At 46.9% G+C, this 71,566-nt stretch overlaps 1 protein-coding gene across 1 annotated transcript; it reads right to left on the bottom strand.

Moving 5' to 3' along the window:
* Positions 1-39,166: 39,166 nt before the first annotated feature.
* Positions 39,167-66,960, bottom strand: CHMP4B (charged multivesicular body protein 4B). Its single transcript, XM_064730148.1, has 5 exons — positions 66,642-66,960; positions 44,873-45,050; positions 44,083-44,197; positions 43,457-43,583; positions 39,167-39,990 (listed from the first exon to the last, which is right to left on the bottom strand). Exons 1-5 carry the CDS (start codon positions 66,835-66,837, stop codon positions 39,923-39,925), a joined length of 684 nt encoding a protein of 227 aa, XP_064586218.1. The 5' UTR covers positions 66,838-66,960; the 3' UTR covers positions 39,167-39,922.
* Between the last annotated feature and the right edge of the window lie 4,606 nt (positions 66,961-71,566).

Raw genomic sequence — 71,566 nt, 5'->3', positions numbered from 1 at the left:
GGAAAAGGCACCCCTGAGACCCCCAAAATGAGTTCTGCCTCCTGAACAGCTCATTATCCAAGGCACGATGCCTTCTGAAGATGCTCCTAGCAGGGAGGCTCCCATGGGACATGCATTTTAAGTAGATACACCAAAATCCTCTCCAGCATTCTCCAACAAGGAATCCCTCAGCTGGAACCTGCAGAGGGAGGGAGCTCATTGCTCCAATAGCTGAAATTTAATTTGACCTTAATAATTAAGCTTCCAAATAACAGCTTTCACATGCCAGCTGAACCATTAAATTCCAGGAGTGGAAACAAGCCTTTTAGCACTGAGTGGAGTTTACTCATGTGGAAATTTCCTGGTGCTCTGCTGGACTTGTTAGTGATGTGAACTTCGTGGCACTGATGAAAAATGTTTCTCTTCCCTTTCAGACTACGATAGAATCTGTGAGTTGTTTGGTTGGGTTGGGTATTTTCAATTCACTTGGCAAAAAGAAATTCCTCATTGTTTGAGCTGTGCCTCAGTGATGATGCACAGGACCTTTTCCAGAGGGGCAGTTGGAACTGGAGTCACTTCACAGCGGCCTCATCTGGAGTCTGTGGGGCTGGTAAAATTCAACAGTGGTGCCTCCAGAACCCCTGTGAGGTTCTGGGGTCAGTTGTGGTCTCCAGGGCCTTGTCCTGAGCCTCCTCGTCCAGGATGCACCAGCCAAGGAATGCAGCAGGACCACCATGGCACCAGCACTCCCTGACAGACTCAACCACAGGAAATTAAACCAGAGGCTCTGAAATATCAATTTTTTTCTTGTCCCTGGCTCTACTCAAATGGCAGTGGTTGTACAACACAGCCAAACACAGGTCCCTGAGGTTGGCTCAGTTTGGCAGCTTTGGAAAAACCACTTTGCCATCACATGTGTAAAGCCAGCAGAAAAGCTTCCCTCAAGCAGCTCCTCCTGGATTCCAACCACAGACCTCTTTTGAAATCTAAACAATTTCAAAGGCACAAGCAAGACCTCTCCAGCTGCTCACACACCCAAATCTGGGTATCTTTACTCACTGAAAAAGTGCACTAATGAAATTGTAATGTACACCTTAATTAATGTACATATTTTCTCAGTAAATTTTGCATAGCTCTAAGTGGCCAAATAAATAATGAATGTCCTGGAATAATTTATGGGAGCTCTGTTTTTTACTGTACATGTTTTAATTACCAGTATGGACGCATCTCAATGAATTATTGAAAGTCAAAGAATAAATAATATTAAAATTAAAAAGTACACGGGAAGCAAAGTTCAAACAGATATTTAATTCTACTAACGCGCTGCAGTGTAATCCTTGCCCAATAATTGGCAGCAGGAGAGGAAATGTTCCTCCTCGCCAGCTTGAGTCCATTTCTTCTGGGGTTTTTTGTGCCTTTCAGTGTTGAAATTCATCATCAGCTAAAGCTACAGAGATGCTTTTCATCATTGGACCTTCAGAAGGAATGATGTTAATTGCATTAATTACGTCAGTTCTGCCCTGTGAGGAGGCTGAGGCCCTGGCACAGATTTCCTGTGGCTGCCCCATCCCTGGAAGTGTCCAAGGTCAGCCTGGATGGGGCTTGGAGCACCCTGGGGTAGGGGAAGGTGTCCAGGCTCCTTGTGATGCCCCAACACCAACCTAGAGCATTATCAGCAGCTTTTCACACTCACACAATCCTTCAGCACAGAATTCACACCACTCAGGGGTTAATTAGTGAAGCTTTAAAATTCTCCTGTGGAGTTACAAATTGCCACCTGACTTTTACACAGTCAGCCAAAGGCCAGGGATGTTCTGGGCCTCTAAATGCAGTTGTTGCACAACATGAGCTGGTTTTGCAGCTGGGACCAGAGGTTGGGAACAACTGGGAGAAATGGTCAGTAATTAATGCTGCTGGTCATTGGCACACTTGATTGCTTGCTGCTTATGTTCTGCAGAGTAATCCTGTGCAATTTGCTACAAAGTGTGGGTTCCTCAGAGGTGCTGCTCTGGCCTGTGGAAGAACTGCCCTGGATGCTTTGCAGAAGCTGTGCCTGAAGGCCTCCCTCAGGTAAAAGTCAACAGCGGTGCCTCCAGAACCCCTCTGAGATGTTTGACACACACTGAGAGCGTTCCCTGAGGGGATGGGTGCAGCCACTGCCCTCAGCCCAGCAGGAATCCTCCAGCCAAAACTGCTGCTGGCCTGCTCATCCTCCCCTCCCTCAGTGCACTGTGATGGGAACTCTTCATTGCAACCCATTCCTTTCCCTCCCCAGCAGCCCCATGGATTGGGTGGGTGGTGCAGCATTCACATTCTCTGGAAAAATCCCTTCCCTCAGGGTTTTCCTCCTGGGAAGCTGGGAAGCCTCAGAGAAAAGGAAAACAATTCTTATCTCATTTGCTTCTCCTGTGCTGTGCTCACATGTGCAATGTGTTTGGAGATTGTTTACCCACAGGTGATTGTTCCATTGCATTCTGCTGGGAGTTGTTTTCACTCTTTGGCCAATCAGGGCCAAGCTGTGTCAGGACTCTGGAGAGAGTCACCAGTTTTCATTATTATCTTTTCAGCATTCTGTAAGTATCCTTTCTGTATAGTAACGTAACATAAACATAACATAACATGACATGACATAACATAACATAACATAAACATAACAGCCTTCTAAGAACATGGAGTCAGATTCATCATTCCTGCCTTTGCTGGGGCATTCCCAGCAAATACAATAGGTTGGTTCACCCCAGCCCCTCTGGCTGCTCAGTCACTCCCCCAGCAGCAGGACCAGGGAGAGAACTGGGAGGGGGAAAGCTGGAAAACTCATAGGGTGAGATAAGGACAGTTTGATAGGGAAAGCAAAAGGTACACACACAAGGAAAGCAAAATGAGGAGTTAATTCACTGCTTCCCATGGTTGAGCACGTGTTCAGCACCTCCAGAAGAGCAGGGTCCCGTCTCACAATGACTTGGGCAGACATAAACCATCACTCCAAATGTCCTTCATTTTTACTTTCATTTCTCCACTCGATATACTGAACCCTATGGTCTGGAACATCCCTGGGGTCACTTGTGGTCACCTCCAGCCCCTCCCCAGCATGGCCATAGGAGGGGCAGGAAAGGCCTTGTGCAAGCCCTGCTCAGCAATAACAAAAATATCTGTATATATACAGAATTTATATATATATTTTTATATATATAATTCTGTAAATATTTGTATTACCAACCCTGTTTTCAGCAAAATCCAAACCCAGCCCCAAACCAGCCTCTGGGAAGGGAATTAACTCCAGCCCAGCCCAAAACAGCTCTCTGTGGTACCCTGAATGACAGATTAACCCCCAAGATCCACCCTAGCTGGGATGCTCATGGGGACATTGCCTTCCCCACGGTCCAGCCAGGAAATATCCCACTGGACAGTGCAGCCAAGGCTCATTTCTCTGTGAGGAGATCCAGTGCCACATCCCACAGCTCCCCTGCTCCATGAGAAGCTCCAGTGCCACATCCCACACCTCCCCTGCTCCACCAGGAACTCCAGTGGCACATCCCACACCTTCCCCTGCTCCAAGCCAAGCAGCCAGGCTGAGCTTGGGCTTCCCCAGGTGCCCAGCTGGCACAGCTCAGCTCTGCAGAGCAGCTTTTCCTATCAGGAGCTGATGGGTGATTGAATCATTTATTAAATTATTAGCACATGTGGAAAACAAATCAATGAGCAGATCCTGGCTTGGAAATGCCAAGTCCAGGTCCTTGCTCTGCACTTGTGGGTGCATCCATGGGCATCAGGAGCTGCTTGCCCAGGAGGAGTTGGGGCACCAAGCCCAGTCTCCAGTGAGGGACAGAATTCCCTGCTGGGAAGGATGAAAGTTTGACAAGGAAGTCTCACAGATATGTATATTTAGCAGAAAGATTTTTCAATGTAGAATCTGATGAAGGAATAGAGATGGAAACAAGTTTTGATATACAAGAAAAGAATTGCTGAGCCAGGATAACCACAAAGGCAAAGGGTGTGTTAGTTAGAAGGGAGTTTTATGGGTTAGAGCAAAGGATAAACCCACCCCAAACAAGAAGATGTTTCTACCAAGCAGAAAAATAGCACAGGCAAACAAGTCAGCAAATGTGGCAAGTAGAAAAAAGGTGCCAGAATTTTCCACTCCAAGAAAACTGAGAAACAACTTCTACCTTAAACTGCAATGTACTGACTTTTAGTGACTGGAGAACAGTAACATGAATATGGTAATTACAGTAGTTATGATAGGCTATAGATAAAAGTTAAGGTATGGATTGGTTCTGTTGTATGAAGATGCTCAGCAAAGAAAAGTATATAATGCATTGTAACCAAAACCAAAGGGTCTCCAGGCCTGCCTGCAGCTGGAGCTGACAGCTGTGGGCACAGCTCTGTCACCCACGACCCTGGGCTGCTGTAACACCTTGGATACAATAAACTGCATTTTGGAGAGCCCCTGGAGTCCCACATTCCTCATTTCAGCTCTTACAATTCCCTCTGCCTGCTCACAGAGCACAGGATGGGAGGCCCAGCAGACAAACACCAGAGGATGAGACACTGGAAGTGACATTCTTAAATGGTGTCACTTCCAATTAGTCTTTGTGCCTGCAGAATGAGAACTATTTTTAAGTTATGTTGGAGATTTGTTTTCAAGCTTTTTCAAGGTATATCAAGCATTTTCCTTTCAGAGATGTCACAGCTTGTGCTTTTGATCCTTTTCAGGAGTTGCTTTTGTTTTTTTTCCTTTTTTCTTTCATCTGTCATATCCCAAACACTCACCAATTTTCCCCGCAAAGACAGTATCCACTTGTGATTTTTTTATCAAAGGCTTTTCTGTGGAAATTCTCAGTAAACAATTAATTCTTTGGCCAACTCCACAAATGAAACAATACTTGATCGAAGAGCAGCAATACGTGGACATCTCCAGCACAGACACACAAAATATCCTTAAGACAAATTAGTTTTCAAACAAAGATAAAATAAAATTGAAATTTGCAAATACACTGAAGGTAAAAATTCACCCACAGAATGGATTGGATTGGGAGGGACCTTAAAGATCATTTTATTCCAACCTCCTGCCATGGGCAGAGACACCTTCCACTGTCCCAGGCCCTGTCCAGCCTGGCTTTGGACATTTCCAGGGATCCAGGGGCAGCCACAGCTGCTCTGGGCACCCTGTGCCAGGGCCTGCCCACCCTCACAGGGAACAACTTCTTGTGTATTTCTAACCTAAATTTCCCCTCTTTCAGTTTGATCCCATTCCCCTTGTCCTGTCACTGCAGTTCCTGAGGAAGAGTCACTCTCCTGATTCCCTGTAGCCCCTTCACTCATTGGGAAGGTGCTCTGAGGTCTCCTCACAACTCAACTCTTTTCTCTTCTCTTCTCTTCTCTTCTCTTCTCTTCTCTTCTCTTCTCTTCTCTTCTCTTCTCTTCTCTTCTCTTCTCTTCTCTTCTCTTCTCTTCATTCAACTTTTCCAGCCTGTCTCCATAGGGAAGGTGCTCCAGTCTCTTTGCCAACATCTCCACCAGGTTCCTCACAGGACACAACCCATGGCATTGCTCAAGCTCAGCTCATGGACAACATCCCAGCAGCCCTGACCAAGACAATCCCAGACACTGCAATTTAGACCCAAAATGTTCAGGATGGTGAGGCTGAACATGAGCCAGCCCAGCTCACATCTCAATCAATATCCATCATTTCATCCTGGGATGGATTCTCCACTGCTGACATGTTTCACATTCATATTCTCTGGAAAAATCCCTTCACCCAGGATTTCTCCTGGGAAGCTGGGAAGCCTCAGAGAAAAGGAAAACAATTCTTATCTCATTTGCTTCTCCTGTGTTGTGCTCACATGTTCAATGTGTTTGGAGATTGTTTACCCACAGGTGATTGTTCCATTGCATTCTGCTGGGAGTTGTTTTCACTCTTTGGCCAATCAGGGCCAAGCTGTGTCAAGGCTCTGGAGAGAGTCACCAGTTTTCATTATTATCTTTTTAGCTCTCAGTAAGTATCCTTTCTATATTCTTTAGTATAGTTTAGTATAGTATTCTTTAATATAATATAGTATTATAAAGTAATAAATGAGCCTTCTGAGGACATGGAGTCAGGTTCATCATTCCTGCCTTTGTTGGGACATCCCTGCAAATACAATAGCTGACGTCCCCTTTTTCACGTGTCCACCTGCAGGACTGAGTGAATCTTCCCTCCTTTGAGGTTTCCTTTGCTTTCCTAAAGGGGAAGATGGAAAAGCAAAGCCCTGGAGAACAGAGAGGTGGGAAATCATCACCTTTTCACCCCCTGGAAGCAACACAAAATTCTGCTGCTCCAAACAACATCTGGGGCTCTTTGCTAAAAAGGAGGAGCAATCAGAGTCCTTGCCAGGCTGTCCCTGCCCCTGGCCAGCCAGGTGAGTGTGTCTGAATACTGAACTAGAGCATCTCACAGGAACTTTGCCTCAGAAATGATAAATCAAGCAGGTTTTTTCAAGTTCCACCTTATCACAGTCTCTCCTCCAGCACTTCCATGGGAAGGAATAATTATTTTGTGCTCACTGCATGTATAATGAATTTTCAGGCATACTTGTTTGATCTATAGCCTTGAAAATAAAAATCCCATTAGTCTAACAAGCTCACCAATTATTTCCTGGGATCACTGAGCCTATTCCAGCAGAGAAAGTTGCATAAAATTGAGAGCGAACAGGGAACAGTGCAATATGTTGTTTTACAGGGTAAAACATTCTAAAACAGTGTTTCACATCATGTTTGGGGGCAGAGGAAAGAGAATTGGAAAGAACAGGGAGCTTTGGTCTGCCTTAGCTGGGTGGATGTACCTGGGCAGGGAAAAAACACATTTAAATTTGCCTGAATTTAGATATTAACTACTCATGTGTCTCTGTCCAAGGTAGCTTTATGTTTAAAAAAAAGGCTTTTCCAGGACACACATTCTCACTCATTTTAGTTATTGAAATCCAGGGTGGTGAATGGCATTCCAGAAAAGTTAATTTCTCTCTCAGCTCCAAAAAAAGCCTGAATAACTCACTGAGACACTCTGCCTGCACTGGGGATGCACAAAGTTGGGTGATGCAGATTTCCCCTCCCCACCCAATCTCCCTCAGTCCCCATGAGCTTCTGGGGGCACCCAGAGCCACTCAGCCCAGCTCTCTCCAGACCCCAACCTCCAAATTAGTCCTGCTGCCCTCTGGGGTGACCACCCCTCTCTACAGCCTTGGCCAAAATAAAAAATAATTCCAATTGCTCTCAGGAGCTCCTAAGCTTCAGCTGGATGCTGGTGGCAAGCTGAACCCAGCACACAAAGGGGTTCCTTCACTGCAGGCAGCAAGGGGCCAAATCCAAGGCAGAGATTCCCAAGGAAGTCTGAACCTTCAGTGGGGGTTAGCATGGACAGGACACAGCTTCTGTGTCAAAGCATCAGTAAAAAATGTGTGTAGGAGCAAGATTTGGATGTAATCCCAATTTAAACCCCCAACAAGTGATTTATTGCCGGGGGTGTAAATCAGGATTACATCCAAATCTTGCTGCTACACACACTTGGTAACTCCTGGATCTACACATTGAGGAAGGCACCAGGAAAGAGGCTGGATGTGGTTGTTCCTCTGTTGAGGTGGCTCCAGGGCTTTCATCAGCCCTTTCCCTGCCACTCTGAGTGTTGGAAGGGGGAGAACACACCAGAATTCAAAGCACAGCTTCATTCTTGTTTGCTCTTCAGGGATGTTGGGAGATGTTTTTTCTGTGGCTCTGGAGGGGCAGAGGAGTCTTGCAGCAGCAGCAACAGCAGGCAGTGATTAGAGAAATGCTTAAAATAGACACGTGTAACTCTGCCATTCCTGACTCCCAGCACTCCCCTCTGCTCCCAGAAAGGTGGAAATGACTGCTCAAACACCCATGAAAATTGCAAATTAGACAGACCATGAAAACAGAACTGTTTTGTCCTGAGGGATGGGTCAGCAGCAAAAATGGACCTTCATGGACAGAAAGGAAGATGTGACTTAATCTAACAGGATAATTACAGTCCTGAAGAGTGTGGGGATTGAGCACAAAGAGTTTTGAGGGTTCCATGGCACCAAATCAAGACCAGGGTTGTCCCCCAGATGCCAGCCCAGCCCTGGGAAGAGCCAGAACCAGAGGCTGCAGGATCTTGTGTGGGCTCACCCAAAGTGCTGCCTTCTGCTGTTACCCCCAGCACATCCCCTTTTCCTGTGCCTTGGAGTAACCACCTGTGTTCCTGCCTGTCCAAGAAAATTGTGTTCTCTTTGCCATCTGTATGGCAGCTGTCTTCTGTTCAGTGGGCAGTTTTCCTTATCTCTTCCACAATCACTCCTCCCTCAGGGCAGACACCTGCTGATAACAGCTATTGAATGTCCCTGCATGGCTGATAAGAACTACAGCATCCCATTGGGAGATGTCAGCCCAGAGGGAGGAGCCAAGCATTCCTACCTGGATATAATCTGGAGGTTCTGGAACACCAGCACAGCTTCTCCACTGGATTCCCCAGAGGAACAGCAGCTGCCTCTCCCACTGCATCTTCAGAGGAAGAGACTGCACCTTTCTCCAGGATCCCTGCTCCAGCAGAACCAGCCCTGACACTGCAGGAGGGCTGAGCCACAATTCCAATGGGACTGCTGCCAACAGCCTGACCCACAGGGTGTCAGGTTGGGTTCTGACTCTGGCAGTGTTGGTTTAGTTCACTGTATTGTTTATTTTATCTTTTATTTTCTTCTCTATTAAAGAACTGTTATTCCTGCTCCCATATTTTTTGCCCGAGAGCCTCTTAATTTAAAATTTATAGCAATTGAGAGGGAGGGGGCTTACATTTTCATTTCAGGGGAGGCTCCTGCCTTCCTTAGCAGACTCTTGTCTTTCCAAAGCGAGACACTGCCCCTCACCCTGTTCCTCCCTACAGCTCACAGCTGCTTGTAGCATCCCATGAAGCATTTCCAAAGGACTTCCACAGCTGCTCTTCTGCTCTTTGCAGCCTCAGGGGATCCAGGAGCAGCCACAGCTTCTCTGAGCACCCTTTGTCAGGGTTTCACCTCTCTCACAGGCAGGAATTCTCTCCCAATATCCCACCCATCCCTGCTCTCTGGCAGTGGGAAGTCATTCTCTGTGTCCTGTCCCTCCAGCCCTTGTCCAAAATCCCTCTCCATCTCTCCTGAAGCCCCTTCAGGCACTGGAAGGGATTCTGGGTGCTCCCTGAAGCCTTCTCTTAATTTCTGCCGGTCCAAGCAGTTACTCAGCTCACAGAAACTCCCAGAGCTCCTGCTTGGTCTCCAAGAAATGCAGCTTTTCATCCTTCTTTCCCCTTTAAAAGGCTGTTTATCACTGGCTCTCTATTAGGCTGTCTTCCATCATCCAGCTTCATTCCTGCCTGTGAGTCCAGCTGGGAATCTCCACATTTCCTCTTGCCCACTCAGGACCAGAACCCCACCAGAACCAGAGAGCCCAGCCCAGGCCCCCCGACCTCTGCAGCAGACTTGGTTTGACTGCCAAGGTGAGGCTGCTGAATTCTGCCTCAGTTCCAGATATATTATCCCAAACTCAAAAGGTTTATTGAATAAAACATGAAAATCCAGAATGCCATCTGTGTAATATCATTGGGCTAATTAAATTGATATTAAATACAATTTGTTTTACCCAACTCTTACATTTTTAATTTTAAGCGAATATTCTGGGTGAAACAAGTGTTACCAAAGCTGTTACTGGAAGCTCCAGCAGCTGAGCTGGAAACACCTGGGCTGCACATGAGGAGGGAGTCTCAACAGAAACCTCCTGGAGCGCCTGTTAGCAAAAGAAAAATGATGAAACACCCCTGGTAAAAGTAACCCCAAAGGCCATGGGGCTCTGAGTGGGAAGAGCCCTTTGCAGCCAAAACAAAATTATATTTTTCCAAGAGCAACCCTGGGGTCTGCCTGAGGGAAAGCTGCCTCTCAGCATCTCCATGACCCTGTCCAGACTCTGCAAAAAAAAGTCCAAAAATCTTGTAATGCACTCCAGAGACAGAGCAAGCAGCCCCTGGGCAGGCCCCCATCAGCTCTGCCCTGTGCCTTGTGAGGCTCCAAAAGAAACACCTCCAAGGGCTGCCCAGCCACCCTCAGCTCCATGGGGAAAGGTGCCATCCCTCCCCATGGCCCAGATCCATGCTGACCAGGGGGAATTCCCTACCAGGAAGGCACCAAGGGATGTATGGGAGCTGCTGTGCTGCCCTGCAGTGTGCCCAGCCTCTGCACAATTGTCTGAGGCTGGAAATGGGGCTGTGTGTTCTATTTCGGTATCTGTCAGAGCTGGGGCAGTTCTCTGCTGTTCCTGGGGCAGTTTTCTTTCTCTCTCCCACAGCCAACCCTCCCTCCAGGAGATCTCTGCTGTCCATGGCCACTGAGTGTCCCTGCAGGGCTGATCCAATCCCAGCATCCCATGGGGAGATGCTCCGCCCAGGGGAGGAGCCAAGCATTCCTACCTGGATCCAATCTGAGCCTGGCCCAGCACAGCAGCCTTTGCCCCCTGCATTGCCAGAGGAGCAGCTTTCTGCTGCCCTGCATGGCCAGAGGGAGCCCAGGCCCATCTGCAGCAGCCCTGGAGCTGCAGAGGAAAACTCCCCCCTTGTGCAGGATCCCTGCTGCAGCAGAGCCACAGCTGGCACTGCAGGAGGGCTGAGCCCCCATGGGATGGGGCTGGGACACCCCCTGACACACAGGGGACAGGGCCTGTGATCACTCTGGCAGTGGTTTGTTTGTAATGCTGCATTTATATTTTATTTTCCTAATAAAGAACTGTTATTCCTACTCCCATATATTTGCCTGAGAGTCCCTTAATTTCAAGATTATAATAATTTGGAGGGAGGGGGTTTTCATTTCCTATTTCAGAGGTGGTTCCTGCATTCCTTAGCAGACACCTGTCTGTTCAAACCAAGACAACCCAGCTGGACACGAGCCCAGGTGGGCAAGGAGAACAATCCCAGGTTGTACCCAAAACGGAGTGGCCAGGAGCACTAGGACAGTGATTGTTCCTGTGCTGGCACTGCTGGGACACCTCGAGTGCTGTGCCCTGTTCTGGGCCCCTCATGAGAAAGGCATTGAGGGGCTGGAGTGTCCAGGGGAGGGAACAGAGCTGGGAAGGGTTTGGAGCACCAGGAGCAGCTGAGGGAGCTGGAAAGGGGCTCAGCCTGGAGAAAAGGAGCCTCAGGGGGAACCTTGTGGCTCTGCACAAGTTCTGACAGGAGGGGACAGCCAGGTGAGGATTGGGCTCTGCTCCAGGGAACAGGGACAGGAGGAGAGGGAACAGCCTCAGGCTGGGCCAGGGCAGGCTCAGGTTGGACATCAGGAGGAATTTCTTCATGCAAAGGCTTGTTTAGCACTGGGAGGGGCTAGAAAACACCTCCAAGACCATCAAGTCCAATCCTTGCCCAGCACCATCAAGCTGGCAGAGAATAAAACTGGGTCCAAAAGCAGGAATTTAATACAGAACAAAACTGCAACAATGGTTGTCTCCAGTGGGATGTCTGGGATTCCAGGATGGATTTTCAGGTTGGATATCTGGGGGGATTTCTTCCTAGAAAGAGTGCTCAGGCACTGGCAGGGGCTGCCCAGGGAGGTTTGGAGTGCCCATCCCTGGAGGTGTCCAAGGAAGGCCTGGATGTGACACTCAGTGCTCTGAGCTGGGGACAAGGTGGGGATCAGGCACAGCTTGGGCTCTGTGACCTTGGAGTTCTTTTCCAAACCAAATGATCCTGGGATCCTGTGAAGGGCTGCTCACATCACGTACCCCAAACATAACCAGTGCTGCCTTCACCTGTGCTTTCCCCCCTCCCAACACACCTCTGCTCCCTGTGGCCTCTGGGAAGAGCAGGGATGCGCCTAAACCAGCAAATCCCAGCTGTTAAATGGATCTGGGGCACCAGAGAGGCAGCACAGAGAGAATCCCTAGTGCAGCCACTCCCAGCCAGGTCTGCCATGACTGCAGCTGGTGAGATGGGCACTGCTGGACACACAGCAGCCAGTGGGACACTCCTCACCCCTCCATCCTACACATAACTCCAAGTTCTTGGTGTAAAAGAACTTTATTTGCCATGGATGGAGGGGGAAAAAGCAGGAGAAAAAAAATAAAAACCAACCTGAGGAAATCCAAGCAAGAATTTAGCACCCTGACTCAGGATCAGGACACTCTTGTCCTCCATGATTCCTCCCAAAACCTGCTGAGCTTTAAAAAGGACACTGAAATAGGCTTAATTTTGTGCAAAAGTCTCTCACAGCCTCTCCAGCACCAAGTTTTAATTAAAAAAAAAATGGATCAGACATCAGGATGCCCACTAGGCTGAGTGAGAGCTCCTGCATTCCCTGGCACCCTGAATTCCAAGGCCAAAGCCAAAGAAAACAAGCAGAGCAAACCCTGCTGCTTCCCCTTCCCACTCCCACCAGCTGGGCAAGGCAAACCATTCCTGCTGAAATCCAATTCTGAATTGGAAAGGGCTCAAAGATTGATATGTCCCCTGGATGAGAAAGCTGGCAAGAGGGGGAAATATTATTAAAAATAAAATACATCAATCATTCCACAAATTATACTCCAATACATCCTTCAGGCAGGAAGGTCCCCTGCTTGGTGCAATATTCTCTTTCTTTGGGATTCTCTTTTTTAGGAAACACGTAGATTGCAGCAGCTGAGTGGATCATTTAAGTGGATCCTGCACACAACAGACACAAAAACTGTGTGGGGCATAGTGTGAGAACCTAGGACATTCCTCTGGCTGCCCTGGAGGACTTGAGACCCTGGCAGGGAGCTCAGAGACCTTGGCACAGAGTCAAAGACACACATGCCTTCGATTTTAACCCATGGAAACAATTACCAACTGTGTGTGAGGATGTACAAGCCACAAGAGTTTGAGTAGAATATAGTGAATTTGTCACAGGGTGAAAATGTAGAATTTGGGGGATTTAGAATGGGGGTTCAAGAGGCAAGATGGAGGAATTTGGGCATGTCCTGTCCTTCTTCTTCTTCTTGTCCTCCATCTTCTGCTGTGATGGTGGCACTTCTGGATTGGTTTAGAGTAGAGACAGACTGTCTAACATAGGTGATAGGTATTGGAAAATTATTGTAAATAAAGTACACCCAGTTTTTAGTATAAAAAGCTAACAGCACCCCAAGGGCAGGGACTGTGCCACAACCCAATCTGCTGGACAGATCTCAGCAGGTCAGAGAAAGAATGGAATAGATAAGAGAAAATAAACAACCTTGAAAAGCAGAGCTGAGGAATCTCGACTTTTTCTTCAGTCATGGGGCTGGAAAAAAAAGACTCTTTAATACCCCAGGAGCAATTCCAGCAACACAAACCCAAGAGCATGGCTGTGTGCTGTTCTGGGAGGGATGGGAGCCATGGGATCATCCCAGAGCATCTCTGGGCTCCTCTCTGCAGCACAACACGCTGAGAAGAGCAGCATGGGCTGTAAGCACTGGGATGAACCCCTGAGCCATCTTCCTCTCCTCCCTCCCTGCAGAGGATGTGCTTCCCTTCACCCCCTCAGTCCCAGGGCTTTTCCCCCTTTGGCATTCCTGCTCTTCAGCTGCACACCAGTGCTTGTGTTTGTTTTTGATGTTGGGAATAAAAAATCAAAGCTTTCCTAGTGTTTCAAGGCTGGCTGCAAACCCCTCACAGGGATCAGCAGGTTTGGCACAGAACCCTCGAGTTAAGATACAAACAAGAGCTGTTATCACCTTGCTTTTCAGATCCAGGTAACTTTTCAGCTCTTCATTCTTTATTTAAAGGTGAAACTTCCTGTATTTTGTGTCTGCCTGAACTGTTTGAGAAGGAAAATGGTTTGAAGAACATATTGTCTTTTTGGGTTGGTTTTTTTTTTTTTTTCTGGGAATTGAAAGATGCTTTCCCCGGTGGTTTAAAAAGAAAATAACCATAGATGCATGTCACAGTCATATTTTCTGGAAAAATCCCTTCACCCAGGGTTTTCCTCCTGGGAAGCTGAGGAACCTCAGAGAAAAGGAAAACAATTCTTATCTCATTTGCTTCTCCTGTGTTGTGCTCACATGTGGAATGTGTTTGGAGATTGTTTATCCACAGGTGATTGTTTGATTGGTTTCATGTGAATTGTTTTGACTTATTGGCAAATCAGGGTCAAACTGTGTTGAGGCTCTTGAAAGAGTCACGAGTTTTCATTGTTATCTTTTTAGCATTCAGTAAGTATCCTTTCTGTATCATATCATATCATATCATAATATATATCATATCATATCAGCCTTCTGAGAACATATTCATCATTCCTTCCTTCATCTGGGAACCTCACAGATACAATAGATGCACTTTTCAGAACGGGAATAACACACCAGAAAAAAAAAAGGGGGGGACAAAAGCTTGAAATTGGTGAAGTTTCAAGCAAAACACTTGAAAATCAGATGAATAAATCAGGTCACTTCAGGAGCAGGAGCAGCTGACTTCTGTCCCTTCAGTCAGCTACTGTGTGATGGCTTTCTTTGCTTCTTTGTGTAGAGGAGCCAAACCAATTCCTTTCCCCTCCATTCCTCCTCTGGCACTGGTGGAAAATCTTCCCCCACCCCTGCTGCTGGAGTGTTCTGCAGGAGGCTGCTGTGGGTTTGTCAGGGGCACAAACAGCCTGAGGAAGCTGAAAAGTGGGAGCCTGGGAAAGGAAGAAAGGAAGGTCTGCAGCCTCAGGCTGTGTGCTGTGTAAAATACTGCAGAAACTGCTATAAAGACTGGTCATTCCCCTCCTTTCCACCATTAAACACAGCAGATTTCTAGATTTCCTTCAGGAATGAGGGCTCTGCCCTCAGCTCAGCCCCTGGGGACTCTCATCACCCATGAAGCCACTCAGAGCATGCAGAGACCACTGGGACTCCATGGGATGAGGTTTGTGTGGATACAGACCCCAATATCAACCAGAGCTCCCTTCCTGGGCTCCATAAAGCAGATTTAGCTCCTAACCCATCTCTAAAATGTCTGCTCCTCGTAGCCAGATGAATAATGAACAAATATAAATCACAAGGAATTTATCTGATGATGGCAAGGAGAGAAAGGGATGAATAATTTATTTGATGGATATTATTCATCCATCCATGGAGCCAGCCAAGTAATGAAAACATTTATTCACAAATCACTCTGTTGACAATCGAAAACTTTGTACAAGAAGTAATTCATATGTATGATTTGACTCCCTAAAACCCAAAATAGAGAGCTGACCTTGCAGAGGAGCAAGAAGTGCCAGAGCTGTGCTTATCTTAGACCCAACCTCATGCTTTCCATCTCTGGGACTATGGAAAAGAGATTTACAGCTCTGAACTATGGAAAACCTGACTTTCACCCACAGCCACAACCAAAAATTATTAAAACATGGCATGTGACTCCCATGAAGGCAGAGATGCTCTTCCCACCAACCCAGCCCCATTCCAGACTGCAGGAGCTCTCTCCATAAATAAACCACTAGAAAGCCCTAAATATAACATTTTTTTTTTCTTCTAAAGGACATTCAGCTGCTTTCCAAGCCTTGTGCAGTTTATTCCATTATCAGAACTCCTCACTCCGTCCCATCTTGGAGCTTCCAGCCTGTTTAAATAACCCAAATGTGTCCATGTTCCCTCTAAATAACACCAACAGCAGTCAAGCAAAGTTAGAGCTGCCACAGATGAAAACATGCTATTTATGGCCCCCTGAATCCCAGCCACTATTTTATGGCCTCAGCTCCTCTGAAAAGGATCACAAATCTACACAAAGTCCCCAAGTGCAGCTCTGTGCATTTGGGTCCTCCAAGATATTTAAAATCACATGAAGATGGACTGCTCCCTATTGAGCATCCAACCAGAGAGGCACAGAAACACACATTATTCCAACATGACTATGGAATAAATTGCCATCTGTTTCCAAGAAGGAGAAGAGGAAGAATTCCTACAGTTCTGGAGCTGGTGAGCCAGAAAACTTGTCATGGTTCAATTAATCTCACAGAAAGAATCAAAATCACTGCTGCCTCTCTGAAATAGATGCAAATCTCCATTCCCCTCTGGTGAGGGAAGCAGGGCTGGCACTCGTGTCTGAGCAGGTTGCTGATGAGATTTTAGTGCTTGTGGGAAAGCACAGTGGCACAGCCCTGGGCATATGGCATTTGTAAGGTACCATCTCCTCCCAGGGAGATCCTCAGTGCAGGAGATGTGGGAAGGAGAAGAACGGAGAAGTTCAGGCAGGCTGAGCACATGGCTGGGGGCTCTTGGCAACAAAAACCCTGGGGAAGACCTAAGTTTGGGGAGAGAAAGGTGGGAGGGATTAGAGGAGCCTGGGATGACTTAGGACACAGGGCTGGGCTTCACACCCAATTCCCAGCAAAAGCTGAATGAAGACAGATGTGTTCCCAGGTAAGAAACTGCTCTTGGAACCCCAGACTGGGCTGGAAGGGCCTTAAAGATCACCCCCTGCCATGGGCAGGGACACCTTCCACTATCCCAGGCTGCTCCCAGCCCCATCCAACCTGGCCTTGGACACTTCCAGGGATCCAGGGGCAGCCACAGCTGCTCTGTACCAGGGCCTGCCCACCCAGAGTAATAAATTTCTTCCCAATATCCAATCTAAGCTCATTCTCCTTCAGTTTAAAACCATTCCCCTTGTCCTGTCACTGCCTGTGCCTATGAAAAGCCCCTCTTCCTGTTTTTTATAACCCCCTTCAGCCTTGGGAAGAGGCTCTGAGGACTCCCCAGAAGTTTCTCTCCTTCAGGCTGAACCTCCCCAGTTCTCCAGGTCTATATCTACAGATCAGAGGTGCTCCAGCCCTCCCCATCCCCATCTCCACCTGCAGCAGGACCTCAGCCAAACCCAGCCCAGGCACAGGCACTCAGCTTTTGGACCAGATTAAAGAACCCCTGTGGCTCCTCCTTGCCAGCACCCAAAGGGAGATAACCCCTGTGAGAGGAACCATCCCCAGCCCTGCTCAGAGCCAGCCCCAGGGGTGACCAGCCCTCACCCCAAGGAGCTGCTCCCTCTCCCCCATCCTCAGGCAGGCCATAGTTCCCATGTTTCCATGAAAGTTTTAAGTGGCACATAAAAACAGCCACAAAATTAGCAATTTTCATCTAAAAAATAACCCAGAGCTGGGCTTGGAGCCTTTCCTGGAAGCAGAGCTTTGGCTGAGACACAATTCCCTGCTCCCCACAGGAACAGCTGATCTCTTAAGAGCAAAACCTGCTTTATCCTGTCCTACTCTCCTACTGAAGGGTCATACTGAACACCAGACACTCCTTCAACCAGAGAGATGCCCTATTCCAACAGCAGCCTCTGCACAGCCCAACACCTTCACTTAATATACAATGCTTCCATTTCTTGAGCCCCTCAGTAGCACTGTACTCAGAAAAGCTACAAAAATGATCACAGTCAATGTTTTGGAGTCTTAACAGAGGATTTAGTATCATTTATAAGTGGAATTTTTAGCAAAACCACTCCTGCCTGGAGAGTGGGATCTCACTGAGAGCCCAAGAACTTCAGAACTCCTCCTATTCAGAAATATTGAAAAGTTCCACCCCAACCATTCACCTGCTGCATTTCCATTCATTTCCCCCTAATTACCAAGCCCAGCACTTCCCATTAGCTCCAATCAAACCTCCAGAGGTGTCATGTAAGCCAGATTGAAGGGAAATTTGCACCACAAGAACCTGCCAGCAAGTTTTATTTAAAGAAGCAGAAAAATCTCCTCCCTCAAGTAAATTCCTCCAGACTCAGCCAGCAGCAGGTGAGCTGAGAGCAAGATCTACCAGCCCTTCTCTGTCCTGATTCCCAGGAGGATGGGATGCTCTGCCTCTGGGCTGACCAAAGGGATGGAAGAGGGAAGGAGGAGCATCCAGAGGGGGCAGCGAGGCTGGAGAGGGGCTGGGAACACAAACCCTGAGAGGAAGCCCTGAGGGAGCTGGGGGTGCTCAGCCTGGAGAAAAGGAGACTCAGGGCTGCCCCCATCACTCTCTGCAGCCCCTGAAAGGTGCCTGTGCTCAGCTGGGGCTGGGCTCTGTCTGCAGCAGCACTGACACAGCCAGAGCACACAGCCTCAGGCTGCACCAAGGGAAATACAGGCTGGAGATCGGGAAAAAGCTTTTACAGAAAGGGTGATAAAGTTCTGGAATGGCTGCCCAGGGAGGTGGTGGAGTCCCCATCCCTGGGTGTGTTTAACAAAGCCTGGATGTGGCACTGGGTGCCGTAGCATTCACATTCTCTGAAAAAATCCCTTCACCCAGGATTCTTCTCCTGGGAAGCTGGGAAGCCTCAGACAAAAGGAAAACAATTCTTCTCTCATTTGCTTCTCCTGTGCTGTGCTCACATGTGGAATGTGTTTGGAGATTGCTACCCACAGGTGATTGTTCCATTGCATTCTGCTGGGAGTTGTTTTCACTCTTTGGCCAATCAGGGCCAAGCTGTGTCAGGACTCTGGAGAGAGTCACCAGTTTTCATTGCTATCTTTTTAGCATTCAGTAAGTATCCTTTCTGTATTCTTTAGTATAATATAATATTCTATAATATAATATAGTATAATAAAGTAATAAATGAGCCTTCTGAGAACATGGAGTCAGATGCATCATCTCTTTCCTCATCAGAGTTGCCTGCATTTACAATAGTGTGCCAGGGTTTAGTTGAGGGGTTGGGGCTGGGTTGGACACAATCTTGAAGGTCTCTTCCAACCTGGTCATTCTGTGAATTTTTGAGCCTTTTTTGTTTTTGCAGGCAGCCAAACCAGCCTGGAGGCACCAAACAACATCAGCTAAAGGCATCCTGGGGGCTTGGCTGGATGGGCAGGGTGGTCACTGATGTCCTGGTGCAGGTCACCTCCAGCAGCTCCCTGTGTCCAGCCACCTTGCAGAGCTGGGCAGGAGCAGGAGCTCTAACCACGGAGAGCCAGCTGTCCTGGAGCTCCATCTAGTGCAAGGCACCCTGGCTTTATTCCTGTCTCCACATTTGGGGAAGCTCTGGCTCCTGGAGTCAGAATTTCCAGAGACTTGTGCTTCAGGGTTCCCCCCATCAGTAAGTGAGTTTATTTGCAGCTGTTGCTGCTGCAGGTGACACCATAAAAGCACAGTTCAGGTGCATTTACAAGCAGGAGGTAGTAAACAGACAGGGATTCTCTGTTTTTTTCAATCCTCTGGCTAGTTTTTGACTTGGAAGTAATTGGGGCTGCAGAAGGTGTTGCTCACAAGCTCTGCAACCTCTGAAAGAGCAGAGCAGCACCAGGGCTGGGTGGCTGAAACACAGCTCTGGTTTTTGAAGGATTTACACTTTCTACATCTTACACCTGCTTCATTGTCTCTGAAAGCCTCCATCACAGCAGAAGTGCTCAGAGCTCCAGAAAAAGGTGATTTCCCCTGAAATTCCTGCTGGAAGCTGTCAGCAAACTGCACCATGAGCATAAGCTTCTAGTTTTGTTTTAAACACTAGTATCAAAAGGGACAGAAAAAGAAAAATAAAGACACATTTTTGGAAAAAGCGCAATGTTAATTTTCAAAGGAATGAAGGAAAAAGTGGGATGAGATCCTTCATACTGCTTTTTCCCCAGATGCACTCAGCTGGACACAAAGACCAAGGATCTCTCTCCCCAGTACTTAATGCAAATCCTTTTCCTAAAGCCCCTCTGCCATCCATGCCCACCACAACAGCCTCAAATCCCAGAGTTTTCCACAAATGCTCCTCAGGGAAGCCAAGACTTTGTGCACATCATTATATTTTTAACCACCCCCATATTCACAGAGTTTCAACTCCTGAGAGGGAGAAGAGATTTAAACAAAGGGAGATGTGTAAATACCTGAATAAAGACATGAATGATTAACAGAAATAACTGTTAATAAGTGTTAATTGTTTCCATGCCACTTGCCAAGATGCATTAGAGGCTACAAGGGATTTCCAGCTATTAAGCTATTATTTCCACACCTCCAGGTGGGGAGGCAGTGGTGTTAAATGAAGGTCACAGAGTGATTTATACAAAATGCTACAACATTTTTGCTCATTTTTTTATTAAATATCTCTGCAGTGCTATTCCCTGGGAACTCCTGCTTTACACACCTCACAACTGCTCAGCTTTCCATGGAATCACAGGATCATTAAGGTTGGAAAAGATCAAATCCAACTTCGAACCAAACACCACCATTCCCACTAAACTGTATTGCCAAGTGCCACAGATACTTGGTTTTTGAACACTTCCAGGGAAGGTGACAACAAAATCTATGGCGAAAATGTGGGGGTTTGCAGCAAACAGTGGGATATCCCCCAAAGCACAGCTTCTGCTGGAGAAATATCAGGGAAACTCCATGCTGTCAGCCTTGGGAGTTTGAAAACTCTCAAAAACAAGAAAGAAATCAAAGCACAAATGTGTTAATTCCTTGGAATATAAAATACTTGTGGTTTCCCATGCTGGCTCCAGGGCTGGGGAGTGCCCTGCAGGGTGGGCTCCAGCCAGACACAGCCCCCCATCCCAGGGGGATCCTCCATTTTCTGTGAGCCCATCAGCTGCTGGTTTGAGCTCCATATGTCTCACAAAACCCTCTTAAAACAACTTCCAGAAATGCTTTTATTCCCAGGATGTTCTGACTTGAATGCATCTGATTCATCCCCCCTCTAAATGACCCTTTTACAGCACAGCCTGAGCAGCCAAAGGGAAGCAGGGTTGTTTTCTCCCTGCTATCACAATCAAGTTGTTTGGTATAAAATGTGGCTGAGAAGTGAATCCATAATGTTCCTGGCCATGTAAGGAAACTGCTATTACCAGGAGGAAAATGCAGGTAGTAACTCTGTGGGTTTTTCTCCACTGGAACTGTAATTAATGTGGATGCTGTGCACTAAGTGCTGGGAGAAATACAGACTTCACAGCAGTGAAAATGCATCTCATTAACACAGAAACTACTGTATCGTCCAAATGCATTATGTTCAGCAAGGAAAAGCTGTGTAATTGAATTCCCACCAAAGTACACTTCATCTGCATCAAACAGCACCGTGCTCATCCTGCAGCTCCTTCAGGCTGCTGCTGGAAATGAGGATTAATTAGGATACCTGCTCCTTACTCAAGGAGCAGGCACACATGCTGTGGTCAGGCTTGGGGCTGCAGTGAGAGACTCTGCCAGCCAGGCAGAGCAGGGTGACTCCAAAGATTTGGATCTTCTTGCACTCACGATGCACCAAAAAAATTGACATTCTTTTGTCTGTTCAGAAAATGCTGGTAAAAAAACCCCAACAATTCACAGGAAGGCACCTCTGCTGCATAAATACTTCAGTAATAATTTATAAGTGATTTATGGAATTGGTTTTGAATTATTCTAGGCTGGATTGGCTCGAGTGGCAGGGATGTGTATAAATCATTCTGTGCACAGCGCCTCCCAATCCCAACATGCAGCTAATGAACCCTCTGGAGCTGAAAACACTCCTCCTTCAGGAAGAACCCACTGATCTGCAGCATTTTAACGAGTAAATTATTATTAATTTAAATAAACACATTAATAACTCCCAAATACAGCAGAGGAGAGAGTTTGGGAAGGAGTAGGAGGCATCCAGACAGAAACAGCAGAGAGGGTTTGGAGATTTGGAGTGGGAAATCTGTGCTTTTCTCTCTCTTTCAGTGAGATCCAAGTGGGACTAATCCATCTCTTTGCTACAGAACCTCCCATCCATGAGCCCCGGCACTGGGGTGTGGAAGGACAGCAGGAGCTTGTTAAATGCATTTTAGCTCATCATCATCACGTATTGTCCCTTTTCCTCCCTGTCCCATGCTCACCAGAGCCCTAGCACACAGCTCTCCAGCATCCCACCAGCATAACTTCCAGGCTGAGAAAGCCCTGCAAAGCCAAACCCCAGAGTTGTTCTGGGCAGAGGCATCTTGGGGCAAAGGTCCTGCTTCCATTCCCTCCTTGGGGCAAAGCAGCACACAGGGAGGAGGTTACCCCATGTCACGTTGGGGTCCTGCTATGATTTTCCTCCACATTCACCCCAGACCTTGGCTCCCACAGTCCCCCACAATGAGAAGGGCTCAGCCCCCTCAGCATCCCCTCTGGGTGTCATTTTGGCCTGGAGGGGAGGCAGTGGGAGCAATCCATCACCCTCAACCTTTGGAAAAGCAGCTGGGATATCATCTTAAGCTGCCACTCGGGTGAATTTTACTCACTGGAGGTGCCAGGTGTGAAAAACACCAATCACTTGTTTTAAAATTTGAAAAGTTTAATAGTGGTAAAATGGTTATAAAAATAGTAATACAAATTAGAGCAATAAGAATTTGGACAATCAGAGTTAGGAAAATAAAGGGCAATAAAAGCAAAGAATTATGAATGTCCAGATACTTTCCTTTTGAAAACATGCTCACTTGCAAAGGATTAACCCTTAAAAGCAACAGCCTGTTGCATATTCATACATCTCATACAAAATAATTCAAAATTATTCAAAAACTCTTTTCAAACAAAGAGTGTTCTCTGGTTATTGTCAACTTCTCCCCCTTAATCCTGTTGGTGCCTCAAAGATGAGAAGGAGGCAGATGAAAGTTTGTCTTTTCCAGTAAGGCAATAATTCTTCTCTTTTGGGATCTTAGTGTCTTGTTGCTGTTATCTCTGTGTGAAGAATTTCTTGATTATCTCATCTCTTTCTTGAGCTAGTTAAAAAGTATCTTACCTAGCATAGTTTCTATTTTAACCTTGTGTTATAACCTAAAACTATATTTAACACACTACTTAAAAGAATTAATACAGCATTACTTTCTAACATAACACATATAATATTCATTTTAATATTTGCAAAAAGCCAGTCATATAATACACATTTTTCACACCAGGGGTGCTGAGCTCTGCCTCATTCTGGCTCCCTAAATGTGTGGGACATGATGCCATCTCTGCCAGGACCTCACTGTGCTCACCAGTGCCTCAGCTCCCATGCAGCCTGGCACACCCCATTACTTCCCATGCTTCAAATCCCATTATTCAGCTCTAACGAGGAAATAATTTTAATTAAGGAAATTAAAAATGTATTGGAATTTTAAGTAGGTGCTAATTTGAAGGCATGAAAAGGAGCCCAGGGGCCTGTTTGTGTCAGGAGCAGGAGGGGATGGGGAAGGGCCCTCTGCATCCCCTGGGGACAGCAGAGGGTCCCTAGGGAGCAGGGACAGGGCACAAAGGCAGCTGTGAGAAACAACTGCTCACTTTGAAAATTTAAAGAGGCTTATTAAACCTTGACAAAAAATACAACAAAATACTATATAAGCAAAATTTGCAGTGCTGGGAACTGCCCTCATGAATACCACATGGCAGGTTCATCTTCAAGATGGATGCTCAGTCTTTTATACCCCTGGGGGTTGCATCAGCCAGCCCTGGCCCCTCCCAAGGTCTGTCAGCCAGCTTTTCTTTGCCATTTATCAGTGGAGACTGCTTTCTTGTAACTGGATTGGAGATCAGGTGTTGCCATGCCTCACCCCCTAAGCACCAAGCTTTTCCATTCCCAACTGCCCCATGCAAGGGGCACATGTGCAGCCTTCTTTGTACCTGTCCTAGACAACCCCGGCTGTCTGATGGTAACACTACAGGAGGGGGAAAAGGGAACTATGGGGAGAGCAGAGGACATCTAAACTACAATAACATAACTATACATCATTAAAGCTTTTCTTAATATTTACACAATAGTTATCCCTGAATTGCTAGAGCAAATAACCTCATTATCCATCTATAATACACCAAAAGGCAGAGCCACACCCCAGCTAAGGAGAGCTCCTGCTGACTCCATTCTGTTATCATTATATTGCAAGGGTTCCATATATTGCTCAAGTTTTGTACCACCTTGGTGTTTCTTGTAGGCAGTTCCTCAAGGCACCAACTCTTCCTTGTCATCACAGTAGACAACCAACTCCAGTTCCCCTCAGCCAACCAATCCACTCTTTTATAACACTCTTCTTGTTGGCTACAGCTGTGGCCTGTTAAAATCAGGCCTGCTGCTAATCTTTAATAATTAACCCAGCTACAACTCTTTAGGGGGTAAGATTACTTTCTATATTACCTTTATTTACTTATATTCTATCCCCTACACTATTCTTGAGGGAGGGTGGGGCCAGTAGCCAGTCGGGCTCAGCACAAAAGGAGTAGGCCTCGAGTTGCACCAGGGCAGCTTTAGGTTGGATGTTAGGGAAAATTTCATCATGAAAAGGGCTGTCAAACATTGGAACAGCTGCCCAGGACAGAGGTGGATTCTCCATCCCTGGAGGAATTTCAAATCCCAGTGAATGTGACACTTGGGAACATGATTTAGTGGTGGGCCTGGCAGTGCTGGCTGAACAGCTTTTCACTGATCAGAGAGGGCTTTACCAACCTTAATTATTCTACAGATCTATGAAAAGCAGAAAAAAAAGGTGTTGGAAAGTCCTTCAAAGAAGCTCTGAAGCCATGAGGCCACAAGGAGGGATAAGAATATTCCCAAGGTGGCCCAGATCCCCATGGGCTGCAGAGGCCTCTCATGTCCCTTGCACGGTCAGCCCCAAAGGCTTAGGTTCATTTGGAGGTGCCAGGTCCTGCTTCCATTCCCTCCTTCACTTGACATTGAAGACTGCCCACCAGGGCAGTGGTGGAGTCTCCATCCCTGCAGGAATTTCAAACCCCTCTGCATGTGGCACTTGGGAACATGGTCTACTGGTGGGCCTGGCAGTGCCGGGAGAACAGCTGGTAGTCGGTGATCAGAGAGGACTTTTCCAGCCTTAATGATTCTACAGGTCAATGAAAAGCAGAAAAGGTGTTGGAAAGTCCTTCAGAGAAGTTCTGAAGCCATGAGGCCACAAGGAGGGATGAGAATATTCCCAAACTGGCCCAGATCCCTATGGGCTGTAGAGGCCTCTCGTGTCCTCATCTGGAGGTGCCAGGTCCTGCCTCCATTACCTCCTCCACTTGTTGCTGGTGTCCAAACTCCATCTGTACCATCCCAGGCTTTCCACAGGCGCCACCAACCCACTGGGAGCTCAGCTGAGTGACAGTGCCACAGGGAGGTGGCTTTTGGCCAGAAGGAAGGAGATGCTTCTGATTTTGTGTCCTTGCAGCAGAGACAGCCCAGAGAAGGCTGCAATGCAAAACTCAGCTTAATGCAGCTGGGCAAGAGTCCTATCAAAACAGCAGCTAATTAAAGTAATACCCAGCATTATTAATGCTGCAGCTCTGCCATCACCCATGTATTTATAATAATAGTGTTCCCACTGTAATAGCATTAATCATAATGGATTTACTAAGAAATTAAGGGGGAAGGGATATTATCTCCCTCGGGAACAGCACTTGACAGCAGCCCTGCTTAGTGTGTGGATGTGGATTGCTTTAATTCTCAGTGTCTCACTCATTAATCTGCTTTTCCAAGGGCCCCTCACAAACACCCCTCTGGGAGTGCAAGCACAGGAGGAAGGAGGCAGGACAAGCAGAGCCAGGAGAGGCAGAGCAGCCAGGGAAGCCTGGCAGAGAGTCAGCACAGCCACCAGGGTGTCCTCATGGGGTGTGAGGGCACGCTCCTCTCCTGCCTTCGTGGGCAGTGTCCATGTCTTAGCATCATTTTTTCCCCAGCCAATCTGCTGTTCTCAGCTCCATGCTTAAAAAACTCTTCTGGCTTTAGCTGGGGAGAAAGGAATAGTCAGCATCTCTTCCCAACATTTATAATGAGCACTCAAAGGTTTTATTGAAACTTGTTTTCCCATAAGCCTTTCGCCTCATCAGGCTTCTGGTTCAGGACACTTAGACCAACAGCAGCTTGTCTGGAATGCAGTGAGACACCCACAAGGCTCAGGCCCACCACCCTCACCAGAACGCACCCATGATCAGCACATTGAGCTTCCACCAGCAGCTCCTGTCTGATAAAAATGAAAGCTTGATGTATCTCCTAAAAGTGAGATGATCTGAATAAAATTAAATCCTGATAAAATCAAAGCTTGATAAAAATTAAAGCCTGTAGTCCAAAGTGATCCAATGATTTTTACCCGGAGTTCAGCTTTCCTTGATTAGTTTGTGGCTGTATGTAAAGACAGATATTTTATCACAACTTGCATTAAACCCCTCTGATGCCTTACTTGGAAGAGTAGAAATGGCCTGGAAGCTGTTCACCTGCCAGCAGGGAAATAAGCTGAAGGAAAAATGCTCCCAAACCTTGGAAAGCCCTGGAGCCCTCTCAGGGCTGGTGTCCCCAGCATGGGCATCTGGCTGTCCCCAGTGTGGCCTCCAAGGAAACATGGGGGTTCCACAGCTAATGAGTACCTGGATTTATTGTGCCTATCCTTTGCATCACACAAAGGGCCTGAGGACACCAGGTTCATTTTGTCACCCCAAGTTTTTGATACACAAATAAACACATTTCCCCCTTTGCCCATTTAAATTTTTTTCCTTTCTTTTTTCTACTTCAGGAAAGGGCTGGGCTGCATGCCCAGGGACACCTCCATACCCTGCCCCCAGCCAGGGAGGCCGCAGTGAGGCCTCCCCCAAGCCTTCTCTCCTCCTGGCTGAGCAACCCCAACTCTCTCAGCCTTTCCTCAGAGCAGAGGGGCTCCAGCCCCTGCAGCATCTCTGGGGCCCCCTCTGCACTCCCTCCAACAGCTCCAGGTGCTTCCCATGGTCACAACCCAGAGCTGGGGCAGGGCTGAGCCCGGGAGGGGCTGCAGCTTCATGGGCACCAGCGGGGAATTTTGTGTTATACCTAGAGAGGAGCTAAGCGCACTTGGATGCTGAGGGATAAAATGAAAGGAATGAATGTGCTGCGCAGTTCCTTGTGGGGGTTGAAGGGATCTGGCAGGGGCAGATCCTGGGGCTCCCCTTGTCACGGCCTCCAGCCCAGAGGGGCTGCAAGCAGCAGCAGGGCCAGGCCGTGGGTCCAGGCCCGGCTGTGGCTCCATGCCCAGCCCAGCTCAGAGCTCTCTGTGCTGTGGGTACATGCCCAGTCCAGCTCAGAGCTCTCTGTGCTGTGGGTACATGCCCAGTCCAGCTCAGAGCTCTCTGTGCTGTGGGTCCAGGCCCAGCTCAGAGCTCCCTGTTGTGAGGCTCCAGGCCCAGCTCAGCTCAGCCATGCCCAACCCAGCTCAGAGCTCTCGTGTGCTGTGGGTCCAGGCCCAGCTCAGAGCTCCCTGTGCTCCCACAAGCACAGGCACCAAAGCAAACCCCACCCATGGGGACACAGCAGCCATGCCACGCTGACTCCCTGCAGCTGAGGCCGGGCCTGCAGCATCCTGGGGTGCCCACACAGACCTGATTTTCCCCAAGGCATCCTGGAGCCTGAGCCCAAGCCAGAGGCCCTGGTACTGAGACTCCTCCCTTCTGGCTCCAGCCCCTCGGGGTGCCCGGGAGAGAGGGTGCCCACAGCCCAGCACAGCCTCGGTGGCACCAGGGACACCAAGGGACGAGCCATGGCTGAGGCTCTGCAGGACCATGCAGGCTTGGCCCTGCTCCCTCATGGGCTCCCATGGGCCAGGGCCCGCTCTGTCAGTGGGACCCCCTGTGCAAAGGGACCCCCAGCCCCAGGTGTCCATGCCAGCACCCCCAGGGACCTCCAACCCCAGGAACCCAGAGAAAGTGGAAACCACAACTCTGCAAATGCCGCTTGCGCCCAAAGAATATGCAACGAGAGCTGAGAAAAACAAGGACAATGTATTTACAGAACAGCACCACCAACAACGAACTACAGAATGTATTTACATTACATTATAAGAATCTTTATAACAACAACAATCTATGAAGTGTATTTACAGTAAAAAGATCTATATAGCAATCTAAGAAATGTATTTACAGAAGAACCTAACTACAGCTTATAGAACATATATACAGAAGGGACTGTTTCCATCATCTCTGTCAGTTCTGGAAGAGAGGGAAGCAGCACTGGACCATTCCAGCCCGGCCCTGAGGGCTGTTCCCTGTGCCCCCAGGCTGGCACACGCTGGCACAGCAGCACTCTGCTGCCAGCACTGAGCCCAGCTGGGCTGGAGCCAGGCCCCAGGTGCTGGGATGGGGCTGGTGTGGCCCAGAGCAAGCACAGGACAGGCTGGGGTGGTGTTTGTGCCACCACAATCCAGAGCCCCTGGGCACCATGTCACTGTGGCACCCAGCCCAGCCCCAGCCTGGCAGCAGGGGACCCACCCTGCCTGTGGGCCGGGCTTGGCCAGCACCTGCCTGTCCTGTCCTGGGGCTCCATCTTCATCCCAGGATCATGGGCTCTTCCTCATCTTCCTCATCAACCTCCATGTCCTCCATTTCTTCCTCCATATCAACCTCCATCATCTCCTCCAGCTCCTCTACCTCATCAGCCTCCATGTCCTCCATCTCTTCCTCCATATCAACCTCCATCATCTCCTCCAGCTCCTCTACCTCATCAGCCTCCATGTCCTCCATCTCTTCCTCCATATCAACCTCCATCATCTCCTCCAGCTCCTCTATCTCATCAACTTCCATGTCCTCCATCTCTTCTTCCATATCAACCTCCATCATCTCCTCCAGCTGCTCTACCTCATCAACGTCCATCTCCTCTGCAGTGTCTTCTACATCTACTTGCATACTCTCTTCACTATCCATATCCACTTGCATGTGCTCTTGGGTGTCTCTACCAGGCTATATCAGGAAGATGCCTCAGAGGGAGTCTCTGTTCCACACCAGCACCACTTTGCTCCAGCCTGCCCAGGCAGTCAGGGGGTACCCCCCTCCCTGGAATGGCACTGCACCTTCACTGGGACAGCAATGCACTTTTTTCATCAGTGATTTGCAGGAAATGAGCTTTGGAAGAGGCAGAGATTGAATTTTCCTGGGATGGGAAATGGTTCTGTTTTGGGAAAGGGAAGCTGAGCAAACTTGCCCAGACGTGGTGTTTCCCGGTGGGCAGCTCGTGGGGAGTGTCCGGGCTCTGCTGCAGGCAGGGCGTGGTGCTGGGAGCACAGCAACAGGCCAGGCAAAGAGGGAGGTCAGCCCAATCCCTTGGCTTTTCACTTTGTTGCCTACGCAAGGGTAAAGTCAAAAGATTTCATGTTTTCTGGGGCGGTAAGAGGCCCTGTCTTGGTGTGGGCAGAGCAGCCTTTCCCTGGGACTTGTCTCTGAGCTCTGTCACACGGTTCCAGTGGCCCTTTGGTGGCCTCCTACCTGTCCTCCATACCCACCCTGGACTGCTCCCCATCCTCCTAAAGCTTCTCAGCAGCTCCTGGCTGGAAATGCCAGCAGCTGTCAAAGCCTCTGCTCTGCAGGGCTGATTCCCTGGGGACTCTGTCGCTTAGACGAGACCACGAGGAGCACAGCAGAGTTAATGAGGGCCCTGCTTACTCTCTCTCGGTGGGGCACAGGGTAATTGTAAAGTATTACTAATGAAACTGCAAACCTTGTGGGAGCTGCGGGCCGAGTGCCCGGCGGGGTGGGACCGGACAGCGGCGGCAGCAGCGTTTGGTGCGGGAGCAGCAGGGTTTGGTGCGGGGCCGGCCCGGCTGTGGGTCCGCAGGCGGAGCGGGCAGGACGGGCCGGGCCAGGGGCCGTGGAGCGGAGCAGCCGAGGCAGGAGAGCGCCGGGTGCGGGGCCCGGGCTCTGCTCCTGCAGCGAGGGCCGAGCGGGGCTGCAGCGAGGGCAGCGCCAGCGCGGCGGGTGAGACGGGCCGGCAGGGCTGCAGCAGCCGCGGAGCCTCCAGCTGGCCGAGCCCTCGAGGCTGCCCCAGAGCCTCCAGCGGGACCGGCCGAGCCGCGGGGCTGCCCCAGAGCCTCCAGCGCTGCCGAGCTCTCGGGGATCCTCCGCAGCCTGCAGCGTGGCCGTCCGAGCCCTCGAGGCTGCCCCAGATCCTCCATCCGGGCCGGCCGAGCCCTCGAGGCTGCCCCAGATCCTCCATCGGGGCCGGCCGAGCCGCCGGGGCTGCCCCCGGTGCTGCCAGCCCCCTGCTCCGGGCAGGGGCTGCCGGGGAGCTCTTGCCTGCCCGGGGGGAGCGCCTGGGGGAAGCTGCCCGGGAAGGGGCCGAGTTCGGGCACTGCTGGGCCACGGGCTCGTTGCGGAGGGGCCTCGGTTGCTGCGTGAGCCCGCCGCCCTGCCCTGCCCATCGCTCCCGCCAGGGCTCGGTGCCAGCACCCAGCGCTCCCACAGCAACCCTGCAGCCACCGCGGGCACCGGCACCGGCAGGCCCCGGCCAGCGCTGGGCCCTTCACAGAAGTCCTACGGCTACTCCACCGTGAGAGACAGGGATTATAGAATGATCGAATCCTTGAATGGTTTGGCTTGGATGAGCCCTAAAGATCATCCCATTCCACGCTGAGCGCCCTCCCTGCTCACCAGGTTGCTCAGGGTCCCATCCACCCTGATGCTGAATGCTCCCAGGGATGGGGCATCCGCCGTTTGTGCCGATATCTCATCAGCCACACAGGAAAAAAATCATCTTTCTCCCCTCAGTTTTCAGCCATGCCCTTTTCTCCTCTCTCCACAGGCCCTGCTGAACACTCTGTCCCCATCTTTCCTTTGGGCCTTTCCTCAGTTGCTGTGAGGCCTCCCAGGCTCCCTCACTTTACCAATGGTGAGAAGCCACCTTCCTCTGTGAGTCCTTATGGCTTTTCTCTCCCCGCTGCTCCATGCTAAAATCACCCTTCCATCTCCACAGCAGCTCCTCTCCATGTTTCCATAACCATGCAATAACACAGCCCATCTCCACCAGGCTGCTGGGCGGTTAAATGCAGAGCTGCCTCCATAAATAAATTCCAGAGCAAGCCCTTAGTATGGTTCTGTCCTGGTTTTTTGGACGTTGCTAGAAGAGAACATCACCTGTGGGTGAAGTTGGGATGGTTTGTGGGGTGTGGGAGCAGTGGGTGTCACAGAGAACATCCCAATGGGTGGGAACTGGTCACAGGCAGATTGAAGGAAGCTTTTAAAGGTGAAGACTTAAGTGAGACCTTAAATTGAGAATGAACATCTGGAGATGAAGCCTCAGCTGCAGGGTCAGTGTGTGTGCCCATGCTGAGAAGCCACCACAGATTGTGGATCAGGGGTGGGAGCAGTGGGACCTTCACCCTGCCTAAGCCAAAACCTTTGGCTCCAGTTCAAGGCAACAGATTTGAGGCAGTTCATGCCCACAGTGTCACCAAAGCCCAGAGCCCCAGCAGGGACAGCCCCAGCCCTTTGCTGGACACACAGAAGTGGTGGGAACCCTGTCAGCACGTGTCCAGGAGAAGTTGCAGCACTCCCTCAGTCTCTATCCCAACGCTCCCATGGCTCTCCCTGAGCTGGAATTGCTGTTTGGTGGGTTGATAAAACAAGAGCACCCCAAACTTTCCAAGCAATAAGGTGAGCCCTGCTGAGGAGCTGAGTTAGGACCTCCTGACCTTGCTGAGGGATGGTTTGGCAGGGGAGAATAACGTCAGGTGAGGGGTGGAAGAGGTGGATGAGGGAAGATTTGTCAATTCTCTGATACCAAATGTGTCCTGGATGGTTTTGCAGCTGGACCAGGACACTGGTGTGAGTCCCTGGGCACAGGGGATGTGTGGTGACAGCCCTGTTCTGGGCAGACGTGGGGAGAGCATCCCTGGTCCCCAAAAGCGCTCCCAGCAAACCACATGCACACACAGCCCCTCTGCCCTTGTCCTTTATTTTCCAATTTAACTCTGCCCATGTCCCTTGGCTCCTGGCCAGGGGATGTGGAGGGCACCAAGCTCCCTGCAAACAAAAGGAAGTTCTCCAGGACTGTGCTCGTGAGATTATATCAGACTTGTCAATATTTGCTCAGGACTGAGGTGGAACTGAACTGAATGAGGCTGAAGAATGATGTCAGGTATTGGATTGGGAAGTGCTGTGACAGCCCATGGTGGTGCCTACTGAGGAATCACCAGCTGTTCAACTAAAAAATGGTGGGGTTTTTTTCTCTCTCTCTCTTTGTATTTTAATTTAATTTAATTTTGTATTTTAACTTACATGCCAGGCTGCTCCCTGTTGCACTAAATAAGGGTGTTTTGCATTTTATCTCTGTGTCATTGCTGGTCAGGTGGAGCTGATACCAAACCATCCCTGGCATGAGAGGACCAGAGCCAGGAGAGGCCATGCCTGACCCCAGGGACTCTGGCACTGGGAATCTCAGAATCCCTTAGGTTGGAACAGACCCCCGAGATCATCGAGTCCAGCCATGAACCTGGCCTTGCCAAACCCAGCCCTAAGCAGAAAACCCAGCCTGGATCTGTGTGAGCTGTCCCCACACTCAGCACCAGCCCCAGCCTGGTTTGGGACACCCCATCCCGCTGCCCATGACAGAGGGTGGCAGCTCCCGGTGTCACCTCCAGGGACAGGGGCTGGGCTGTCCCCTCCTGCCGGGGCTGAGGCACTTGGGGACCCCAGCATTGTCACCTTCTCCTCCCGCGCTGGAGCTGGTTCAGCACCCTGAGCTGCGCAGGGAGGGAAACCCATCCCGGCATTGCCCTCTGCTGGCAAATCCCTCTCGGATGAGCTTTTCCTCCGCTGTGCTCTCCCAAAATATCCTGGGGAGCAGCTGTGCTGGCTCTGGATGTGCATCTGGGCACCCACAGCCCCCAAATCCCAGCTGGTGGCACCAGCGGCCTCAGCCGGAGGGATTGGGTGAGGAGGATCTTCCCTGGGGCTTGGAGCAGGGTTAGGAAAGCAGCTGAGTGACCAGAAACAGAGACTGGAGCCCTTCAGGGCTGGACTTTCCCCTGGGAAAAAGGGAGCCTGAAATTAAAGTGGGAGAAAATGTTTTAATAAAGGTGGCAGCCAGTGACCCCGTAACAGCAGGGAAATATTTAATGTAAAGAAGTTTCATGGTGCTCAGGTGAGAGACACAGAGAGTGGTTTGTCGGGAGATGGTTTTGCAGAGAAGTGGGATGCTGGGTGATTGACACTGTTATTTAGGGTGTGGGTGACCTTGTCAGGCTGGCCTCAGCAGGGTCACCTGTGCCCCATCACCTTTGTCCCCCCGGGTGAAGGTCGGGGGCTGGCAGAGCACCCAGGCCAGGCCCTGCATTCAGGACAAGTGCCTTGTGCCCAGTAGCTGGGGTTAGTGACCCCCAAATGTCAGGGGAAGAGCCAGAAGGTTGAGCAGGAGCCTCTGCTGTGCCACGTCTGTCTGTCTGTCCAGAAAGGCAGCTTTGCCTCCAAGTGTTCGAGTGGGAAATTGCAGGGACCGGCCCGCGCTCCAGCATGGCTTGGAGAGGGGTTTGTGTGTTACTGCAGCGGCTGGAGAGGGGGATGCTGGGCAGGAATCCTTCCTATGAGGGTGGGCAGGCCCTGGCACAGGGTGCCCAGAGCAGCTGGGGCTGCCCTGGATCCCTGGCAGTGCCCAAGGCCAGGCTGGGCAGGGCTGGGAGCAGCCTGGGACAGTGGAAGGTGTCCCTGTCATGACAGGGGTGGGATGGGATGATCTTTAAGGTCCCTTCCCAAACAAATCCGAGGATTCTGCAGGCACAGCAGAGAGGATGGGCCAAGGCAGGGCAGCAGGAGACAAGCTTTTGGGTTGTGTCTCTGCTGGACAGCCCAGCCTAAACCCCACTGGTTCCTGGGACATTTGGGATCCTGAAGCCAGAAAGCCCCAGAAGCCTCAGTTCTACCTCATCCCAAAGCCATCTCCTCCCTAATGCCCACAGGGGAGTCCCAGGAGCTGCAGAGGTTTTGGGAAGCTCATTGTGGGTGGGGAAGATCTGCCCAAGCCCTGCACTTCATGTCCCTGTTCAGGCTGAGCAAACTCCTCTGAAACCTCCTCCCATCACACACAGAGGAGGACGGGGCCAGGGCAGGGGAACAGTTCAGCAGAGGGCAGGAGAACCCCAAGGACAGCAGGAGAACCCCAGGGATGGCAGGAGAACCTCAAGAACAGCAGGAGAACCCCAAGGACGGCAGGAGAGCCCCAAGGAGAGCAGGAGAACCCCAAGAACGGCAGAAGAACCCCAAAGACAGCAGAAGAACCCCAGGGATGCATGGAAACACCCAAGGATGGAGGAGAACGCCAAGAACAGCAGGAGACCAGGGATGGCAGGAGAACCCCAAGGACAGCAGGAGAACCCCAGAGATGGCAGAAGACCCCTGAGGACAGCAGGAGAACCCCAAGAATGGCAGGAGAACCCCAATGACGGCATGAGAGCCCCAAGGAGAGCAGGAGAACCCCAGGGATGGCAGGAGAACCCCAAGGATGGCAGGAGAACTTCAAGGACGGCAGGAGAACCCCAAGGATGGCAGGAGAACGCCAAGTACAGCAGGAGGGTGACATGAGCCAGCTCCATCCCCAGCTGGATCCCCCCTCCTTCACTCCCAAGGGACAGCCAGCTCTGGCCATAGCTCTGAGGTGACACAGAGGAGGTCACCAGGTTCCCACAGCACAGACAAGGAAAGGGAAACCTCTGATAATGCCCTAAAATGTGGCCTCAAAATCCTGCCAGCTGAGCAGATTGGGAGATGTCCGGCTGAGCTGAAGGCCTGGAGCCAGGGGAGGGAGGAAGGGCAGGAAGAGGAGGGAGGGAAGGAGGGAGGAAGGGATGGGGCTGGGCTGGTGAGAGCCACAAGATTTGGAAAGCATCACTTTGATTTAATGGGCCTTGATGTTTGAAAATGAAGTTGAGAGCTCTTTTCTTTGCCACAGGGCTGAGCAGCCAGCAGGATTTAGAAGGGCAAGAGCTTTCCAGATGAGCCATGCAATTTTGTCATAAGAACCAAAATAATGATAAAAATAATGAGCAGGGGAGGGAGGGAGCGCTGGGCTCATCCAAATGTTAACCTGAGGGTCCTCTCAGCAGCACCCTAATAAAGGGATTAACCTGCTCTATCAATTAGTGGTGTTACATCTCTCCAGTGGGAATAAACTCATCCTTACAGACTAATTCTATAAACACACTGCACTCAGGGACTTCAGTGAGCCCAGTGCTTTTAATGAAAGGAATGAGATTTAAACACAAATGAGATTTGAACACACACCTCTCTGCAAAGGGATTAGAGAGAGTGGCCCCTGCTGTTGGCATCTGTAGGGCTGGAGCCACTTTGCCATAATAACCCAAAAGGGTGAGAGGCAATGGGGGCACCCCAGAGTGGGGAGTGCATCCCAGGGGAGCTGTGGAGGGATGGAACCCCCTGGAGAACCCACAGCCAGTGCAGCCAAGGGGGTGCCCAGAGTGACAGAGGTGTCCCCAGCAGCCCGGGATGTGGCCCTGGGGCTGTGCCTGGGGGTGGAGCTGCAGCATCACCGGAGTGCCCTGTGGGGTTTTGGGGTGGGGTTTAGCAGAGGGGATAGGTCTGAGGTGGGGAGAGCAGCAGGAGAGAAGCACAAGGAGCTTAGCCCAGGCTGTGAGCTCGAGGCCACCAGCTCTGTCCCTCCGGAGCAAGCACAGGACACCTGCAGGGCCTGAGCATCTAGTGAGGACTGAGAAAACTGGGAGCAGATGGAACCAGGCAGTAACTTGGGTGAGACAGAGGCAGGGAGCTGGGATGTGCTGCTGTGAGAGCTGCAGCAGGGCTGGGTTGGCAGTCAAACTGGCCCCAGAGCAGGAGCAGGACCCAAGGGTGAGATGTGACAGGAAAGGGGAATGTGACACAGGAGAAGGCACCTGATTTATGGCACTGGCAGCCACGAGCTGTCACTCCTCAGGAAATGCCATGTCCTGTGTGTTGCTCCAGGGGACACTTCCCTGCAGGCAGAGCACACAGGGATCTATCTGATGGCATTGTATGGAGAAGTTGTGCTTTCCCTCAAATGTTTCAAGTACCAAACTGTAGATGACAGATTTTAGTGAGGACATTGCCCTCAGTGCATGCTGAGAGGCTCCCTGGCATGCTCCTGTCCCACCTGCTTCCATGTGAGGCCAAAGGCTCTCCAGAGAGCTCTCAGCTCCTCAGAACCCCCTACTAACCCACTACTAACCCATTACTAACCCACACACACATGAACAACTCACCAGTGAAGCAACTGAACAGCAATTTGCCTCCCCAGTGGCTGATGGAGCCCCCCATTCCCTACTTTTTAACAATGCACTGAAGTTCAATGTCTGTGCCTTAGAATAGTCCCAGAAGAGCAGGAGAGGCCCACAGGAGAGCCATTTATGCACCTGGGAAGGGGAAGATCCAGCTGGATCCAGTCTGACAGGGCAGTACTGGGCAGAGCCATGGATTCCCATCATTCCTGGAGGGAACAGTGCCCCAGCTGCTGCACCCCAGGGTAGATGTCTGCTCAGGTATATTTATCTCAGGTTTACTTATCCTGCTTTATCCACCTCACCTCAGCCTCTCTGGCCCAGCTTTTCCAAGTGCTCTGTGAGTGTTCACCCTGTTCCAGAGGTACAAACACAGATCCTTGCTGTCAGTGGCCTCTGAGCCTTGAGCAGCCACCAAGGAGGAATCTCCTTCCTACTCCCCTGACCCAAATGTGCAGCACAAACACAAAACCCTTCCCTGTCCCTCCCAGGGCTGTGCTTCCCTTGGATCCCATACAAATTCCATGTCCTGGCTTCTCCAGCTGCACAACAGCCACTCTGTGCTGAAAGCATTCCAAGGGAAAAGCAGGGATGATGAAACCCTTCAGCCCAGTCTGTATTTTCACAGAATCCCAGAGTGGTTTGGGTTGGAAAGGGCTGTAAAGCTCATCCAGTGCCACCCCTGCCACAGCCAGGGATGTCTTCCACTATCCCAGGCTGCTCCAAGCCCTGTCCAGCCTGGCCTTGGACACTGCCAGGGAATCCAGGGGCAGCCACAGCTTTTCACTCTGCTTTAAATGAATCATTCTCACACACACATACAGCAGTGACAACCCTTCCCCAGAGGAAAAACCAAGGATTTTCCCTAAACTGAAAACACCTGGATCCCAGATTTCTGCTTGCCCCCTTTGACAGCTCCACAAGAAAACACTGGCACAGCTGAACTTGAGTTGCTGGGGGCAAATGAACTGAGCTGAGTTTGCCAGCAGAACTGGAGTGGCTTTGCCAGGAAAAGGCACCGAGTGGCACTGAGTGGCACCCACAGGAAGTGCTGGCACAGCTGCTCCCTCCTGCTCTGCCCAAAGGTGCTCTGGACAGGCAAGTTCTGCCCTCAGAACCTCTGAGCAAGGCAGAAAATGTTCCCTGTAAACATTCCAGCTGGTCACTAAGGCAGAAATAAGGAATTCAGGGAAACCCAAAGCAGAAAGGTGCTCAGTCCTCAGATGTCGGATCTCAATATCTCAGTCCTGAGATGCTGAGCCTCCGAGACCCTGGGGGGGGCTCGGGACTCCTGGAATGCTGCCAGAAGTGTCTGGTAGCTGGATTTTAACCCTACACAGGAGACGACAGGGATGAGGGCTTCACAGGGAGAATGGTGAAAAGATTAGTTAATTAGAGAGTGAGACATAGGGTTTAGGATTTATGTACAGGGGGGTTTAGAGGAGTAAGATGGAGGAATTGGGGTGTGTCCTGTCCTCCTCCTTCTTCCTCCTCTCCTCCATCTTCTTTGGCCACGGTGGCACCTTTCTATTGGTTATTACTAAGAGTACACCGAGTTATAAGAATAGATGGTATTGGGGAAAAATGATAAATATTGTATACGTAGCAAAGGGTATAAAGATAGGTGCCTGCCCCGGAGGGAGACGGAGTGTGCCCATGGCTGACTGCTGTGCGGATCTCTGTCTGGCTGAAAGAACATCTTTTAGATAAACAATTAATAAACATAAAACCAGAAAGAAGAACTGAAGCCTCTTCTCGTCCTTTGATACGCGGGTGCCACAAGGCCACCTCCGGGCCTCCCAGGCCCCTCAAACAGCCGAGATAAACCTGACACTCTCAGACATCCTGTGAAACTGAAGGAATATGAACCACCCCATCATGGATTAAAAGATGAAGAAAGAAGAGGTTGTAGGAGCTGAGGTTGTCATCCCTCAGAGTAACCAGAAGTCCAACACACACTGCCTGCTGCAGCTCCCCTGTGCTTGGGTACAGCTGAGTGAACAGCAAAGCTTAAAAATGAAATGTTAGAGGGACAGCTTAGTGCCTTATAGCTGACCAATCCCTGAACAAGTACTAAAAAAATTACTTTAGAATTAAAATATATAAGAAAGCTTTTGCAAAAAACATATATTAAATATATATATTATTATATATAACATATATAAAAATATATATTAAAATATATATTAAAATATAATTATATATAAATATATATAAATATATAAAAATATAATATATAATAATAAATATACAAATATATATAAATATATAATGATATATTTTAATGATATATTAAAATATATATTAAAATATGTATTAAAATATATATTAAAATATATGAGAGCTTTTACAAAAAGTAACTAAACAAAAAACATAAGAGTTCAATCAAATAACATATTAACACTTGTTAACTTTACTTACTTACTTTTGCAATACAGGTATACCTACAAATCAACCAAAAATGAACGTTGAAGTTACTTTAACCAAGTAACAAACTCAGACACATATGTTTAACCAATTCAAAGCCAGACCAACTCTTTAGGAGCTGTTTAGTGAGTGTACCAGAGCCAACCAAGGAGTGGCCAATACCCAATGGTAACAATTATTAGCATAAAGCTGCCAGTGAGATAAATCCCATCAGCAATGCCAGGGACATCACTGGCTGCCAGGGCTGCCTCTGCCCCTCCCAGCACTGCACAGCATGAATGGGGCTGGGTTTCCCCCTCCCAGCTCCACCTGAATGCTCCTGCTGGGACATTTCACTGCGTTTCAGCTGCTCCCTGGAATTCCCAGAATAAAACAGAGCTGGTTTAAAAACATCTATTAGCACAGTGCACAGTAGAGGTGATTTCCAGGATGAAAAACAAAGCCAAGGGTCCCAGCTCTGTCCCTAAACCTCTTGCTTTGAACTTAATTCAGCTGATTTCTCCTTGGAGTGGGGATTTTCACACAGAACAGAATCCCAAGGTCACTGAGGTTGGAAAAGATCTCCAAAATCACTGAGCCCAACCTGTGACTAATGCCCACCTTGTCACCAGCCCAGAGCACTGAGTGCCACATCCAGCTGTTCCCTGAGTATCTCCAGGGATGGGGACTCCACCACTTTCCTGGACAGCCTCTTCCAAAGCCTGACAAACCCTTCCATGAAGAAATTCCTCCTGATGTCCAACCTGAACCTCCCTTGGCACAGCTCGAGGTTCTCTCCTCTTGTCCTGTCCCTGTGCCCCATAGCTCAGAAGGCTTTAGAGTGGATGTCCCACATGTAGAAAAAGGCCAAACTCCACCTAAAGCACAGCCAGATCACTTAAACAGGACACAGAATTGACCACAGCAGCCACAGGTGAAAATTAATCGAGATATTTAATACAGTGCAATCCATAGTAGTTTCTTAATTAAAATAATTGTGTGCATGTATCTGAATGGGTTATCAATTATCACAAAAAAGCAATAAACATTGTAGTGCCGTGTAGAAAAATGTACAACAGAACTTGAAACCTTCCCTACTTCCAAGAGAGTGTGGATCAACTGCAGATCATTCTCAGCAATTAAAATGGGCACAGTGACTACGTCGTTGCAGTGACAGACACAGGGCTGGCACACAGCAGTCAAGGGATATAAATAGACCTGGCAAAGAACTAAAAACCTAAAGCATTCTTGCACCTAAAACACAATAAAGAAGCCAATGGGGGCTTACGACTTTTCCTGGTTTTTAAATGCCTTACAAGACTCCTAGACACACTTAAACTGACTTAAAATTACAGAGTGTTTTGCAGCTTATTTCAATTTAATGTATGGCCCAAATTGAAGATGAAGATCCAGCAGTGGCAGGAGCACAGTCCCAAAGCTGAATGTTTGATTTTGCAAATACCTTTTCTACAGAAATTCAACCGTATCGACAGCAGGCAATTCCCCTGCTCCCCCTTCTCTCCTCTGGGCAGACTTTTTTCCATGCTATGCAGAAAACAGCAATGCAGTTCCCACTGCTCTGGGTTAAAATTAAAGATAAAGACATTTTGCTTATGCTTTCTCCTCAACAAAACACATTTGCACCCAGAATAGGTAACCAAAGTCTTTTTTCCAGCCAGGGGCTACTGTGGTTACATGGTTCCTGCCCAAGCTTCCAGCTCTTTCATGTCATCATCCTCTTCTTCCTCTTTCTTCTTGGCTGCAAAATCACAAGAGAACAAGTGAGTGGGAATCCTGACAGAACCCTCTGTGCAACTGAGGAATCAGTAAATGAAGCACCTAAGGCAAGCTGTGGACAAAAAAATACATAAAACCTTTTTGAGCTGAAGAAAAAAGTGCTTTGCTGAAAGAGCCAGAAACTTCCTGAGTGGAAGAAAACAACAGCTCCCACGGGAAGATGCAGTGGGCATGAAAGTTCAAGTGTGATATTTTTCCATAATTTCCAAGCGTCTTTCAGAGAAATGCAACTTCTTATAGAAATTAATCTGATGTCTCCAGTATGAATCTCTTCCCCATCCACATGAAATTCCTTATTTCATCACTGAGTACTGTGAATGCAGGGAATGAGGTGTTTGGGTCAGGTACAGAATGTGGAGGGGCTGGAGAGCCCTGGGAACATCCCACTCCCCTCTCCTGTGCTCCCTGGATGTGGATGGATGTGGATGTGGATGGATGTGGATGGATGTGGATGTGGATGTGGATGGATGTGGATGGATGTGGATGTGGATGGATGTGGATGTGGATGGATGTGGATGTGGATGTGATGGTTTGGATGGAATGAGGGATGTGGATGTGGATGGATGTGATGGATGTGGATGGATGGATGTGGATGGATTGGATGATGTGGATGGATGTGGATGTGGATGGATGTGGATGGATGTGGATGGATGTGGATGTGGATGTGGATGTGGATGGATGTGGATGGATGTGGATGGATGTGGATGTGGATGTGGATGTGGATGGATGTGGATGTGGATGGATGTGGATGTGGATGGATGTGGATGTGGATGGATGGATGTGGATGTGGATGTGGATGTGGATGGATGTGGATGGATGGATGGATGTGGATGGATGTGGATGTGGATGTGGATGGATGTGGATGTGGATGTGGATGGATGTGGATGTGGATGGATGTGGATGGATGTGGATGTGGATGGATGTGGATGTGGATGTGGATGGATGTGGATGTGGATGGATGTGGATGGATGTGGATGGATGTGGATGTGGATGGATGTGGGTGGATGTGGATGTGGATGGATGTGGATGTGGATGTGGATGGATGTGGATGTGGATGGATGTGGATGGATGTGGATGTGGATGGATGTGGATGTGGATGTGGATGGATGTGGATGTGGATGTGGATGGATGTGGATGTGGATGTGGATGTGGATGTGGATAGGAAGGAGCAGCCTGGACACTGCCCCTCTCCTCCTTCCTGGTTGTTCCAGGGCAGAAAATGCTGCTCTTAACCTGACAAATTCAGTTTCCATTAACTCAGCAAAAAATGTATGAACCCACAAATAGCTGCAATAATTCTGGGAAATGTCAAAAAAAAAAAAACACCAAAGAGTGAAACAATTCCTGGTCCAAGTGGTGTGTGTCATTCCAAAAGAAATGTTTACATCAGGAAAACTGAGTCAGCTCCAAGCTCCAGACCCCTCACTTGTACAAGGCTGGAATTTGGTTTTCTAAGATCCTCCAGCCTCCATTAAACAATTTCTGCCTGAATTTCTCTTGACACCACCAATAACAGAATTCCTCATTCAGGCTGATCTGACTGAAGCCAAAGTCCAGACTGCTCCTGAGAAGTGGAAAAGCAGGAAAAGCTCATGGTCATCTCCCCTTCAGTGGATAAAAAGGAGGTAACAGTCAGCTCTACTTCAAAAGACACATTATTATTCCCAAAAAGACAATTACACATGAACCTGAACCATAAGGGACAGTTTTCCCTTTGGAGGTTTGACCATGGGAATCATAAGCAAACTTTTAATCCCAGTGTTAAGTCAGTTTTCAGTGAAAATCAATTTAGGTTCAAAAAATAAACCCACACAAAATCCCCACCCAACACCAGCCCAGAATCCCAATTTTTCCCAAGTGCCAGCCTTGGGGGCAGCTTTATTGAAGCAAAAAGTGCCACTTAATACATTAATGGAATTCATGGAATTCTCATTTCCACCCAAAAGCAGCTTAGCATAAATCCTGTGAAACACTCAGCTTTATGCTTGCAGCTTTTACTACCAAACACAATTTGTATTATTTTAGTGAGTTTCCCTAAGTTTTAGGCTGTGTAGGTCTTAAATATATCCACAATTACAACAACCCTTACTTGTGTGCAGCCACAAAATGCAAAGAGTAGATTTGGGTCCAGACATTTTGTTTTAAGACTGTTTAGAGAACAAACCTCATTAAATCAACCAGGCAATAAAAAGGCAATGCACTGGTTCATTTCATCTATTTCTCCTGAATCTGATAGTCTCAGATTTCAGATATTCTGATAGAACTCCCTCCCCTCTCACCAACTCTGGTCAGCAGCTCTGCCTGGTAAAACACAACCAGGAACAAAAAAAAATCAGTGGTGTCAGAATAAGGAACACAGAAAACCAGAGGTAGTAGAATAAAACCAGATGAACACACAAAGTGAGTGGTGTGAGAATAAAACCAGAGGAACACCAGGAGCAGTGGCACAAAGCAGAACCTGCTGCTTCCCACACCCATCCAAGCCTGGAAAGGCAGCAGGATAATTACAGACACACTGACCAACTGGGATTATTTGCATCCACTGCTTTTTTTGGAGTTTTTTTTCCTGTTCCAAGTAAGAACATGGAATAGAACTGCAAATTCTGTAAGTTATTCATCATAGTCAAGCAGATTCAGCAAAATGGGCTTGCAAAGGTTCATATCCCATTAGAGCTGCCAGAGGTGGCCCAGCTCAGCTGAATTCCATGGGGAATGTTCATGCAAGAGGGATTTAAGAGCAGCTTTGAACCCTCTGTGTAAATACAAACGTTGCTTGTCCATCCTCCAGGTAAAATCCTCACACCAGTTAAAACTCCCTGGGTATGTGTGGGCTAGGATTGGGATGACCCTGACTTTGGGAATGCCTGGTTTGGGTACTGCAGAGGAGCCCACAGCCTTCCCAAAGAGGGGACCCCAAGGGAAGATCCCCCAAAGGCCAGAAAAGCAGGGATCAAATTAAAACCCAAAGGAAACATGGATCCATGGGGGAATGTGAACCTGCCTGGGACTGGATGAGCCTGAAGGTCTTTTCCAACTGCAATGATTTATGAGTTCATTCACTCTGCCCTCCCTTTTACCACCTTAGAGTGTCTTATCAAGATTTCTTGCTTGTTGGCCCAGCAGCACTTGGAAAAAAGCTCTTTTCTCCCACATCTCCACTGCACCCTGAGCATTATCCAGAGTACCTGGATGAGCTGGAGCAGAAAACAGCTGCTCCTGTGACAGGGAGTGATTTTTGTGCTGTTTCTGAAAGGCAGGTGCCCCTTACAGAGAAATGGCAATCACTGGCTGTGATTTAGGATTCAGGAAGCAATTCCAAGCAAAATGTCTGTGCTGCCTGCAGCCAGATCTCCCAAATGCAAGGAGCAGGCAGATGAATAAGCACACTTTTAATGATGCAGGAGGTTGCAGTAAAGGTTGATCCATACCTGGCTTGGAGGGTATTGATATTGAGGGCACATTTGGTAGTGGTACTGTCTCCGGACCACTGATTTCCAGCAAGTTTTTGTCTAGTTCTTCTTGTTCTAGTTCCTCTAGCTCTGCCATGAGTTCATCCTAGGATTTCAAGGAGAAAAAAGAAAAAAAGAAGGAACTATAAGTTATATTTATTACCAATCAGATATAGCTGATCATATTATTAAAGAAAATAGCACAAATGCACAGGGTCAGAGGAGTCTGATTCTGATGTGATTCCTGTACTCCATCTCCTGGAGGGAAAAGCAGAGGAGGGAAGAAGAAATCCAAGTCCAAATATTCTCAGGTCAGGCCATCCAGACCATTCTGAGCATAAAGTTCAGGTTACAGCCACCAACAATTTCAGGAGAGATTTCAGAGCCCAGTCCTGCAGCCAGGCACACAGAACATGCAGATCTCCAGAGACAGATCCTGGGGGACACAATTCCTGCAGGGATTTCAGAGCCTTCACAAGAAGATGTGGTGCTCAGGGTTGGTGATGGGGCTGGCAGTGCTGGGCCAGTGGTTGGATCCCTGATCTTCCCAACCCAGAGGATTCCATCCCTCACTGGTACAAAGAGAAGCAAATAAAAAGCCATACCTCATCAAATTCCTCCCCAAATCCTACTGGCTTGGAGATGGCTGTAGAGATCTCATCTGCCAGCTCTTGCTGCTCTGCAATGTCCTGCATTAATTCATCTACTTTATCAATGTCCCTGGGAAAGAAAGGAAAGAATTCAGTGTCAGCAGGCACCTTCCCAAGCAACACTGCATTTCCTGGCTTCTGTAGAAATCCCCACCACGGTGACATTTCCAAGGCCCTTCCCCAAAATACACTTTGCATGCAAGTCTGGGTTTTATCCCCCTGGTCTCAACACAATTAGAGATGTATTTTTAACTCTTCCCTGCAAGTTATACAGACACCAGGGAGAGCTTCTGTTCTGCACCACTGATATCAATAATAATTTGCTCTCTTCCCTGATTCAGCATTATTACATCCACAATATTTGCTTGTGGAGCAAGCACAACATTCCCATAATGCAGTTTTACCTTTAATTATTGCTACATACACCAACTCCACTGCAGAAAAACAAGTTTTAAGACCCCCTTTGAGGCTTAAAATTCTTGCTGTTACAAAATTGATCTGTAACTGCTGCAGGCTCCCATTTTCTTCAGACCACACTGGTGCTACCCAGCTTTTGGATAAATGTAGAAAACAGTGGTAAACTGAGGAAGCATCATATGTGTGTGTTTTGTTCAATTTTAGTTTTAAGTGAGAGCCTTTCACAAGAAGGTTTTGCTGCTCCAGCTCCACCTTTGGTTTGGAACAGCAGATCTGACAAATGCCAAACCACAGATCCCGTGGGAAGATGCAGGAGGGAGTGACTTACATGTTATCATGAGCAGCTTTCATAGCCTTAGCAGCAAAGCCCATGTTCTTGAGCACTTCAGTGTTGGTGTTGGCATTCTCCAGGGCTTCCCTCTGGAATTCAATTGTTGATAACGTGCCATCTATCTGTGCCAGCTGCTTCTCATACCTCTTCTTGCGCTTCAGGGCCTGCAGGGCAGCTGCAGGGCAAAGGACAGGGTGGCACTGGTGAGCTCTGTGCCCCAAACAGCCCCTCACACTCAGCACAGAGAGACATTCAGCATGTTCTGCTGTTTGTTGTCGACACAGATCCCCTGTGCTGCCCAACCCTTGATTTGCCATCCTTCAGGGGTGGCACAGAGGTGGCTGCTGCCCTTTGGCTGTCACTTGTCACCTGTCACAGCAGATGCCAGCCCAGACTCACTCCTCACACAGAGACAGTAAGGTCAGGACTAAGTCTTTTGTCCTTGAGTGTGTGTGGCAGCCATCTTCACATCTTCAGTGCCATGCTTGCTATAAGCTACAAGAAAGTAAACTTTGGTGGGTGACTGGTTGATGATTTATCATCATGGTTTGTATTTTTGTTTGGGTTTTTTTGGAGGGTTAGTTCTGGGGTTAATTCTATGTTTGTTTGGGGGTGGTTGCTACAGCAAACAGAAAGCTTCAATATCCAGGCTCATCCACCAAAACCAGCTTTGTTCACCTTCCCCCCATCACAGCAGCACTGCTGGTGCAGCTCCACATGAGATCTCTGTGCTGCTGCAGATCCCCCTCCTGCTGAACCCCTGCTCAAACCCAAGGAGAAATGTTCCCTCAGCTTTGCACTTAGATGTGAAATACACATTCTAAAATTGTTGGTGTTTATGTACGTTGTGTGTTACTCCTCCCAGAAGGTGTTTACACAACAGCCTGAGCTGGGAGAAGCCTCACTGGAGGTGGTTTGAGCAATTTGGGGCTCGTGGGCTGTGCAGGAGGAGCCCCCCAGGACAGGAGGGGTGGGAGGACTGGTCCAACCTGCCCTACCCAGCCAGGGAGCAGCCAGCAGTGCCAACAGCCCACAGCCAGCTCTTCCCAGGACACCTGGGCAGAAATCATCACCATTCCTGAGACAGACAGGTGTGAAAAACACAGTCATTTTCTTAATTTAAGTTGAATACAGGACTTTTTAAAAGTTTAAAGAAGTTTAATAGGAGATAAAGATTATAAAACAAAGATTATTACAGCCAGGTGTGTCTGGCACTCAGCTAAGAGCACATTTGCTATTTTGGAAACACTCTTTATAACCTATTTTTACTGCATTAGTTACATATTTATAAACAATTATGCATGGTAAACTTTTTTCTTCAAACTAGTTTACATATTTTAAGAAGTGTTTAGTATAGTTCTTTTCCAGATTGTTTTTGACGCATGTGTATTCCTTGACTGTGGTTTTAGTCTGTTTTTATTACAGTTTCAGGCTTTGGTCCATATTGTCTTTAGATGGTGAGTGTTGATCGTTGGTGTATCTGTAGTAAGTGTCTTCTTCATATGTTTATTGGATATTATCTAAGTATGTATTTTAACATAAGCATACTTTTATCAGCGATTTCACTACTATGTCTAAGCTTAATTAACAACAGAAATAAAAACTATATATTTATAGCAAAGTTACTTTAACAGTACACATATAAAAGTGAAAAGCCAATATTATAATATGTGTCTATAACCCAGGGAACACCAACTACCTTTACACACAAGATGTGCTCGATGGCACAGCCCTGGCAGTGTCCAAGGCCAGGCTGGGCAGGCTCAGAGGAACAAACACCTGGTGGCACAGGGAGTTGGGCACAGGTACAGCTTCCCTGCATGGCACTGCCCTTCCCTGCCTGCTCTGGGCTACCCTGAGCTCTCCAGGACAGCCCAACCCTCACCTGGGCACCACGCTGCTGCTCCAGCAGCCTCAGCCACACACTTTTCATTTCTGCAGTGCTCTGATCTCTCAGAGTCTCACAGCAGAAACTATTTCATGTCACACAGGACTGGCTCTGCTAAAAACCAGGCTTGGCCCTCCCAAAAGCTCAGGCACACACACCAGGAAGGGTGGCAAATAAAAGCTTTAAATCTTTCCATCTCTGAGAGACATTCTTTCCAAGCAGAATTTTTTGAGGAGAGCAGGAAACAAGGAGTAGGAAATCCTGACAATTATCCAGGGGAGAGGTTCCCTTATCTCCCCTGGCAGAGGGCTGCCAACTCAGGGATGTGATGAACGTGGTTATAAAGCTGATGGAGCCCACAGGCAGCCCAGGTGCTCTGGCAGATGCCACCCTGAGAAGGTAAAATCCCAAACAGAGCTCCAGCTCTGCAGCTGGTTATGAATATGCTGTATTTGGTTCAATTCAAATTAACTAATGTGTTCCAGAACAAAAAAAGCACTTTTTTATGGGAAGGCCCAGCTAAGGATGCCAAGTACACAAAGCAGCTCAGGATTGTTTAGGAGTACAAACACCTCAACTGCTGCAAGAGAAGCCAAGGACCCAAACCAAACCAAAACAAACAGTGAGTGCAAAACAAACAGTGCCTCTGCCCTGACTTTCCCTCCAGTGGTCAGAAAATCTGCCCAGTTTGGCCCAGTCCAACACCCCTGTGTGTGACAGGACTGAGGACAGGGGGTGTGCAAAGGACAGTGTTTGATCTGCAGAATGAGGCACAGCACAAACATCCCAAACATCCCAGATGACACATTGCTGGGATATTTGGGCTGCTTCATTCCACACTGATGGTTTCATTAAGGATCTAGGAAGTTTTCTTACTCAGAAAGATTAAAAACTGTTTTAATAGCTGTGTTTATAGAGTGACAGGTGCTGGGGAAATGCCCCACAACAAGGGGATGTGAGAATTTTGTGCCTCGTGGAGAATTACTAGCAAAACCAGAGATTTTATAGCATTATATAACATTATACAAAACCAAGTAAAATGCTACAATTTCTGTACAGCTCCCCACTCCAGCTTTCTCTGAGAACAATTCGAGTTTGGCTGCATTTCATGCAGTGTTCAAAACAAACTGCTCAGACACAAACACTGCAGGGATCACTGAGTGATCACAAATTCTTATCAGGATCACAAGTTCTAATCAGGATTGTTGGGTAACCCTGTCCCTCCCATTCCCACCCACACCTCCTGTGCACCACAACTGCCCTTCAACTGCTCATGGATTTGTAATATTTTCTGTTTCCCATCCCTTCAGACCAAGGAAAATACTTATTTTCTCCTCCCTAAGGCCAAAGATCAGGAACCTACTGAAATCTTATGAACTGCCAGAGTAACATGTTTTTGTTAAGTTTTTATTAAAGTTGAAGCTATAAAAACTTAATCTGAAGGGAATTACATTGGCTCTTTTTCTCAAAAAAAAAAAATATTTTTCCAAAATCACAAATAAATAAAAGTGTTGGAACCCTGGTTGCTGAGAATTTTAAGACTTTCTGTGCTGCCAGGCACTGACCCCCAAGAGAACACTGCATTGACCTGAAACTATAGAGAAAACTTCCAAAATTAAATAACAGAACTAAGATTATGAGTGGGTAGCTTGAAGTGTGTATATCACACAGTAGAAAAAGTTTAAAGTTTTATAATATAGTAATATATATAAAACAAGATAGAAGTTTTAGGGCAGAGACTAGTCCTTCTTCTTTACCTTCTTCTTCATAAATTTGAGTAGTATTATATAATTAAATTTAAAAATCCACATTGCAAGCCACAAATAATTAGTTATTAAGTTAAAAGTAAAATTACTTTAAGTGTCATTTCTTAAATACAGTTTATCCTTAAAAGACCTTCTAGAGAGAGACATACCTCTCCATTTTTAACTTATTAGAATTAAGCACTACAAAACTCACAACTTAAGACTATAACATAAATAAGAACTAATAAACATCTAAATCCAAACAAAAAATACATTTAATCCCAACCTTAACAACAAAAAAAAAAAAATCCAAAAAAATCCTTAAAATAAGCACCAGAGACAGTGGGGTACAAATGTCCTGTAGCATTTTTAACTAATTAGAATTAAGCACTACAAAACTCACTATTTATAAGACTATAATATAAATAAGAACTAATAAATATCCAAAACAAAAAATACCTTCTCACATATTTCATCCCAACCTTAACCAAAAAAAAAAAAAAAAAAACCCAAAAAATCCATTAAACCCAAAAAAATCTCATAAAAATAAGCACCAGATACAGTGGGGCACAAATGTCCTGTAGCATTTTTAACTTATTAGAATTAAGTACTACAAAACTCACAAGTCATAAGACTATAACATAAATAAGAACTAATAAACATCTAAACCTAAACAAAAAATGCATTTAATTCCAACCTTAACAAAACAACAAACAAAAAAAATCCATTAAATAAGAACCAGAGACAGTGGGATACAAATGTCCTGTAGCATTTTTAACTTATTAGAATTAAGAGCTACAAAACTAGCAACGTTTAAGACTATAACATAAATAAGAATTAATAAACCTCTAAGTCCAAACAAAAAATAGCTTCTCACACATTTAATCCCAACCTTAAAAAAAAAAAACAAAACAAAAACAACAAACAAACAAAATATCCATTAAATAAGAACCAGAGACAGTGGGGTACAAATGCTCTGTAGCATTTTCAACTTATTAGAATTAAGCACTAGAAAACTCCCAACTGATAAGACTATAATATAAAAAAGAACTAATAAATATCTAAGTCCAAACAAAAATATAACCTTAACAAAAGAAACAAACAAATCAAAAAATCCATTAAATAAGAGGCAGCGGGGTACAGATGCCCTGCAGGAATGTGCAATGCAAGAATGGGGTGTGTCTGAATTCAGTGGGCCAGGGCCTCTGTGCCCTCCTCAAAGCTGCTGTCACATCCAGCAGCCCTGGCAGGGCTCCCCTCAGCACCCACACCCCAAAGGGCGCCTTTACTGCTTCCAAGGCAGTAATCAGAGGCAGAAATTCAGTTTACAGGCAGCTGTAATTGCTGTGGAGCTGCTTCGGCAGCACCTGTGAGCACACACAAGGTTACAATGGTTTATCCTGGCCAGCCAGAGTTCACTCATGCCCCAGCAGGGTTTGCTCGAATCAGCTGATCTCAGCTTCCCAGCAGTGACACAAACTCCTTATCTTGCACCCAAAGCCATGCAGGATTTCCAGGGCCAGCCTCTCCCAGCAGCTCCTGCACGGGGCCTGATACGCAGAGTCCAGCTGGGCTGAACTCACTTTGGAATATCCCTGGCACATGAAAAACAGGACCATGGAGCTTACAAAACCTTACAAAATGCTGCTTTTACAAAATACAGGAGTAAAAGGTTTGTTCATCAGCATAAAGCAGACTGTAATGATAATTTTATACCCTGGGTTCCCCAAAAAGACTCCCAACAGCTCTTCTGCCACAGCCTAATGGCCACACTCACTCTGCAATATCCCTGTGGTATAAAAACCAGGACCATACAAAACCTTACTCTGCTAACACCCAACAATGCTGCTTTTACAAAATACAGGAGTAAAAGGTTTGTTCATCACTATAAAGCAGACTGCAATGATAATTTTATACCTTGGGTTCTCCAAAAGCTCTTCTGCCACAGCTCAATGGCTGAACTCTCTCTGGAATATCCCTGGGACATAAAAACCAGGACCATGAGGACCATGGAGGATACAAAATCTTACTCTGCTAACACCCAGCAATGCTTGCTTGCTTTTATAAAACATAGAAATAAAGAAACTGCTTTATCAGTATAAAGCAGACTGCAATGATAATTTTATACCTTGGGTGCCTCAAAAATACTCCCAACAGCTCTTCTGCCACAGCCTAATGGCCGAACTCACTCTGCAATATCCCTGTGGCATAAAAACCAGGACCATGGAGCATTCAAAACCTTACTCTGCTAACACCCAACAATGCTGCTTTTACAATACATGGAAGGAAAAGGTTTGTTCATCACTATAAAGCAGACTGCAATGACAATTTTATACCTCAGGTTCCCCAAAAAGCTCTTCTGCCACAGCTCAATGGCCAAAGTCACTCTGGAATATCCCTGGGACATAAAAACCAGGACCATGGAGCATTCAAAAACTTACTCTGCCAACACCAAGCAACACTTGCTTTTACAAAACATACAAATAAAAGGTTTCTTCATCAGCATTAAGCAGGCTGTAAGGATAATTTTATACCTTGAGTTCCCCAAAAATCTCTTCTTCTGCCACAGTTGAATGGCTGAACTCACTCTGGAATATCCCCAACATAAGAACCAGCTGCTGTAAGAGGGGATTTAACAGCCCTCAATGCCAGCAAAAATATCTGATCATTCCATGGGCAGTTTTCACAGGATAATAGCAAGAACCTGCCTTTAAATAAAGAGTGTTTTCCACATCTCCTCCTTACCAGGCACACTGCTGGTTTGACTTGTAAATCCAATGTGCAGCAGGAATTGCAAGCTTAAAAGATCCTCTAAAAAAAACCAATCAGCAGATAACAAACCTTAGCTGGACTTTATCTGAATTGTAATAAAGCTTTCAGAGAATACATATGACTGAGGGAAAAGCAGTTAGATATATTTGTATATAATTATTATTATAATTTAATTAAAGGTAATGCATTTAATACTTCCTGGGTGATTTCTGCCATCTGTAAGTAGGCTCAAAATGCCCTTTTCCATATGACATTTTGATATATTAATTGTCTTTATTATCAGCTGTGACAGGCATACTGGAGCTAATTTTTATTCATAAAGATTAAAATGATTGCCCCACAGAGCCCTGACCAGTTAAAATGGGTATCAATAGTTTATTATCTCTTTTTCACTGGCAAAGGAATGTAAAATTTCTGTGTTAATGAGCATCAGACTGTGATCTCTGCAGTGCCTTTTTACAGAGAAATCCTGACAAAGAAAACCCCACATCCAAGAGAGAAATAAAACTGCAGCTGAGTCCAGTCACATCTGGGCTGGCTGCTTCAATTTCTTGAATGTAAAACCTACCTAAAACTACATTCAAATAACATTTTTCAAGCTTTTTAACACTTAAAAACCTATTCCTTCCTCTGCTTTTTTGTTTGGTTTGGGGTTTTTTGGGGGATGGTTTGTCATTGATTGTTGGTTGGTTGAGTTTTTTTATTTCCAGTCTTTGATTGAAGTATAAAATACTGTTTTAATTGTCTATTTATTTGAATTTCTGTGGTAAATACTGTTTTAATTTTCTGTTTATTTGAATTTCTGTGATAAATACTGTTTTAATTTTCTGTTTATTTGAATTTCTGTGATAAATACTGTTTTAATTGTCTATTTCTTTGAATTTCTGTGATAAATACTGTTTTGTCTATATATTTGAATTTCTGTGGTAAATACTGTTTTAATTGTCTATTTATTTGAATTTCTGTGGTAAATACTGTTTTAATTGTCTATTTATTTGAATTTCTGTGATAAATACTGTTTTGTCTATATATTTGAATTTCTGTGGTAAATACTGTTTTAATTGTCTATTTATTTGAATTTCTGTGGTAGAAATTGCAGCAGAAGTTCTGCACTCCTGTTTGACCATGGAGATTCCCAAGAATTCAGGGTTTCTCCGGGATGCCACCATGGCAGGTGACAGCAGAACTCTGTCACTGTTTCCAGTCACTCCTGCCTGATCCACACCCAGAAATGAAAAGAGCAGAGCCCCTCAGCCACCTCTGTCAGCAGATCTGTCAGAAAAACATGACTGCTCACCCAGATAATTTCATTTTGTCCTCCAGAAATGCTTCTGTAAGAATGTGATGTATTTTGAATTATTTTAACCCGTGTATAGGCAAATTATTATTATTAAATGAACTGTTGTAAGTCTGATGATTTTCTCTGCAGTTTGTTAGTCAAATGAGGCAAATATTCACTGTGATAAGCAGCTTGCAGGATAATAAAAATATAATTTTACTACATGGGAATGCATTCAGAGAGGGAGAATTGACTATGAATGTCAGTGGTTTTGTTAAAAATCAACAGCTCTCCTGCAAATAAATATTCCTTACACACTGGCAGGACAGGCAGCGTTCCTGGAATATTTATGTACACAGCAAAGCTGTGCAATTAATGCTTTTAAAGATCATTACCATAAAAGAGTAGATCAGCAGATAAAAACCTGGACAAGGCTTTCTTACATAATTAGAACTTTAAGTTTTGCTGGCAAAAACACATTTCAGCTTGAGAGGAACAAAGAGCACTGGGAATAGAAGTCAGGAGTGTCACTGAATTTAAGAATATAAATGACCAAGTTTCACTGAATTCAAAATAATCCTGACCAAGTTTTACTGAATTTAAGAATATAAATGACCAAATTTCACTGAATTAAAAAATACTCCTGGCCAAGTTTCACTGAATTTAAGAATACATCTGACCAAGGTTCACTGAATTAAAAAATACACCTGAACCAATTTTCACTGAATTCAAAAATACACTTGACCAAGATTCACAGAATTCAAAAATACACCTGACCAAGTTTCACTGAATTTAAGAATATACCTAAGCAAGTTTCACTGAATTTAAGATTACACCTGACCAAGTTTCATTGAATGCAAGATTACACCTGACCAAGTTTTACTGAATTTAAGAATACATCTGAACCAAGTTTCATTGAATTCAAGAATACTCCTGACCAAGTTTCACTGAATTTAATACACCTGACCAAGTTTCACTGAATTTAAGAGTACACCTGGCCAAAGTGGAAGTGCTGATGATGCCACAGGATTTGTCCCCACACGATGCAGGCATTTCCTTCCTCTGCAAAACCCTCCCAAAATTCACACTGATACCTAAAATAGGGGTCTAAATTTTGGTCTAAAATAGAGAGATTTCTCCTCCAGGGAAAGACACTGCAGTTGTGTCTGATTATTCCAACTGAGGGGAAAAACAACTTCATCTCCCAGCGAATTCTTGCATTCTCTCAGGCAGAAATGGCAGCAGCAATTTGAATATGGCATGAGAGAGTTCCACAGCAGCCTCAGGAAATAACGTGCACCCAATGTCAGCCACACCAAAATAATAAAGAGTGCAAGAACTGCAGAGGAGCTGCCCAAACTGGGGAGCCTTGGCCCCTCAAGCTGCAAATCCAGGAACTAAATAGGATTGAGATAATCAACTTAATAGTGGAAGAGCATTTTGCACATTACCCTGTGCATCCATCTGTAATTTGCTCTGCAGAAAGCAGCAGTTTTATTTTTGCTGCTTCTGAAAATCCCATTCCATCTTCCTGGCACTTGCCTGGGCAGCAAATTTCATCAGGAACAACATCCTTGGAATGGGATAAACAAGGAATTGCCTGCCTTGCCTGCAGTGAGGAGCTTTATCCTGGGCAGCAACTGCTCATCTCTCACTGCTGAGGTCCAGCAAACTGCCTACAGTTCTCAAAAAAAAAATCCCTAAAAAGAGAATTTAAAGCCATTGACAAGTTATCCGCCAATAACAGATTAATGTGTCTGTGAGCAGATAAAAAGACTGATCAAACTCTCATTTTTGCCTTGAATAAGAACCTTTCTGCAGAGTTCTGATGTCTCCAGAGCTGCTACACCAGGACTGCCCTTGCTGGTTCCATACAGAGGCATCCAGGCCATGGCAAGGATGGCTCATCCCAGGGGAGTCTCAGAACACCAAATGGCAGAGGTCCAAACAGCCAAGTGTGATTTTGGGATTCAAAAAACCTGGTGTGATTTTAAGAGTCAGGTGTGATTTTAAGGCCTAACAGCCAGGTTTGATTTTAAGGTCCAAAAAGCCAGGTGTGATTTTAAAATACAAAAAACTCAGTGTGATTTTAAGCTCTAAAGAGCCAGGTGTGATTTTAAGGTCCAAAAAACCTGGTGTGATTTTGAGGTCCAAAAAACCTGATGTGATTTTGAGGTTCAAAAAACCAGGTGTGATTTTAAGGCCCCAACAGCCAGGTGTGATTTTTAAGATCCAAAAAACCTGGTGTGACTCTAATGTCCTAACAGCCAGGTTTGATTTGAAGGCCAGATCAGAAGCCTGATGTGATTTCAAGCTCCAAAATACCTGATGTGATTTTAAGATCCAAAGAGCCAGGTGTGATTTTAAGGCTCCATCAGCCAGGTGTAATTTTAAGGTCCAAAAAACCCAGTGTGATTTTAAGGTCCAAAAAACCTGGTGTGATTTTAAGGTGCAAACAGCCAGGTGTAATTTTAAGCTCAAAAAACCCTGGTGTGATTTTAAACTCCAAAAAACCTGGTGTGATTTTAAGGTCCAAAAAACCTGGTGTGATTTTAAGGCCCCAACAGCCAGGTGTGATTTTTAAGCTCCAAAATACCTGATGTGATTTTAAAGTCCAGACAGCCAGGTGTGATTTTAAAATCCAAAAAACTCAGTGTGATTTTAAGGTCCAGAAAGCCAGGTGTGATTATAAGGTTCAAAAAAACCCAGTGTGATTTTGAGGTCCAAAGAGCCAGGTTTGATTTTAAGGTGCAAAGAGCCAGGTGTAATTTTAAGCTCCAAAAACCCTGGTGTGATTTTAAGGTCCAAAAAACCTGGTGTGATTTTAAGGTCCAAAAAACCTGGTGTGATTTTAAGCTCCAAAGAGCCAGGTATCATTTTAAGCTCAAAAAAACATGGTGTGACTTTAAGGTTAAAAAATCCAGGAGTGATTTTAAGCTCCAAAATACCTGATGTGATTTAAGGCTCCATCAGCCAGGTGTAATTTTAAGCTCCAAAAACCCTGGTGTGATTTTAAGATCCAAAGAGCCAGGTATCATTTAAAGCTCAAAAAAACATGGTGTGACTTTAAGGTTAAAAAACCTGGTGTAATTTTAAGCTCCAAAAAACCTGGTGTGATTCTAATGTCCTAACAGCCAGGTTTGATTTTAAGGCCCAGAAGCCTGATGTGATTTTAAGCTCCAAAAATCCAGGAGTGAATTTAAGGTCCAAAATACCTGATGTGATTTTAAGGCCCAAAAGAGCCAGGTTCAGAAATTGGGACTGATTAAAACTACTTCAATAAATCACACAAACCCAAGCAGAGAATACAAAGATTTTTTGCTTTTTAAAAGATAAAATTACCACTTCCTCTTGAGCAAAGCAGTGCCAGAATATTTAGTCTAGTGTGCAAAAACAATAAACACTCCTGCTCTAAAAATCTAGAAATGTACAAAAGAAAAAAAAAAAACAAAAATATAAAGAGAAAAGCATTTGTAAAGCAAAGGTCGTAAAAAAAGTCAACAAAATAAAAGTCAGTTTTGTCCAAAAAAAAAAAAAAAGGGAAAAAAAATGTAATCAAAAAAACAGGGTTATCAAAAAAAAGTCATTAAAAAGGCCATCAAAAAAAAGGCAGTTTTGTAAAAAAAAAAATTTTTAAAAAGGGAAAAAAATGTAATCAGAAAAGGGGTCGTTGAAAAAAAATTAATAAAAAATGGTCATCGAAAAAAGTAATAAAAAAATTAAGTCATCAAAAAAAGGTCATAAAAAAATGTTTTGTCCAAAAAAATGTTTAAAAAAGGAAAAAGATGTCATCAAAAAAAGAGTCATCAAAAAAAGTAATAAAATGTCATCAACAAAAAGTAATTAAAAATAGTCATCAAAAAAAGGTCATTAAAAAAGTCATCAAAAAATAATAAAAAAGGGTCATCAAAAAAAGTCATTAAAAAAAGTCAATTTTGTCCAAAAATTTTTTTTAAAAAGGAAAAAAATGTAATCAAAAAAGCATCATCCAAAAAAACTAATAAAAAATGGTCATCAAAAAAAGTAATAAAAAATAAGGTAATCCAAAAAAAGGTCATAAACAAAGTCAATTTTTGTCCAAAAAAATTTTTAAAAAAGGAAAAAAATGTAATCAAAAAAGAGTCATCAAAAAAAAAGTAATAAAATAATGGTCATCAAAAAAGTAATAATAAAGTGTCATCAAAAAAAAGTAATAAAAAAGTTATAAAAAAAGGTCATAAAAAACAAGGTCATAAAAGTCAGTTTTGTCCAAAAATTTTTTTCAAAAAAGGAAAAAAATGTAATAAAAAAAAGGGTCATCAAAAAAAGTCATTAACAAATGGTCATCAAAAAAAAAAATAAAAAAACATAAAAAATTTATCAAAAAAAGGTCATCAAAAAGTAATTTAACAGTCATAAAAAACCTTTTTCAAAATAATTTTTTTGGATGAACCTTTTTAATAATAAAAGGGTCATCGAAAAAAGTAATAAAAAATGGTCATGAACAAAAAGTAATATAAAAAGTCATCAAAAAAAAGGTCACTAGAAAAGGTCATTAAAAATGCCATCAAAAAAAGTCAGTTTTGTCAAAAAAAAAAAAAAAAAAGGGAAAAAATGTAATCCAAAAAAAGGGTCAACAAAAAAAGGTCATAAAAAAAAAGTCACTTTGGTCAAAATAAATTTTTAAAAAAGGAAAAAAATTTAATCAAAAAAGGGGCCATAAGAAAAAAGTAATTAAAAAATGGTCATCAAATAAAGTAATTTTAAAAAGTAATCATAAAAAGGTCAAAATAAAAAGTAATAAAAAGGCCATCAAAAAACAAGTCCGTTTAAAAAAAAGGGGGAAAAAGGTAATAAAAAAACAGGGTTATCAAAAAAAAGTAATAAAAAAGGGTCATAAAGAAAGGTAATTACAAAATGTCATTATCCTCCCTTACTCTTTCCAACTTGTGAAAAATGCTTGTGTTTTATGATTGGCTTTTTGCAAATATTCAAATGAATATTGTATGTTCTGTGTTAGAAAGTAATGCTGTGTTAATTCTCTTAAGTACTGTGTTAAATATAATTTTAGGTTATAAAAATGTTAAAATAGAAACGATGCTATGTAGGATACTTTTTTTAAAAAAAGGACTCACAGTGAGATAGCAGCCACAGGACACCTGAATCTTTCAGAGAAAAAGAATTTATTGCTCCATTATCAGAAGAAATGAACTTCTTCCTGCCTTGAAGGTGCTGTTGGGATTCAGAGGAAGAAGCTGACACTGCCCAGACAGAATCCTGTGTTTGAATGGAATTTATGCATCATGTATGAGGTGTATGAATATGCAACAGGCTGTTGCTTTTAAGGGTTAATCCTCTGTTAACGTGGGGCCTTTTTCGGGCTCGTGCTGCCCAGAAAAGGTACCCAGACATCCATAACTCTTTATCTCTATTGTCTTATATTGTCCTAATTTAAATTGTCCAAATTATTATTACATTAATTTTTGTATTACTATTTATATCATCATTTTATTACTATTAAACTTTTAAACTTTTAAAAACAAGCAACTGGCGTTTTTCACACAACTGCCACTAACTCTGCCAGTTAAAAACCTGCACCTTCTTTGCTACACACGTAAAATTCTGGTGTGAAATGAGGTAATTATTCAGTACTCAACCAAAATTTAAACTTTTAGGATGAGAAATGTGTGTTCCCTAAGATTCTCACTGAGAATTCCCTGAGATTCTCACTGCAAATACTCTTTATGGGTTTTCTATTTTATTTTGTACTTGCTGAAGGTACCTTGTTAAAGAGAATTCCAGTGAAAACCCAGAATCTTCTTTTGAATCTCTGCCAGAAATTCATCAGGTTCAGCTTTGCAGGAACAGCTCTTAAGTATTTCAAAATGCTGGTTTCTCACAGGAAAAAAACAAACAAGCCAGTCCTCTAAGCTGAACAGTGTTTTTGTAATTAATTCCCAAACTGAGAAGATCCTACCCTGAACTGGCACATTGAAGACCTTTTCTTGCTGGGGAATTCAAAGAGTGGCTGCCTGGGAATCCATCAGGCATTTTCCAGCCTTGGACCATTATTATTAGAGCCTTGCCAAGTCTAAAAATTTCATTGATGCTGTCATAATATTTAGCATTTCTCTTAACAGCCTGACTTCCCCAGATGAGATATTTTGGGATGTAAAAAAAGCACTTTTGTTGTGAATGCTGAGATTCCAACGCTGACTGGGGAGGAAAAGCTGAGAACACAAACCTTCAGAAAGCCAAAAGTTATAAAGCAAGTTAAGAACAAACCAGTATTTTATAATTTTTTGAAAAAGCTGTTGTAGTTCCCTTTACTCAAACCCCAGCACCCCCGTCCAGAGGCGATGGAGGATTAGAGTTTTGCTATTCGTGTTAATTTGTTTTATTTCATAACCAACCAAAATCACCTCCAAATGTTTGAATACCACTGATTCCTGTCACTCTGCCATTTCTCTTTTCAGTTCCACAACATCTGAGCAAGCTCTGTGCACAGAATCCCTGAATGTGGATGAAATCCTGCCAGGCCATGAGGAGCACACACAGTGGGGGTGTTTGGTGACACTGTCACCCCATCACTGCACATCCCAGGAAATGACACTGATCACATCCCAGAGATGTGACACTGGTTATTTGGACACCTCCCAACTTCAAAGGGCTTTCTGTTTGAGCTGGAGATGCAAATTATTACTAACAAATTATTACTAATAGTTAGAAAATTAGAATTTATCAAGGAGCAGTTCAAAAAATTAAAAACATATAGTGCCTTTTGTAAGTGTTTTGAGAGGCTAATTTCCTTCTTTTGCTTTCCAACATTGAAATAAGACAATTTATACAGTTTATACAGAAATAAGCAGCTTAGAATAGGCTAGGATAAGGAAAAAGAAAATAAGAAAATAGGCTATTTTTGCATAACACATGTGAAAACTAATTCTTATTAACATCTAAAATATTGTGCTATCATCAAACTTCCATCATTCACTGCCACCAGTCAAGAGCTGCAAGACAAAAGTTGCCCACATAATTATCCTGTAATGGTGTTAGCTCCTAGAAACTGCTAATTGGCAAGGCTTCATCTCAGCGGTGAACCAGGGGGAGCCACAGCAGAGCTTTTCCAGCTGGGCTTCCACCTGGAAGGACACCATGGACAGAAGTGTTACTGCCTTTGCCACAGCCTGGCACTGAGCTCTGCTGGGTCCCCAGTGCCCTTGGTGGTGGCCACAGGGAGGGTTCCATGGGATCACAGTGCTTTGGGTTAAAGGGGACCTTAAAGCTCACCCAGTGCCACCCCTGCCATGGCAGGGACACCTTCCATCATCCCAGGCTGCTCCCAGCCCTGCCCAGCCTGGCCTTGGGCACTGCCAGGGATCCAGGGGCAGCCACAGCTGCTCTGGGCACCCTGTGCCAGGGCCTCCCACCCTCACAGGGAAGAATTTCTTGCACTTAATATCCAGCATAAATTTCCCCTCTTTCAGTTTGATCCCATTTCCCCTTGTCCTGTCACCACAGTTCCTGACAGAGTCCTCTCCCGCTTCTCTGCAGCCCTTTCACACCCTGGGAAGGTGCTGGGAGGTCTCCACACAACAATTCCTCCCCAATGTCCCACTCTGGCAGTGTCAAACCATTCCTGGTTATCCTGCCATCCATGCCTTGTCCCCAGTCCCTCTGCAGCTCTCCTGGAGCCCCTTTAGGCCCTGCAAGGGGCTCTGGGCTCTCCTCAGAGCCCTCACCTGTCCAGCCCCTCCTTCAGGCTCTGGATCCCTGCTCCACACTCTGGGGGATGATTCAGAGCAGCTCCAGCCTCCTGCTCACCAGCTCTGCTGCAGCCTTGGGCTGTCTCAGGGAAAAGCAAAACCCTGACAGCATTGATGCTCTGCATTCTCCTCTTTGTTTCACACACTTTGTGCCAGGAGTTCCAGTTTGTTCCACCTGGCTGCAAACATGATGGGAAGTCAAGGATGAGATTGCTCCAGCTTTTAAAATCATCCATTTTTAAGCAGTGACAAGATTTTACTTAAAACCCCACTCATGTCCACACTTTACTGGCTGAAAAATTCAGGCCACAACCTGCTACCCCCAAAGTCTCTGGGACAAACATCACATACCCAAAAAGCAGAAATGGCAATGTAATTTTTGGGTTTTGGGAGCAATAAGGGATAGACAGAGAAACCTGAATGATATAAATGCAAAGCCAAACACATCCCAGTCCAGATAAACTCTCCACAACTCAGCACAAGTCTAAGTAAAAGAGGGTTAAACCAAACTGATGATTTGCATCATCTGCAAATTATAGTTTTTGAATTAGCCTAGGAGCAGGATTCAGTAATTAGGCCTGGAGTTTAATAAGGTACTAGAATCCAATATTTAATGTATTTTGAGAGAAAAAAATACACACAGTAGCTGCAAACATGCCAGGCTTTCCTCCTGACAGGGTACAGGAACAGAGGAAGGATGTATTGCATCAAATACAGTTACCAAATCATGTATTTCAGAATCACACAGTTTGGGGATATTTTTATGCCACTTTTTAGAGCAGTTTTTAAAAAGGAGTTTATGAATACCACCACGGCTCCCAAACTGTTTTAGACCTGAGGATCTTGTCTCCAAAAATCTCTGCTAAACACAGGTAGGGTAAAATGCAAAGATCTAATTAAAAAGAGCAATTATCACTTTTCCCAAGGCAGATGATGAATGCCCATCTCATTAACCTCGGGGGAAGATGAAGCACTCAGGCCTGCACTGCCATCAATATTCCTGCACTGAAACGCTGGGTTATGGAGAAGCTTGGAACTCAAACATCAATTTCCCATTAAACTGTGACTTAAAATACAAAGAGGGCAGGCTGAGGCCTGGAGATGGGCTGGGAGTGCTGCAGGACCTGATGATTCATGCAAACAAAACCAGGGGCACATTTGATTCTGGGAGCAGAATCACCTCTGCTGGCAAGCAGGACCAAACCTGTCAGAGGCCTCACACACACTCACAGGGTTTCACCCTCTGAATCCCTGCCTGTGCCCAGAGCTGAGGCTGCAGCTTTCCCTGCCAGCTTTGGAGCACCCAGAGCCATCCTGGCCCTCCTCCCTGCTGCCATGAGCTCAGTGATGAGTCCTGTGTCCCTCAGATGTTATCACAGGTACTGTGATAACAGAGCTGCCCTTCCTATCAAATTCCTGCCTCCCTCTCCCAGCCAGCTCCAGCATTTGTGTGGTTAAGTGTGGAAAATAACTTTTTTCTCTGTTTTTTTTTTTTTGATAAGAGTTGGGTTTTGTCTGGCTCAGCAAGTTAATCCAAGTTCATGGCCTGCCCACACAAACAGCAAGAGCAGCACAGAGGAACAGGCAGGGCCACTCCTGGAGCAGCCTCACTCAGCCAGTCCCAGCTCTGACACCAGAACCCTCCAGCTGCAGGGAAATCACATCTACAGACTGATGGGACAGCTTAAAAAAGGTAAAGGGATGTAAGGAGTTCATTTCCATCACAAACCAGCACCTGAGGCAGCACTGAGAGCCCCAGGTGGGCCCCTCAAATCAAAGCCCAAGCTCCTGGTTGGTTTGGTTTTGGTGCTGGGTGGAGAAGTGTTCTCTCTCCAGGAACAGCCTGAATTATACAGAAGGAGTCTAGCAGTGGGTTTGCATCTATTTTGTGTACTTAGGGCTGGGAAAAAACCTAACACTGTATTTATGTACAGTGAAAAGAAAAACTTTTGACATCAGGAGAGAAAACTGCTCACTGACAGAAACCAGAACAGAGGGAAAATCCATGAAACGTCACTCTACTGCTAAAGCCTGAATGTATTCTGGCACAAAATTGTTTTTTCACCCATTCTGCTGTTTGTAGCCCTAGTGTTAACTAACAGACAGGTAAGATCAGGGGCAGGCAGGCACAAAAGAGCATCCACTCACCCCAGATCTGAAGCTGAACGAGCTGCTGGTAACACCGGCACTCCAAAGCAGCCCTGAGCTTCCCTCCCTCCTGTAATTGTCACACCGAGACATAACCTGAGCTTCAGGCTCCAGGAGAAACAGACTGTGGGATTGTTATACCCGAGGTAGTCAGTGCTCAAGGCATTAACCCTTTGTTGTCTGTGCGCTTGTGCTATTCCTCTGTCGTAGAGTGACGTTATGATTGTATCCCCATTTGTGTGTTCTGTTCATGCTGGATATCATGTTCTGTGCCATCAAGACTGGCTCTGAAGAGTGAAAGTTTTGTTTTGGTTTTGTTATCAGTCACTCCCCCACGGCGGGTGGGACACACAGACAGGGCAGTACATGGTGCTGCTTTTGCTTTGCTCCTGCTTTTTGCTTCTGCTCATTAGTTAGTAGCTAAGCAATCCAATTTTTCCCTGTTTTTCTTTCCTTTTTTGGAGCCACTCGAGCCTGCTCTGGACCGGGACCTGGGAACACCGAGAGTTTGCACCTTGTGGCTGCAGCAGCTGCCCCAGAGCCGGAGGGACTGAGAACAGAGCGACCACGCCCAGAGAGACTTTCTGAATTTGTCATCTTTTTCAGAGCAGTGTCACCTGTATTGTTCATTTTGTGTGCTGGGGGTGCTGTGCCTGTTAAATAAACAGGTTCTTTCCACTTCTCTCTGAGGAATTCTTCCCAAACTGGTTGGGGGCAGAGGCTGTGTGGGTTTGCTTTCTGGAGGGTTTTCTCCCAAATTTGCCCTAAACCAGGCCACTCTGGCAGCTCAGCTTTGCGTGATCAGCCACAGGAACAGAAACAGCAGAGCAGCAGAGATTAGGATCAGCTTCAACTCCCCTGAAACTGAACCCAGAACCGCTGGAGTAGATGGAGCAGCTCAGTTTGTATCACGAGGTTTGGGCACTGAGAAAACATCCCAGCTGAAACAACGGCACGGACGAACTGGAGCGGAATAAAAGGAGGCAGCGGCAGCAGCACGGGGCTCCCAGAGCATCAGGCTCACAGCTGCACTCTGCTTTTGTTAGAGCAAAGTTGATTTCCAGGGCAGATGTAAAATGAGGGAGGTACTGGCTGAGCAGTGTTTAAATTAGTCAGCAGTGGTGCTGCTGTGAGAAATTCATTGAGGAGCAAATCGCTACTCACGAGGTAGAGCTGAAGTGTGGGAGGGTTTCTCAGAGGGGAGGGACAAAGCCCAGAACGCTGTTTTCAAAAGACTGAACGTTTCCATGAGAACACAAAGCACAAGCATAGCCCAAGTTCCTCCCAGAAGAAGGAAGAGTAACTTGCCTGTTTCCAAACAACCCTTCCAATGATGATTAATCTTGAGAGTTTTTCATCCCATGGACAAAACACGGCGAGGACATTAAAGCCATCACTGCTGCTCTCCCCAGCACACTCAGAACTTTTCATACAAGATTAAAGCCTCCCATGCCAAGAAACAACACAGACTGAGGAAATTTCTACTGCAAAGTTCCTTATTATAACCCCAGAATGTCCTGAGTTGTTTGGTTACACAGCCTGGATACCCTAAATACAGATTACAAAAAACAAACACATAAAACAAGTTCATAAATTAACAACACCCTGCATGTGCTTGGGGCAGGCACAGGAACCAGAAACCTCTAAATTTCTAAGATTAAGCTTTCCTTAGACTCCAGAAGTGCAGCAGGAATGAGTGAATGAGCCTTTGGAAAGCGGCTCACTTGGCACCTGAACAATCACCCAGTGTGCCGGGCAGCTCAGAATGTTTCCTTTTGTTTCCTCAAGTGTTCCAGACACCCCCTTTCCTCTGGGACAGCAAAAACGCCATTCCAGGTTTTCCCAAGGTGATTTAAGCTTCCAGGTAAGCTCCCTGCACCATTCTTTTACCTTATTTTGGCTGTCCCACAGCAGCTTCCAAGACTGCCCAGCTGAGATCACAAATGTGCAACATCCACAGGAGATCCTCCAGGAGCAGCAGAGATTCCAGAGTGAAGTGATTAAATCTTGGAGAACTAAGCCTAAGGATTCTCTAAATTTAATTTTTTAAAAGCTGATCCAACACTTAAAATAATCTCTAGCTAATTATCTTTCATTCAGTTTTACTTGAAAGCATTTTAACTATACCAAAGTATTTCTATTAAAATGACATATTTTCACATATAAAACCAATATATTTTTATATTCAGTTAAAATATGGATTTAAGTGACTTAGCATCAAAATCGCATAGATAATGGATTATAAAACAACCTAAGGTCAGAGAAAATCCAGTATCTGGCTGTTAAAAAATGCAATTTGTAGGAGCTCAGCTGATGAACTCAGAAAAACTGAGTGTGTCCTGAGGGGAATTCAGTTCCCAGCAAGGCACAATCAGCTGCCTTAACTCCCAGCCCAGTGAGAACAGTTGGCCTCTCAGTTCCAGAAATGGAAAAAGAGTGGTTTCCTTTTCCAGCAGAAACCCATCCCTGCCCCTCTCCTATTCACAGCTCCTTAATTACTCCTGTGCTGCTGCAAGGCCTCAATTAGCGTGAGCCGGAGCCCCGCCGTGGATGGGCAGGTTCTCCTCCTTCCTCCGCCTCCAAGGAAATTCAATCCCTCCCCTGGCCAGGTTCTGAAGGGCAGCACACAGAGAGATGCCTTTACAGCAGGGAGACAAAGCTGAACAGAAAGTTTAGCAGTTCAAACACCCAGTGTGACCCAGGAGATGAAGAAACTGCAGAGACACATTTTAGTTCTCATTGCCACAAGAACCACAGCCCAGGCTCGCTTCTTAGAACTGCTGCAATGTATCTGGTTTAGAACTGACTTGGTTAAGCCTCAAGTCAGGCTCTGCTGAGGTCACTGATAATCCCCGAGCCCTCATGAGCCAGCTCCAGCCACGTCACCCACACACAAGGAAGTTCTGGAGTCTGAAGGAGCTCAAAGTGCTGACTGAAGGAGTGACATGAAACTCCTGAGGGTAATTACTGCCCATGAACCCTTGCCAGACGTGTTTGCAGCTCCCTGTGCCACAGGCAGAGCCACTCCTGCTCCTGCACAGAGAGGGCAACAACATCCACACAGAAATCAGGATGTGCTTTCCTGGAAACTTTTACTGCCAAGCTAAAACAAGGAAGAAGTTGGTTTTCAGAGCACTGGAATATGTAATGTGACAACTGCCTTATCTCCAGACTCATCAAGCAAAGCCAGACCTGCCTGGGGAAGTCAAGTTCCACCTGGGAAACAGCAATTTCGTTAATTAACCTAAGAGTGTGTGTGGAAGAGCCTCTTGCAGGGGGCTGAGCAGTGGGAATAACCCCCAAAACAAACTCTGCTTCCAAAAGAATTAATATTTCCATAAGAACATAAAACAAACACAAACATAACCCAAGTTATTCCCGGAAGAGGGAACATTAACTATTAAATCTATGTTTATTTTCATCAGCTCTTACCAAAAGTTCTGAGTGTTTTGAGAAGAGCAGGAGTTGCAGCCTGAATGTGTGTGCTGTTTGTTGTCTGTGGGATATTAACTTACCTATTTTACAGACACCCTTTTAACGCTGGCAGTTTTCTCCCTGGAAATTCTTCACCCCAACAACAAAAAACAACCAACACAAACATTCAGGCTGTAACTCCTGTCCTCCCCAGCACGCTCAGAACTTTTGGCACGACGTGATGAAAATAAACACAGATAGCAAAGACTTTTGTGGGTTGGAATTAAAACCACCAGCAAGGTAAATCAAGGGCTGACTGCAGGGTGCTGCCCTGCTTTTCCCTTTTCTTTTGAAGGCTATTTCCCTGAGCTCTCCCCACAGTGAGGGGCAGGAACACCACGGAGGAGCCGGGCACTATCGCGACATGGGAGTCACGAGATTCCCACACGGGGCAGCCCCAGGGGAAGGGAAGGGAAGGGAAGGGAAGGGAAGGGAAGGGAAGGGAAGGGAAGGGAAGGGAAGGGAAGGGAAGGGAAGGGAAGGTGTCCTCCCCTCAAGAGTGAGGAAACCCGGCTGGGGCGGGAACGGCGCCGGGAGGGCGGTACGGCCGCCGAGAGATAGGATAATGCCAGTAAGTACAAAATAAAGGCACTACGGTACAAAACTAAAGGCTCTGGGTGTAAAACACAGCAGCACAGCCGCGCCTGCGCTGGCCAAGGCCCTCCCGACCTGTTGCCCGCGTTCGGCGCGGCCCGGCCCGGCCCCCCCCGCTCACCGCGCTTGTTTTTGGTGCCGTGCTTGCGGGCCGCCGCCAGTTCCTGCTCGATCTTCTTCTCCAGGAACTCCTGCTTCTTGCTCAGCATCTCCTCCGTGTCGCGGAGCCGCTGGATCGCCTCCTGCGGGGACGGGCCCTTCCCGCCGCCCTTCCCGCCGGCGCCCGTCCCGAACAGCTTCCCCAGAAGCCCCGACATGGCTGCGCGGGGCCGGGCCGAGGCCGTGCAGCTGCGGTGCCCGCTCCCCTTGCTCCGCTCCCCGCACACACCGACCCGAGGCCCGAAGCCGCCGCTGCCGCCGCCCGACTCCGCCCGCTCGCCTCGCCCCGCCGCCCCCGCACCGCCTACAACTCCCGACGTGCCTTGCGCCGCAGCGCCGCGCGCGCCGGCGGGCTCTGCGCGCGGGGGCTGCTGGGAGATTGAGGCGCGACCGCAGCGAGGCGCGGGGCACGCCGGGAAGGCGGTGCCTCCCAGCAGAACCCGGCAGTGGCGCTGGGGCGCGTGCCGTTACGTGGACGGTGACGTCACGGAAAGCGTGACATCACGCGCGCTGCCGGGCCGGGCTGCGGCCGGGACGGAGCGGGGATGGAGCGGGGGCGGCTGCGGCGGAGCGGCTCCGGCGGGCGGCGATCGGGCAGGGGACACACGAGGGCACGGCCCAGGGAGCCGTGGGTGAAGCGTCACAGAGTGACTGGAGTTGGAAAAGCCCGGCAAGGTCACTGAGGGGTTCACCTGGGCCCGAGCCACGCCGTGTCCCCAGCCCAGAGCGCCGCGTCCTGTCCTTCCTTGGACGCTCAGGGACGGGGACTCCGAACCTCCCTGGGCAGCCCCTGACAATACCTGGTGTTAAAAACAGGCTATCAACTACTTTACAACAGTTTCTAATCCATTTTTAACAGCTGCCAACTTTTTCCATCAATAAATTCTTCATAATACCCATCCTGGCCCAGCCTGAGGCCGTTCCCTCTGACAGCCGACACCCCGGCTGTCCCCTCCTGTCAGGAGCTGTGCAGAGCCACAAAGTCCCCCCTGAGCCTCCTTTTCTCAGGCTGAGCCCCTTCCCAGCTGCTCCCGGTGCTCCATTCCCCTCCCTGGACACATCTGAAGTGCCCCAGAAGTGCCCAGGGGAGCAAAGCCTCCTGTCAGTGCCAATCCCCTCCTTCTCCAGCACCCATCCCCACGGCCGGGTGACTCCCCTCTATGTACCCCTCAAGCCTGCTCCAGTGCTGAGATATTTATTCTTTCAAACTTCCTTTTCTGGTGTGCCAACTGTACAGAGGCAAGTGTTTAAATCCACAATTACCAGCAGGGATGTTTAGTGGGTGGTGACTCACTGTGAGCTCATTTCCTGGACACATAAAGCACATGCTCTGAGCTGTGGGGGCAGCATGGACATTCCGTAATGGAATCCATCATTTCACCGACAGAAATACCTACAGACAAAATCCCATGAGGAAACCAAGTCCTGAGTCCCTCAGCCTGCTGACAACTGGATACTTTTGATTTCTCTTTCTTTATGCTTGGCCTCAACCACCTGTAAAAGTGATAAACCGCATCTCCAGTCACAGCAGGGTTGTGACAACAGAAAATTAATAACAGGCTTAGATAATGGTAATGTTTGTCACTGGAAATCACCCAAGAAAATTGATCACTGCTTTGGAGCAGGGCTGGGATATCACACATCACATGGAAAAGAGGAAAATGGACCCAAACAAATGCTGGTTGAGTTAGAGAGCTTTCTTTGTGCCCTGAGAAAGAGGGAAAGGCAGTGCTCTAGGAAACACAAAGAATGGCCTACGTAGCAGGTGGGAGCTGAGCAACAGATCCCTGTAATGGCTCCTGCCCTGTTCCACCTCCCTGACACTGCAGGTGGGTGGGAAAGGCAAATACACAGAAAAAATCACTGAGGCTGATGGAAACACTGCCAGGGCAGGACAGCTCCAGCTGACAGCACAGGAGGCTGAGGAGGACACAGGAGAGATGTCTTTTATGTGCCCTTTGCTTCCTCCCACACAAGTGTCTGCTGTCACTGAGCACCACACACCTTTGCTCTGATCCACTTCTCCCTGGGCATGGCTCTGGTGCTGGGGCTCTCCTGGGAACTTCCAGAAGATGCTTCCAAAAGATGCTTCTGGAGCTGGGTTTGTAAAGAAAACAGCAATGCCCAGGTGTGGAAAGCCAAGGCAGAGGGAATATTTGTGTCTGCTCTGGGGTGCCCTGACCCCCAGGGCAGCACTGACTCTGACCCTCATTCATGGAGAAAGTTTCCTAAACTCCAGAATAGACTGGAATCCACAAAAGTGTGCAATAGATTATAGAGAGCAGTGTAGGTGTATGACTTGGTGAGAAATTGAGGGTTTGGTATTTTTAGTGTGTTGTGGATGGAAGCAAGATGGAGGGCACAGGGTGTCATCCTGGGCTTCTTCTTCATGCTGCTTCTTCCTCCTTCTCCATGGTGGCATTTTGTAATCGGGCAGAAAAGTCCCCATTGCAGCTCTTTGGGATCAGTTATTGGGTTAAAAGGAGAAATAATCCAGGTGTCAGTTCTTAATTGGATAGTTTAGCTTTAAAAGACCTTGGAACAAGACATGGTTGCCATTTTGTGCCTTCTAATGAAAAGCTGCAGAACTCTCAGTAGTGAGACTGTTTTACTGATAAGAAATAATAAACACCTGAGTCTGAACATGAATTACTGTCTCAAGTGCCTTCAATCCAGAGCCAAAAAAACCCACAACTGGGACCCCCACACCCAGGACACAGGGAGAAAAGCAGCACCTCTGATCCACCCCAGCCCATGGGCAGGGCTCTGCCAGGGAAACAGAAACGGAGGGAATTTGGGCAGAAATCTTCCCTGCAGCAAATGGAAGAGCTTGTAGACACCTGAGTTTGCAGGAGCTGAGGCAGCTGGACAGGAGCAGAGCAGGGAGGACAATCACTCCAAGAGGACAATCACTCCAACAGGACAATCACTCCAACAGGACAATCACTCCAACAGGACAATCATTTTGTCCAGGATAAAACTTGTTCTGGTTCAACACAGCCCCATATGCAAACACCTATCAAACACCCAGGGTGGCATCTCTGAGCCCTGGTGTCCCACAGGTGTGTCAGGGGAAGTCCCCAGCCTTGTGTCCCTCAGCAGCCACACTCAGGGCAGCTGGGTGGCTCTGCTCCCATCCCCAGTGGGTTCCAGCATCCCACTGAGCTGGGGGAAAGCAGCATTTGGGAAGGGCAGGCCAGGTCTGGGTGCAGATCCTTGCCCTGAAGCCAGTGCAGGCTGTGGCAGTGCAAAAGCAGAGGCTGGGGGCAGTACAGGGACAAGGAGCCTGCCAGGGCACTGGAGCAGGCAGCAGCACCCCTGCCCCTGTGGCTCCAGGCCCAGCCCTGCACAATGGGAATTTTCAGTTTCTGGCTTTGGGATTCTTGCTTAGGAAATCAGAGAAGCCAAGAGGACATCAAATGTCCCAGTGACACCAGCCCAGACAGGGCTTGTGAGCTGGAGGAGCTGCACCCACACATCAGCACCCCAAAATAGACCTGAGTGCATAGGCCACATGATGACACCTACAGAGGGACAGAGGGGAGGGAAATAGGAAATGTATATTTAGCCAACTATTTCCTGATCCTGTTCCCCTCCTGGGAGAGCAGGGTAAAACAAACACTGTGGGTAAATAAACTGCCCTGCAAACAGACAGGAGCTTTCACAGAAGCACGGGCACACCTAAGGAGGAAAGACCACCTGGATGTCCCCAGCCCAGTCAGCTCATGCCAAGCACATCCACCCAGGGCAGGATACTCTGTGAAAATTGGTGATGAGGTCTCAGGATCTCTCTGCAGCCTCCTTCCTTGTACTGAGTCAGATCCTGGAATCAAAGAGTGGTTTGGGTTGGAAGGGACCCCAAAAATCATCTCATCCCACCCCCTGCCATGGCAGGGACACCTTCCACTGTCCCAGGCTGCTCCCAGCCCTGTCCAGCCTGGCCTTGGGCACTGCCAGGGATCCAGGGGCACCCTGTGCCAGGGCCTGCCCACCCTCACAGGGGAGAATTTCCTCCTCGTATCCCATTTAAATCTTCCATCAGCTTGAGGCCATTCCCCCTTGTTCAGGCCCTTGTGAAAAGTCCCTTTAAGTACTGGCAGTTGCCACATTTCAACACATCCCTGTCACCTCTGTTCCCATCCCTGTGCACCCCTGCAGCCTGGCCCCACCTTCTCCACCTCCTTCTATGAGGCAGGGACAAGACTTCTCCTTAACTTCATGTAAATCCTCACCAACCCCTTCTCCCAGCCTCCCCTGGAAGCCCTGAGCTCCATTTCCTCCCACCCACCAACAGCTGGAGGTGCAAAATCATCAAAAAAGTGAAATGAGCAGAAAGTTAGGAAGTAAGTGAGCAAAGTGATGTGGTGGCAGACCCATGCAGACTGTGACCGTGTGACAGTGTCCCAGCAGTGACAGTGGAAGCCATCATTACACAGAGCACTCAGGAAGCACAGTGTGCAGCCCTCTGCAAGCTGCTGGTTTTAAGAATTTAAGAATTAAGGAAGGAGACAGGAACACCTTGAGGTCAAAAAATGGGTTGGATCAGACCAGTCTGACCAGTAATGCTGGGCTGACTGCTGCAGTGGCCAGAGCAGGCACAGAGTCCCAGACACAGCCAGGATTCCCATAGCCAGGACTGACTGAACCCTGCCAGCATTTCCATAGCCAGGACTGACTGACCCCTGCCAGCATTTCCATAGCCAGGACTGACTGAACTCTGGATAAGCAGGCTGGGAATGCAGCACTTTGCAGCCACAGACACCTCAGCAGCTCATCACACAAACTCCCCTGGGAAAGCTCAGCTTGGCTTGCCCTCCCCTTGGATCAGGGAGAAAGAAAGGGAGAGCAGAGCATGGGGACACACATCCCAGCAGGGATGAGCAGGTC

Source organism: Zonotrichia leucophrys, chromosome 20, assembly GCF_028769735.1.
Source record: "Zonotrichia leucophrys gambelii isolate GWCS_2022_RI chromosome 20, RI_Zleu_2.0, whole genome shotgun sequence".
NCBI classification, from domain to species: domain Eukaryota; kingdom Metazoa; phylum Chordata; class Aves; order Passeriformes; family Passerellidae; genus Zonotrichia; species Zonotrichia leucophrys.
Note: the sequence above shows the minus strand (reverse complement) of the source record. Positions and strands in the feature narration are given on the sequence as shown.

Excerpts from the sequence above, each read along its gene's own strand:
- CHMP4B (XM_064730148.1), bottom strand. The coding sequence starts at position 66,837 with ATGTCGGGGCTTCTGGGGAAGCTGTTCGGGACGGGCGCCGGCGGGAAG. Across the intron at positions 45,051-66,641 it reads CGGCACCAAAAACAAGCGCG|CTGCCCTGCAGGCCCTGAAG; the intron begins GTGAGCGGGGGG and ends TTTGCCCTGCAG. Across the intron at positions 43,584-44,082 it reads TTGGGGAGGAATTTGATGAG|GATGAACTCATGGCAGAGCT; the intron begins GTATGGCTTTTT and ends TTGAAATCCTAG.